Genomic DNA, 72,089 nt, shown 5'->3' with positions numbered 1-72,089 from the left:
GAAGTTACTGTGAAAAGCCCCTAGTTGCCACATTCCGGCACCTGTTCGGGGAGGCTGGTACCATGCTGCTGGCCTGCCTTGGTTTGCTTTAAAAGCCAGCAATTTAGCCCCATGCTAAACCAGCCCCAGCCCCAGTGGGAGTTGAGCATTCTTTTTCTTTATTCGTTCATGGGATGTGGGCGTCATTGGGCAGGTCAGCATTTATTGCCCATCTCTGAGGACATTTAAGAGTCAACCACATTGCTGATTATCGCATAATAATGATCTTTATTATTGTCACAAGTAGACTTACATTAACACTACACTGAAGTTACTGTGAAAACCCCCTAGATGCCACATTCCGGCGCCTGTTCGGGTACACTGAGGGAGATGTCAGAATGTCCAATTCATCTAACAAGCACGTCTTTCGGGACTTGTGGGACGAAACTGGAGCAGACCAGGTAAGGATGGCAGATTTCCATTCCCAAAGGACATTAGTGAGCCAGATGGGTTTTTAGTGGTCATCATTAGACTTTTAATTCCAGATTTTTACTGAATTCAGATTCCACCAACTGCCCTGGTGGCATTCGAACTCAGGCCCCCAAATCATTACCCTGGGTCTCTGGATTATTAGTCCAGTGACAATACCACTAGGCCAATGGTTTACACCAGTTCCTGGAGAATGAAGTGTTCACTTAAGTTTTTTAAACTGGGGGCCGTGACCCACTCGGCGGGTGTTGCGAGGGTCACGGAGGGCTTGGTTGCGGTGTTTGCGATTGCGGAAGAAGCACCCAACGGCCATGACCGGCTTTTAAACGCAACGATGTAGTCTTCTGGCCAGACGTGGTGGCAGAGAGCAGGTCACGCACCCGGCACGTACACTGACGTCACACGCCCTGTTTTCTGTGTTTTTGGCACAAAATCACGGACAACAGATTCCCCCATTTTCTAGCTGTGAGCAAACAAGGCAACAGGACTGTGAAGACAGGGCTGAAGATGGATAATTTTAAACACAAAAAACCCTGAAATCGGGAACAAAGCAGTATAAAGATGATTTCCGAGGGTAACTTTGTTAATTGTGCCAATGCAAATCAGGATGCAAAGTCATGTGTGTTATACACAGGGAAGCACTGGCAAATGAGATAATAAAATCCTCAAAATTTCAGAGGCATTTGAAGACAAGTTCGAGGACAAACTTCTTGATTTTTTTTCAAAGGATGCAGCAAGAATCATCAGCTGAAGTCCTTAGCAGAAATGTAACATTGAATGACAAAGTAAGTGAGATTTTGTGGACCGTTGTGCTCCCAACACCCACTACTGCCATTTTTATTGATAATGGCGGCCGCTGCCATTTTTTGAATAAGAAGGAAATGAGGCTGTGTGCAGTCTGAGTACAGTATGAAACTACAGAGAGTCGTAGTCCAGCCCAGTCCATCACGCAAACTGCCTCCCATCTATTGACTCTGTCCACACCTCCCGCTGCCTTGGGAAAGCGGGCAGCATAATCAAAGACCCCTCACACCCGAGTTATTCTCTCTTCCAACCTATTCCATTGTGCAGGAGATACAAAAGTCTGAGAATATGCACTAACAAATTCAAAAACAGCTTCTTCCCCGCTGTTACCAGACTCCCGAATGACTCTCTTATGGACTGAACTGATCTCTTCACACATCCTCTCTACTGAGCAGTACTACACTCCGTATGCTTCACCCACTGCCTGTGAATATGCATTTACATTGTGTATTTATGTATGTCTTATGTTTTTTTTGCATGTATGGAATTATCTGTATGGACTGTATGTAGAACAATACTTTTCACTGTACCTTGGTACATGTGACAATAAATGAAATCAAGCAATCAATCAAATCAATCAGACGGCCCTGCACGCGCCCAGCATGTACACAATGTCGAGTGCCCCGTATGTACGTGCTTTTGCCGCCAAATCATGGAGCAGAGCTTTTTCCATTCTCTAGCTGCTGCCAAGCAAGGGAAATGGACTGTGAAGCTGAATCATTTTCTTATAAGCAAGAGATGGCCAGAGACACAAATAGGCAGTGTACCTACTGGCCAGGATCTCAAAACTGAATATGCTGGAGAGAGCTGCTCAGGAAAGTTTAGGGCGGTGCTAGTGTTAGCTCTGTACAGAGCTCCCTTGCCTCTGCTTAACAGTCTGCAAAAAAGAAACTTAACTCAGGAACAAAGCAGTATAAAGATGATTTCTTGAGATACGGTTTTGCCAATTGTGCCAATGCAAATAAGGATGCAAAGCCCATGTATGTTATATGCAGGGAAGTACTGGCAAGAGAAAATTTACAGATTTAGAAAGAGAAGTGATAGCACATTAAAAACACACCAAATGCCCATGAGACTGTCAGCATTCTGGAGCAGCATCTCCCAGAAGTATCCAGTGCTGAGTAACACAAGCATTTTGTTACTATTGCCCTCCACAATGCCCTACATGTGAGAGGTTGAATTTTCCATTCTCACAAAGATGAAGACGGCACAAAGGAACTGGCTGAACCTGATATGCACCTGATATGCTCACTGTCCTCTCCTCCTGCAAGCCTGATAGGAGTGAGATCGTGAGGACCAAGCAGGCACTCCTTTCACAATAAAGGTAATGTGTCATGAAGGTCAGCCAGCATGAGTCCCAAAGGTTAGCTGGTTGGCAAAACTGGGTCCTGGGGACAAAAAAGGGTTGAAAAACACTGCCATAAAGTATGGATTTCCTATTAAGTTTTTAGGCAATATTACTTTTAGGTTGTTTATTAAGTAAAAGTTCCAAAATGTGAAATCTGGTCACTGGAAATGTTATAATCTTTCAACATTTATTGGTCTATCAGGGGATCAACACATTAAATAACTTGCCAATCATTGTTTACACTCTCTTAAACACAGCAGTGAACATGATGCAGTTTTTGGTTTAAGAGGCTATTTGTTCATGCAAATTAGTCAATTAGTGAACACAGAAAATGCAGAAATGGAAAGTGATAGGAAACTGCAGAAATGGAAAGTGGATTGTAATATGCAATGAATCACTTTCTACTCAAGGATGTAGTTATAATCAAATAACCTCAAAGTGGCAGCCATTTGATTGATTACAGTTCTGCTGCTACTAGCTGTTCAACTGCAGCTACCTGCTTTAATCCCATTTTCCTGCATTCTTTTCATGCTACCCATGTAAATATTTATTTCTTTTTAAATGTCATTGTTTCTGCTGAGTCATGGATAATCTAAGGAGAAAAGCAATCCCATATTTGGGGATTTCAAAGACAATAATTCTAACACTATTCTGTTCAGTTTACTCATTATGGGGTCAGTCTGCACCCTAAGGATTAGCGAATCCAGGGCGGCGATCTATGAGTACGGGGAAAAGGCAAGCAGAATGTTGGCGCACCAGCTCAGGAAAAGAGAGGCGGCCAGGGAGATAGGTAAAGTAAAGAATAGAGACGGTAATACTGACCTGGACCCAGAGGGGGTGAACGAGGTGTTGAAGGACTTTTATAGTAAATTATATGAGTCGGAACCCCCGGCTGGGGTGGAGGGGATAAGGCAATTTCTAGATCAGTTGAGGGTCCCCAGGGTGGAGGAGGACCTGGTGGAGGGGCTGGGAGCCCAATTGAGATTGAGAAAATAATCAAGGGGCTGGAGGGCATGCAGTCGGGCAAGGCCCCGGGGCCTGACGGCTACCCGGTGGAATTCTATAAGACGTTTTCAGAGATATTGAGCCCACTGCTGGTGAGGACATTTAACGAAGCAAGAGAGAAGGGAGTCCTCCTCCCAACAATGTCGCAGGCCTCGATTTCATTGATCTTGAAACGGGAGAAGGATGCGGAGCAATGCGGTTCATACAGGCCGATTTCGCTACTGAACGTGGATGCCAAACTGCTGGCTAAGATACTGGCCACAAGGATAGAGGACTGTGTCCCGGGGGTGATAGGGGAAGACCAGGTGGGATTTGTTACGGGCAGGCAACTCAAGGCCAATGTTCGAAGGCGTCTAAATGTTATTATGATGTCCTCAGAAGGAGAGGAGGCGGAGGTGGTGGTTGCGATGGATGCAGAGAAGGCTTTTGATTGGGTGGAGTGGAATTACCTGTGGGAGGCGCTGGGAAGGTTTGGGTTTGGTGAGGGCTTCATTGACTGGGTGCGGTTGCTCTATCAGGCACCAGTAGTGAGTGTGCATACGAACCGGCTGAGGTCGGGGTATTTGGAACTACACCGAGGGACGAGGCAAGGGTATGCCCTCTCGCCGTTACTGTTTGTTCTGGCCATAGAGCCATTGGCCATGGCGTTAAGAGCCTCTAGGAACTGGAAAGGGCTGGTTCGGGGGTGGAGGGTGGAGCACCGGGTCTCGCTCTACGCAGATGACCTGCTCTGTACCTTTCAGACCCGTTGGAGGGGATGGGGTAAGTAATGCGAATCATGGGGGAATTTGGCAATTTTTCGGGGTATAAATTGAACATGGGGAAAAGCGAGATGTTTGTGATCCATGCAAGAGGGCAGGAGAAGAGACTGGGAGAGCTGCCGCTTAGAATGGTAGGGAAGAGCTTTCGATATCTGGGAATCCAGGTGGCCCGGAAATGGGAGGTACTACACAAGTTAAACCTATCCCGATTGGTAGAACAAATGGAAGGGGACTTTAAGAGATGGAACATGCTCCCGCTATCACTGGCGGGGAGGGTACAGACAGTGAAAATGACGGTCCTCCCCAGATTTCTGTTTGTCTTTCAGTGCCTCCACATCTTCATCCCCAAGGCCTTTTTCAAGCAGGTGAATAAGATTATTTTGGGCTTTGTGTGGGCGAGTAAAATCCCGCGAGTGAAGAAAGTATTGCTGGAGCGCAGTCGGGGGGAGGGTGGGTTGGCGCTGCCGAACTTCTGCAATTACTACTGGGTGGCTAATATAGCCATGATCAGGAAGTGGGTAGTGGGGGAGAAGTTGGCATGGGAGTGGATGGAGGCAGTGTCATGTAAAGACACCAGTTTGGGAGCATTGGTAACGGCACCTCTGCCGTTCTCGCCGGCCCGATACTCCACAAGTCCGGTGGTAGTGCTGGCTCCGAGGATCTGGGGGCAGTGGAGGAAATATAAAGAGTGGAGGTAGCATCGATTTGGACCCCGATTTATAACAATCACAGGTTTGTACCGGGTAGGCTAGATGGGGGGTTCCAGAGTTGGCAGAGGGCAGGAATTAGAAAGATTGAGGATCTATTTATAGATGGGAGCTTTCCCAGCTTGAACGCTTTGGAGGATAAATTTAAATTGCCAGCAGGGAATGGCTTTAGGTATTTGCAGGTGCGCAACTTCCTGAGAAAACAGGTGCCGGCCTTTCCGCTGCTCCCGCCACAGAGGATACAGGATAGAGTAGTCTCCAGTACCTGGGTGGGAGAGGGAAGGTATCGGATATTTACCAGGAGCTTTCGGAGGCGGAGGAAACTCCGGTGGAGGAGCTTAAGGGCAAGAGGGAGGACGAGCTAGGAGGAGAGATAGAGGCGGGTCTATGGGCGGATGCCCAAAGCAGGGTTAATACCTCATCGTGCGCCAGGCTTAGCTTGATACAATTTAAGGTAGTCCACCGGGCACACATGGCAGCAGCTAGGATTAGCAGGTTTTTCGGGGTTGAGGATAGGTGTGCGAGGTGCGCGGGAAGCCCAGCAAATCATGTCCACATGTTTTGGGCATGCCCAAAGCTTAGAGGGCTTGGGCAGGGTTTTGCTAAGGCAATGTCCACGGTGTTAAAAACATGGGTGGTGCCGAGTCCGGAGGTAGCGATCTTTGAAGTGTCGGGAGTTCAGGGGGCAAAAGAGGCCGACGTCCTGGCCTTTGCCTCTCTGGTAGCCCGGAGATGGGTCTTATTAATGTGGAGGGACCCAAATCTCCCGAGTGTAGAGACCTGGGTTAGTGACATGGCTGGGTTTCTCAATCTTGAGAAAATAAAGTTTGCCTTAAGAGGGTCAATGTTAGGGTTCATCCGGAGGTGGCAGCCGTTCGTCGACTTCCTTGGGGAAAATTTAAAATGTCAGCAGATGCAGTATTCCAAGGGGGGGGGGGGGGGGGGGGGGGGGCGGCGGATTGTTGTATGGTTGAGGTGTGTGAAGATTGTGCTGGGGAGGAAATTTTTATTTTACCATGTTGATGTCATTGTTTTGTTACTGTGACAAAAATTTTCAAATACCTTAATAAAATATTTTTTTTTAGAAGGATTAGCGAATCCTAGTTAAGTTAGTTAAATCTGGGAAATTGTTCAACATTTTCTGTTGAAGCTCAATTCTTTCATCTAAAGTGTGGTAGATTATTTCTATTCCAAACAGGACCAGAGACCTCTGTACCAGAATGCATCAGATTTCATTACTTTAACAAGGGTTGCCTTCAGCACAGTGGTTTATTGTTGCTTCACGTGCTGTCCGAGGTTCAAATCCCGGCCTGGGTCACTGTCTGTGTGAAGTCTGCATGTTCTCCCCGTGTTTGCATGGGCTTCCTCCAGGTGCTCCGGTTTTCTCCCACAAATATCGAAAGATATGATATTAGGTCATTTGGATATTCTGAATTCTCCTTTCGTGTATCCGAACAGGCGCCGGAATGTGGTGACTAGGGGCTTTTCACAGTAACTTCATTTCAATGTAAGCCTACTTGTGACAATAAAGATTATTTAAAAAAAATATCAGCAATGCTGAACTTAGTGCTATGGGTCAAACAAGTTCCACATTTTGAAGTTATGCAACAATGGACACAATTGATATAGAATTTGAAACTTCGAACTTAATATCCGTTAAGTTGCCGGTTAAGCTATAATCAATATTTTTAAAAGGACTGGTTTCAGGGCAATTCATCAGAATGACTGTATGGAGATGATTGTGAAGTTCAAAGTGTGTAGGAAGAGTTTTTGGATTCTTCTTAAAACTGCCAAAAAAAAGCATGGTGATCCACACAAAAATCAAGGCCATTGACCAATTATTACAAATAAGTTGGCTTGACCATACGTGGTTAGTCATAGTGCTCGCTCTGCCTTTGAGCAAGAGGTCAGCGAGAGCGAGCCCTCCACCCCAGAAGCCATGGATGAACTTGTATCTGAGATCACCACTGCAGACGTCAGAGCAGCCTTCCACGGACACGGATGGGATACCCGGACGAGCACTCAGGTCTTGCGCGGATCAGCTGGCGGGGGTATTCGCAGACATCTTCAACCTCTCTTTACAACAATCTGAGGTCCCTATCTGCTTCAAGAAGACGACCATCATCCCTGTACCAAAAAAAAGTCAAGCAGCGTGCCTTAATGACTATCATCCAGTGGCTCTGACATCCATCATCATGAAGTGCTTTGAAAGGTTATTCATGGCACGAATCAACTCCAGCCTCCTGGATTGCCTTGATCCACTACAGTTCGCCTACCGCTGCAACAGGTCCACAGCAGACATCTCCATGGCCCTGCACTCTACCATGGAACACCTAGATAACAAGGACACCTATGTCAGACTCCTATTTATCGACTACAGCTCAGCCTTCAACACCATCATTCCTACAAAACTCACCTCCAAACTCCATGGCCTTGGCCTCGGCTCCTCCCTCTGTGATGATCCTGAACTTTCTAACCCACAGGCCACAATCAGTAAAGATAGGCAACAACACCTCCTCCACGATCATCCTCAACACCGGTGCCCCACAAGGCTGTGTCCTCAGCCCCCTACTATACTCCTTATACACCTATGACTGTATGGCCAAATTCCCCTCCAACTCGATTTTCAAATTTGCTGATGACACCACAGTAGTGGGTCAGATTTCAAACAATGACGAGACAGAGTACAGGAATGAGATAGAGAATCTGGTGAATTGGTGCAACGACAATAATCTCTCCCTCAATGTCAACAAAACGAAGGAGATTGTCATCGACTTCAGGAAGCTTAGTGGAGAACATGCCCCTGTCTACATCAATGGGAACAAAGTAGAGAGGGTCGAGAGTTTCAAGTTTTTAGGTGTACAGATCACCAGCAGCCTGTGCTGATCCCCCCATGCCGACACTATAGTTAAGGAAGCCCACCAACGACTACTTTCTCAGAAGACTAGGGAAATTTGGCATGTCAGCTACGACCCTCACCAACTTCTACAGTTGCACCATAGAAAGCATTCTTTCTGATTGCATCACAGCTTGGTATGGAGCCTGCTCTGCCCAAGACCGCAGGAAACTACAAAAGGTCGTGAATGTAGCCCAGTCCATCACGCAAACCAGCCTCCCATCCATTGACTCTGTCTATAATTCCCACTGCCTCAGCAAGGCAGCCAGCAGAATTAAGGACCCCACGCACCCCGGACATACTCTCTTCCACCTTCTTCCGTCAGGAAAAAGATACAAACGTTTGAGGTCACGTACCAACTGACTCAAGAACAGCTTCTTCCCTACTGCCATCAGACTTTCGAATGGACCTACCTCGTATTAAGTTGATCTTTTCTCTACACCTTGCTATAACTGTAACATTATATTCTGCAGTCCCTCCTTCCTTCCCTATGTACGGTATGCATTGTTTGTACAGCATGCAAGAAACAATACTTTTCACTGTATACTAATACATGTGACAATAATAAATCAAATCAAAGTGATAGTGCTCCCCACCCAAGCACTGTTGGCAATTTTGTAAATGTTGATATTTGAATAGTTGTTTAAACCATTTCAAAATTTAGGAAATGAAGGAATCCTTTGCAATAAAAATGGTATTGCAGTTAATATACTTGTTAACTAAGATCATAAGGGCTATGCGGAGCTAAGCCGCCCGATTCGGCAGCTCCCGCTATCACGGACTTTCGGGCTCATTGGAGGAGCCCCAACGGAATTTTTTTGAAGATAACCCGTGGGGAAGTGAAGAGAGAGGTCCCCCTCCAACTTTTATGGACCGGACCAGAAGTGCAACGGCCAAAAAAGCGGCATTGGAGCAGCAGGAGAAGCGAGGGAAAAAAATCACAATGGCGGCGGCCAGGGACAAAGCGGAGTGCGGGCCGGAGCTGCAGGAATTCATCAAGCGCTGCTTCGAGGGGCTGCGTAAGGAGATGCTGGCGCCTATGCTGGCGGTAATTGAAGGACTAGGGATAACCCAGAAGGCCGAGTTGAAGATTCAGGAGGTACAGAAAAGAGTCAGTGAGAATGAGGACGAGCTCTTGGGCCTGGCGGTGAGAGTGGAGCGGCACGAGGCGCTACACAAGAGGTGGGTGGGAAGACTCGAAGACCTGGAGAACAGGTCGAGGAGAAAGAATCTGCGGATCCTGGGTCTCCCAGAAGGAGTGGAGGGGGCCGATGCCGCGGCATACGCGGGCACGATGATTGGGGCGATGATGGGCGCGGAGGCCCCTTCGAGGTCGCTGGAGCTGGATGGGGCACATCCGGTACTGGTGAGGAAGCCCAAGGCAAATAAGCCGCCAAGGGCGATGGTGGTGATATTTCACCGGTTCACGGACAGAGAGAGGGTCCTGAAATGGGCCAAGAAGGACCGGAGCAGCAAGTGGGACAATGCAGAGATCCGAATATACCCGGACTGGAGCACGGAGGTTGCAAAGCGGAGAGCGGGTTTCAACCGGGCCAAAGCGGTGCTGCACCGGAAAGGAGTGAAATTTGGAATGCTGCAGCCAGCGCGATTGTGGGTCACATATAAGGACCAACACCATTACTTCGAAACGCCTGAAGAGGCGTGGACCTTCATACAAACCGAAAAGTTGGACTCTGAGGGTTTGTGAGGGTGGGGGGGATGTTTGAGGGTTGATGTGTGATGGTTGTCGTATATAGGGGGTCAATCACGCGCAGGAAATGTTACATGGGCTGGGGGAGAGAGACAAGGCCGCGACAGGAGCTGCGCCAGAGGGGGCGGGGCAGGCTTTGGAAAGCGCGGGGTTTTTCCCGCACGCGGGAAGAAAGGCGGGAAGGGGAATGAAGGAACGCATATTGATTGGGAGACTCCCACACGGGGAGGTCAAAGGGGCGGCGGGGGTAGCCGGGGTCAGCTGACTTACGGGAGTGATATGGGGGAGCAAAAAAGCTAGACAGGGGTCTAGCGGGGGGGAGGGGAGGGGGGGGGGGGGAAGGGTTGCTGCTGCACTGGCTGAAAGGGAATGGGACACAGAAGAGGTGGTTGGGATGGAGGTCCCCCGGCTGGGGAACTGGAGGGTGAGGGAGATGCGGACACGGGACGGGCCCAGAAAAGGAGAGCCCCTCCAATCCGGCTGATAACGTGGAACGTGAGGGGCCTGAACGGGCTGGTGAAGTGGGCTCGAGTGTTCGCGCACTTGAAGGGACTGAAGGCAGATGTGGCTATGCTCCAAGAGACACACCTGAAGGTGGCAGACCAGGTCAGGTTAAGAAGGGGATGTGTAGGACAGGTATTTCACTCGGGACTGGACGCGAAGAATAGAGGGGTGGCAATATTGGTGGGAAAGCAGGTGTCATTTGAGGCCAAGACTATCGTAGTGGATAATGGAGGGAGATATGTGATGGTGAGTGGTAGGTTGCAAGGGATGTGGGTGGTGTTGGTAAATGTATACGCCCCGAACTGGGATGATGCTGGATTCATGAAGCGCATGTTGGGGCGCATTCCGGACCTGGAGGTAGGAGGCCTGATAATGGGAGGGGACTTCAATACAGTGCTGGACCCAGCACTGGACCGCTCCAGATCAAGGACTGGAAAGAGGCCGGCGGCGGCCAAGGTGCTTAGGGGGTTTATGGATCAGATGGGGTGAGTGGACCCATGGAGGTTTGCAAGACCGCAGGCCAGGGAATTTTATTTCTTCTCCCACGTGCACAAAGCCTACTCCCGGATAGATTTTTTTGTTCTGGGCAGGGCGCTCATCCCGAGAGTGGAGGGGACGGAGTATTCGGCCATAGCCGTTTCGGACCACGCCCCGCATTGGGTGGAAATGGGGCTGGGAGAGGAGAGGGGCCAATGCCCGCTGTGGCGGCTGGATGTGGGACTGCTGGCAGATGAGGTGGTGTGTGGGAAGGTAAAGGGGTGTATCGAAAGGTACTTGGAGGCCAACGACAATGGGGAGGTGCGAGTGGGGGTGGCATGGGAGGTGTTGAAGGCGGTGATCAGGGGAGAGCTAATCTCCATCAGGGCTCATAGGGAGAAGACAGAGAGCATGGAAAGGAAGAGGTTAGTGGGGGAGATTTTGAGAGTGGACAGGAGATGCGCCGAGGCCCCGGAGGAAAGATTACTTGGGGAAAGACGATGGCTCCAGGCGGAGTTTGACCTGTTGACCACAGGGAAGGCGGAGGCACAGTGGAGGAAGGCGCAGGGGGCGACTTACGAGTATGGGGAAAAGGCTAGTCGGATGCTGGCACACCAGCTCCGTAAGAGGACGGCAGCGAGGGAAATAGGGGGAATCAAAGATGGAAGGGGAGCCACGGTTCGGAGTGCGACAAAAATAAACAAGGTATTCAAGGCCTTCTATGAAGAGCTGTACAGGTCCCAGCCCCCAGCGGGGGAAGAGGGGATGAGACGATTCCTAGACCAACTGAGATTCCCGAGGGTGGAGGAGCAAGAGGTGGCTGGTTTGGGGCACCAATTGGGTTGGAGGAGCTGAGCAAGGGTTTGGGGAGTATGCAGGCGGGGAAGGCCCGGGGTCGGACGGGTTCCCGGTGGAGTTCTACAGAAAGTACGTAGACCTGTTGGCCCCACTACTAGTGAGGACCTTTAATGAGGCAAGAGGGGAGGGGACCCTGCCCCCGACAATGTCGGAAGCAACAATTTATTTGATCCTAAAGCGGGACAAGGACCCACTGCAAAGTGGATCGTACAGGCCTATCTCGCTCCTCAATGTGGATGCTAAGATGTTGGCAAAAGTGCTGGCCACGAGGATTGAGGACTGTGTCCCGGGGGTGATCCATGAGGACCAGACGGGATTCGTAAAGGGCAGGCAATTAAACACTAATGTGCGGCGGCTCTTAAACGTGATAATGATGCCATCGGAGGAGGGAGAGGCGGAGATAGTGGCAGCTATTGACGCAGAAAAGGCCTTTGACCGAGTAGAGTGGGAGTACCTCTGGGAGGTGCTGCGTAGGTTTGGGTTCGGGGGAGGGTTTATCAGTTGGGTTAAGCTCCTTTACAGAGCCCCGGTGGCGAGTGTAGTGACGAACCGGCGGAGGTCGGAGTACTTTCGGCTGTACCGAGGAACGAGGCAGGGGTGCCCCCTGTTGTTTGCATTGGCGATCGAACCCTTGGCCGTCATTGAGGGAGTCTAATAAATGGAGGGGGGTGGTCGAGGTGGAGAAGAAGAGCATCGGGTGTCGCTATATGCGGATGACCTGTTGCTGTACGTGGCGGATCCAATGGAGGGGATGTGGAGGTCATGCAGACTCTAAGGGAGTTTGGGGAGTTTTCGGGCTATAAGCTCAATGTAGGGAAGAGTGAGCTCTTTGTATTACAGGCAGGAGACCAAGAAAGAGGGATAGGGGATCTACCGCTGAGGATCTGGGGCCAGTGGCAACGGCACAGGGGTGTAGTGGGAGCCTCGGTGTGGTCCCCGATCAGGGGTAACCACCGGTTTGTCCCGGGGAAGATGGACGGGAGGTTCCAGAGCTGGGATCGGGCGGGGATTAGAAGAATGGGGGACCTGTTCATTGACGGGACATTTAGAACATAGAACATAGAACATAGAACAATACAGCGCAGTACAGGCCCTTCGGCCCACGATGTTGCACCGAAACAAAAGCCATCTAACCTACACTATACCATTATCATCCATATGTTTATCCAATAAACTTTTAAATGCCCTCAATGTTGGCGAGTTCACTACTGTAGCAGGTAGGGCATTCCACGGCCTCACTACTCTTTGCATAAAGAACCTACCCCTGACCTCTGTCCTATATCTATTACCCCTCAGTTTAAGGCTATGTCCCCTCGTGCTAGCCATTTCCATCCACGGGAGAAGGCTCTCACTGTCCACCCTATCTATCCCTCTGATCATTTTGTATGCCTCTATTAAGTCTCCTCTTAACCTTCTTCTCTCTAACGAAAACAACCTCAAGTCCATCAGCCTTTCCTCATAAGATTTTCCCTCCATACCAGGCAACATCCTGGTAAATCTCCTCTGCACCCGTTCCAAAGCCTCCACGTCCTTCCTATAATGCGATGACCAGAACTGTACGCAATACTCCAAATGCGGCCGTACCAGAGTTTTGTACAGCTGCAACATGACCTCCTGACTCCGGAACTCAATCCCTCTACCAATAAAGGCCAACACCCCATAGGCCTTCTTCACCACCCTATCAACCTGGGTGGCAACTTTCAGGGATCTATGTACATGGACACCTAGATCCCTCTGCTCATCCACACTTTCAAGAAATTTTCCATTCGCCAAATATTCCACATTCCTGTTTTTCCTTCCAAAGTGAATCACCTCACACTTCTCTACATTAAACTCCATTTGCCACCTCTCAGCCCAGCACTGCAGCTTATCTATATCCCTCTGTAACCTGCTACTTCCTTCCACACTATCGACAACACCACCGACTTTAGTATCGTCTGCAAATTTACTCACCCACCCTTCTGCGCCTTCCTCTAGGTCATTGATAAAAATGACAAACAGCAACGGCCCCAGAACAGATCCTTGTGGTACTCCACTTGTGACAGAACTCCATTCTGAACATTTCCCATCAACCACCACCCTCTGTCTTCTTTCAGCTAGCCAATTTCTGATCCACATCTCTAAATCACCCTCAATCCCCAGCCTCCGTATTTTCTGCAATAGCCTATCGTGGGGAACCTTATCAAACGCTTTGCTGAAATCCATATACACCACATCAACTGCTCTACCCTCGTCTACCTGTTCAGTCACCTTCTCAAAGAACTCGATAAGGTTTGTGAGGCATGACCTACCCTTCACAAAGCCATGCTGACTATCCCTGATCATATTATTCCTATCTAGATGATTATAAATCTTGTCTCTTATAATCCCCTCCAAGACTTTACCCACTACAGACGTGAGGCTCACCGGTCTATAGTTGCCGGGGTTGTCTCTACTCCCCTTTTTGAACAAAGGGACCACATTTGCTATCCTCCAGTCCTCTGGCACTATTCCTGTATCCATTGATGACATAAAAATCAAAGCCAATGGTCCAGCAATCTCTTCCCTGGCCTCCCAGAGAATCCTAGGATAAATCCCATCAGGTCCCGGGGACTTATCTATTTTCAGCCTGTCCAGAATTGCCAACACCTCTTCCCTACGTACCTCAATGCCATCTAATCTATTTACCTGGAGCTCAGCATTCTCCTCCATAACATTATCTTTTTCCTGAGTGAATACTGACGAAAAATATTCATTTATTATCTCGCCTATCTCTTCAGACTGTACACACAACTTCCCATCCCTGTCCTTGACTGGTCCTACTCTGTCCCTAGTCATTCGCTTATTCCTGACATACCTATAGAAAGCTTTTGGGTTTTCCTTGATCCTTCCTGCCAAATACTTCTCATGTCCCCTCCTTGCTCGTCTTAGCTCTCTCTTTAGATCCTTCCTCGCTACCTTGTAACTATCCATCGCCCCAACTGAAACTTCACACCTCATCTTCACATAGGCCTCCTTCTTCCTCTTAACAAGAGATTCCACTTCTTTGGTAAACCACGGTTCCCTCGCTCTAAGCCTTCCTCCCTGCCTGACCGGTACGTACTTATCAAGAACACGCAGTAGCTGATCCTTGAACAAGCTCCACTTATCCAGTGTGCCCAACACTTGAAGTCTACTTCTCCAACCTATCCCCCCCAAGTCACGTCTAATGGCATCATAATTGCCCTTCCCCCAGCTATAACTCTTGCCCTGCGGTGTATACTTATCCCTTTCCATCCTTAACGTAAACGTCACCGAATTGTGGTCACTGTCCCCAAAGTGCTCACCTACCTCCAAATCCAACACCTGGCCTGGTTCATTACCCAAAACCAAATCCAATGTGGCCTCACCTCTTGTTGGCCTGTCAACAAACTGTGTCAGGAAACCCTCCTGCACACACTGTACAAAAAACGACCCATCTAATGTACTCGAACTATATCTTTTCCAGTCAATATTTGGAAAGTTAAAGTCTCCCATAATAACTACCCTATTACTTTCGCTCTTATCCAGGATCATCCTCGCCATCCTTTCCTCTACATCCCTCGAACTATTTGGAGGCCTATAGAAAACTCCCAACAGGGTGACCTCTCCTTTCCTGTTTCTAACCTCAGCCCATACTACCTCGGAAGATGAGTCCCCATCTAGCATCCTCTCCGCCACCGTAATACTGCTCTTGACTAGCAGCGCCACACCTCCCCCTCTTTTGCCTCCTTCTCTGAGCTTACTAAAACACCTAAACCCCGGAACCTGCAACATCCATTCCTGTCCCTGCTCTATCCATGTCTCCGAAATGGCCACAACATCGAAGTCCCAGGTACCAACCTATGCTGCCAGTTCCCCTACCTTATTTCGTATACTCCTGGCATTGAAGTAGACACACTTCAAACCACCTACCTGAACACTGGCCCCCTCCTGCGACGTCAAATCTGAGCTCCTGACCTCTATACTCTCATTCTCCCTTACCCTAAAACTACAATCCAGGTTCCCATGCCCCTGCTGCATTAGTTTAAACACCCCCAAAGAGCACTAACAAATCTCCCCCCCAGGATATTTGTGCCCCGCAGGTTCAGATGTAGACCATCCTGTCTGTAGAGGTCCCACCTTCCCCAGAAAGAGCCCCAGTTATCCAGAAATCTGAATCCCTCCCGTCTGCACCATCCCTGTAGCCACGTGTTTAATTGCTCTCTCTCCCTATTCCTCATCTCACTATCACGTGGCACGGGCAACAACCCAGAGATAACAACTCTGTTTGTTCTAGTTCTGAGCTTCCATCCTAGCTCCCTGAAAGCCTGCCTGACATCCTTATCCCCTTTCCTACCTATGTCGTTAGTGCCAATGTGGACCACGACTTGGGGCTGCTCCCCCTCCCCCTGAAGGACCCGGAAAACACGATCCGAGACATCACGTACCCTTGCACCTGGGAGGCAACATACCAAACGTGAGTCTCTCACGCTCCCACAAAATCTCCTATCTGTGCCCCTGACTATAGAGTCCCCAATTACTAATGCTCTGCTCCTCTCCCCCCTTCCCTTCTGAGCAACAGGGACAGACTCTGTGCCAGAGGTCCGTACCCCATGGCTTACCCCTGGTAAATCGTCCCCCCCACAAGTATCCAAAGCGGTATACTTGTTTCTCATGGGAACGACCGCAGGGGATCCCTGCACTGACTGTTTTTTCCCCGTCCCTCTTACAGTTACCCATCTATCTCCAATCTTTGGTGTAACTAATTCCCTGAAGCTGCTATCTATGACCCCCTCTGCCTCCCGAATGATCCGAAGTTCTTCCAACTCCAGCTCCAGTTCCCGAACTCGGTCTTGGAGGAGCTGGAAATGGCAGCACTTCCTGCAGGTAAAATCAGCAGGGACACTAACGGCATCCCTCACCTCAAACATCCTGCAGGAGGAACATTGCACTCCCTTCCCTGCCATTCCTCTAACTTTCTACCAAGATCTGGCTAACAACATTTGCGAGCCTAGGGGCACTGGAGGAGAAGTTTGAGTTACCCCCAGGAAATGCCTTTAGGTATATGCAGGTGAGGGCTTTTGTGAGGCGACAGGTCAGGGAATTCCAGTTGCTCCCGGCAGAAGAAATTCAAGACAGGGTGATCTCGGGTGTATGGGTCGGGGAGGGCAAGATGTCGGCAATACACCAGGAAATGAAAGAGGGGGAAGCGCTGGTAGAGGAGCTGAAGGGTAAATGGGCGGAGCTGGGGGAGATCGAGGAAGGTCTGTGGGCTGATGCCCTAGGTAGGGTTAATTCCTCCTCCTCATGTGCCAGGCTCAGCCTGATACAATTTAAGGTGGTTCACAGAGCTCACTTGACAGGGGCAAGGTTGAGCAGGTTCTTTGGGGTACAGGACAGATGTGGAAGGTGCTCAGGGAGCCCGGCGAACCATGTCCATATGTTTTGGTCAAGCCCGGCACTGGAGGGGTTCTGGAGAGGAGTGGCGGGAGCAATATCTCAGGTGGTGAAAGTCCAGGTCAAGCCAAGCTGGGGGCTAGCAATATTTCGAGTAGTGGACGAGCCGGGAGTGCAGGGGGCGAAAGAGGCCGGCATTCTGGCCTTTGCGTCCCTCGTAGCCCAGCGAAGGATCTTGCTAATGTGGAAGGAGGCGAAGCCCCCTAGCGTGGAGGCCTGAATAAACGACATGGCTGGGTTCATAAAGCTGGAGGATTAAGTTTGCCTTAAGAGGGTCTGCACAGGGGTTCTACAGGCGGTGGCAACCGTTCCTAGACTATCTCGCGGAGCATTAGAGGAAAGTCGGTCAGCAGCAGCAACCCGGGGGGGGGGGGGGGGGGGGGGGAATGGGGGAATGCTTGGGGGGATGGATGAGCAAGAGATAACATGAAGGGTGGGGGAAACTGGCACGTGCGGGAGAGAGCCAGTGTATAAAGCCATGTAAATATACCATTGTGCCATGTATATATCTTGCTCAGTGCGATTTCTTGTTGTTTTGTTACGGGGGGGTTATTGTTTGTGAGGGAGAAAAATTGTGTTGTTAAAAAACTTTTAAAAATATATATATATTTTTTTTAAAACTAAGATCATAAGAAAAAGATGGCCATTTAGCCCAGGCATTGTCAAACTCGGGGGCGCGACCTGCGGGAGTCGCGGAGCCATCAGTCATGGCGCTCCCGATCGCGCAAATCTGCGCGCAACAGCCGGCTGTGAATAACGCCAGCTGCAAGCGGCCTTCAAAATGGCCACGAACATGTTTATTTAAAAAAATGCGTCTGCACTGTGCATGCATGCCAGATCGGCGCGCATGCGCAAAACTATACACATGCATGCCGATGATCGGGCACGCATGCGCAGTGCGGCTGATTTTTTTTTTTTTATAAAGTCAGAGCTTTTTGTTTTACAACTTCGGGGGAGTTTTATTCATTATTTCATTCATTTAAATTTAAATTTTTTCATTTATTTTAGTCATTATATTTTTATTTCTTTTACAAGTTCAGGGGGGTTTTATTTGATAAAATTTTACAAGGAAAAAATGCAGAACTTTGGACAGATGGAGACTCCATACTTTCCGACACCGGAAGGCTTCACCTTCATCCAACAGGTTCCATTGGAGGAGCGTGTACGAGGGCCAAAGGGACCCAAAACCATTTCCTCCATTTTTGTCAGCAGCAAACAAGGTAAGAGAAAATGGTGGGTCACGAAGGTCGGCTGTTTGGTAAAAATGGGTCTCTGGAAAAAAAGTTTTTAAAACACTGATTTAGCCCATCAAGTCTACTCCGCCATTCAATAAGATCACAGATGATCAGATTGTGGCCTGTACTCCACATTCCTGCCTATGCCCCAGAACTCTGGACTCCCTTGTTAATCAAAAATCTGTCCAACTCCACCTTGAATATATTCAATGACCCAACCTCCACTGCTGTCAGGGAGAGTTCCAAAGGCTAATGATCTTCAGAAATTCCTCAACTCCCTTAAATAGGAGGTCTTATTTTGGAACCGAGCCAAGTTCTAGATTCTGCCAGGAGCGAAAACATTCTCACAGCATCTATCAAGCACCATCAGAATTTTATGTTTCAATAAGTTCACTTTGCATTCTTTGAAACTTCCAATGAGTTCAGTCCAAACAATTTCTCAAAGCAACACCTTCATCCTAGGAGTCGAGTGAACTTTCTTCCAGTGAACAGCTTCCAATGCAAGTATATCCTTAAACAGATATCAAAACTGTACACTGCACTCAGGTGTGGTCTCACCAATGAAGCTGGTTGTATGGTTGAACATTTGGCTGTAAGCCATTCAGTTCTTTCATCCAAATTGCTAGTACAAGTACAAGCTAGTCGTGGAGGGCTAGTACTGACGCCTGTGGCAATCCACATTTTAGTTTGCCTACCGGAAAATTACAATTATGCCAATTGTTTCATGTGTTGAAATTGGCCGGTACGATGTTGTGGGCATCACAGATCAGGGCAGGGATATAAATACCCAAGGATGTGTCCTATCGAAAGGACAGGCAGATGGGCAAAGGAGACAGGGTTGCATTGTTAGTAAGGAATGAAGTTAAATCGATAGCAAGCAGCGATATCGGATCAGAAGGCATAGAATCTCTGTGGGTAGACTTGAGGAATCGCAAAGGTAAAAAGACCCTGATGGGAGTTATGTACAGGCCCCCTACCAATAGTCGGATGTGGGGCAGAAACTAAAACAAGAGATAGAAAAGCCATGTAAAAAAGGCAATATTACAATAATCATATTCAGTATGCAGGTGGACTGGGAAAATCAGGTTAGTTGGATCCCAAGAAAAGGAATTTGTGGAATGTCTGAGATGGGTTTTTGGAGCAGCTTGTGACAAGAGCCTACTAGGGAACAGGCAATTCTGGATTTGGTAATGTGTAATGAGGCAGACTTGATGAGGGAACGTACGGTGAAAGAACCCTTAGGAAGCAGTGACCACAATATGATAAGAATTTACCCTGCAATTTGAGGGAGAAGCTGCAGTCAGATGTAACGGTATTACAATTAAATAAGGGTAACTACAAAGCCCCGAGGGAGGAGCTGGCCAGAGTGGATTGGAAAAGGAGCCTAGCAGGGAAGACAGTGGAACAGCAATGGCGGTTTTGGGGGGTTATTCAGGAGGCACAACAGAAATTCATCCCAAGGAGGAGGAAACATGCTAAGGGGAGGACAAGGCACCCATGGCTGACGAGGGAAGTCAAGGACAGCATAAAAGCAAAAGAAAAAGCATACAAAGTGGTGAGGATTAGTTGGAAACCAGAGGATTGGGAAGCCTTTAAAAGTGAGCAGAGGACAATTAAAAAAGCAATAAGGAGGGGGGGGGGGGGGGGGGGGGGGGAAGAGATGATGAAATATGAGTGTAAGCTAGCTAGTAATATAAAGATAAGAGAGGCAAAAATAGACATTGGACCACAGGAAAATGTGGCTGGAGAAGTAATAATAGGAAACAAAGAAATGTTACTTAACATCAGTTTTCACAGTGGAAGACACCTGTGGGATGCCAGAGCTCCAGGAGAATGAGGGGGCAGAGTGCAGTGACCATCACGAAGGAGAAGGTTCTGGGGAAACTGAAAGGTCTGCAGGTGGACTGGATGGACTACACCCCACGGTTCTAAAAGAGATAGCCGAGGAGATTGTGGAGGCATTGGTGGTGATCTTTCAGGAATTACTGTAGGCAGGAAGGATCCCAGCGGGCTGGAAAGTGGCTAATGTAACACCGTTTAACAAGGGAGGGAGGCGAGGCGGAAAATTATAGGCCGGTTAGCCTGACTTCAGTCATTCGTAAGATTTGAGAGTCAGTTATTTCTTTTCCTTTCAGTGATAGTTTTAAATTCCTCTTTCCCATTAATTCTCCAAGCTTACCCTTAAAATGGATCATGCACATGGTTGCTTCCCCTTTCCTTTTTATTCAATTACACGATGTGGGGCATCGTTGGCTAGCCCAGCATTTATTGCTCTTTAGAAGATGGCAGCGAGCTGCCTTCTCAAACTGCTGCAGTCTGTGGCGTAGGTATACACATTGCTGTTAGCGAAGAGGTTCCAGAATTTTGACCTAGTGACAGCGAATGAACTGCAATATATATTCTTAAATGAGGATGGTGAGTGACTGGAGAGGGGAAAATCCAGGTTTTGGTGTTCCCAATGTGTCTGCTGATCTTGTCCTATTAGATGGTAGCAGTCGCTGGTTTGGAAGGTGCTGACTGAAGGTGCCTTGGTGAGTTCCTGCATTGCATCTTATAGATGGTACACAATGCTGCTACTCCAGTTCAGTTTCTGGTCAATGACAACCCTTCGGATGTTTTATATATTTGTAAAAGTTTTTACATTTATCATTTGTTTTCTCTCAAATTCCAATTTCTTCCTCTTTTTTTGAAAAAAAGTCATCCTTTGCTGGTTTCTAAATTTTCCCAATCTTCTGGCCTACCAATCTTTACAACATTGTACATGTTTTTTCATTTAGATACCAGCCACAACTTCCTTAGCCACAGATGGTGAATCCTTCTTCAAAAGCTCTTCTTTCTCAATGGAATATATATTTTGATGAGTTATGAAATATCTGCTTAAATGTATCACTGCTTCTCTACCCATCATGCTTTCCTATTCCATTTTAGCAAACTGTCTTTGACACTAGTTTCAGAACCAAATTCCTCACCCTCAAACTGAATTTGAAATTCTGTATTGATCACTCTTACCCATCTGTATAAAATTACAGATGAACAGATTTTAATGTGGATACAGTTTTTATGTACAGAGGAAAAGCATGATTTGATATCTTTCTTATTTATTTTGAAAAGGCCAAATGCATCTTTCCATCACATCTCAAAACAGTATCATATACAATATATTTACAAGTCCTCAATTCAGGTTCGGCAATAGCAGATCCAAAGTAATACAATTTTTTAAAAAAAGTTCTAAATTACAAAACACACAAATCTGTTTTATGTGCTTGAGAATATACATTAGTGAAGATCTTGAATGACACTGAAGTATTTCCAGAATTGATGCAAAAGTAAAAAATTAAAACAATTTAAAAAACTTAAAGGCACTGTTGAACATTTTTGGACTTTTGTTGCATTCTGGTTTCAGTGCCTTTATGTTACAATCAGAACAAGTGTACAGTGGAGATACTAAGTGAAATACTGGTTAAAATGGAAATGTCTGGCACCAATTTCCGAGTTTCATTGGCCATTAATAATTCTGTTTGTAATACATGGTTTCTGTTTTAGGACAGATTTTGGAATGTGGTTCAAACAGTGGCACATAATCTGAAATAAAATACTGCATATTCAAACCTATTTGAATAAAAAACAGTATTATCTCAAGAATTCCAGAATGCAGCTGATGCCCCATCAGATGTTGACAGTGCCAGCAGTAGCTAATTTTACAACAAAAGCTAAATTTTACAACTAAAAAGGTACAACAGTTCTAGGCAATAACATTACCCTTAAACTTTAATGTTATTAACCCTTCGACTGGCTCGGTGCCTGTAATGCATTACAGTGCGGTAATCTGAGGATGCCATAAAGCATCTGTAATTATTACCCCTTCTGGTGTTTACTGTATGCAGCAAAAGCAGAGCTTCAGGGAAGAGACTGCCTCCACTAATAACACAAACAAAACTAGTCATGGTATAAACTTAATTATTTAGTCAGTTTCATATTCTTAAAATGTTCTGCCCCATTGGCATTCCAAGAACTTCAGAATAAGTTGTGTTTAAATACCTTTACTATAGAATGAACCAGTTAAAAGTACTTAATGTCAGCAAACAAATGTGAATAAAATCATTAGATGTACAGTAAGAATGAAAAATTAAAAGGAAGTTATGACTGATATTTGAATTTACAATCTGCATGTTTAATTATTCTGCATACTAAGCACAAGGGCTGATTCCAAAATCATGGTCCAATGTAAATATTGGCATACAGCAGAGAAAGGGCGAACCAATTTATCAGCAATAAAGTAGAGTAAACAGTAGCTTTAGAACATGTACACATGAATGATATAATGCATGACTAATTTCACTACAAGTGATTCGAAGATTCAAATAAAGGTATGACGGTCCTACTCAAAAATGGCATAGCATTTTATGATTTGCAGTATATTTTTGCAGACTAAAGTGTATGTATATGATGCATTTTTGGAACGGTTATTTGAAAACGTTTTATTCTGATGCTTTTCTCTCATAGTTTTCACAAGAGACATGCTCTAGATATATTTTGAACGTGGGTTGAATTTTCATATAGTCTGTAATTTCTCAACAATTATTTATCTGAGCAACAGCAGTGATAGCTCGAAATTAGATACATTTGTGAATCAGCTAATTAGAAACTAATCTGATAGCATAAAAATGGCCATTCTTTTAAAATTGCCCTGGATTGGGGACACAAGTGAAGAAACATGTTGAGCGAGTGTTTACATTGTGGCATTTTCTGAACAGCCGTTCCCATTTTAGAACCTGCCAATTAATTCCTAGCTGCCCCACTTAGTAGCTCATTTACAAAGAAGGCTCTCCTAACTCACCTGGTTGCTGGATCCATATTACTTCTTGCAGTATTTTCACGCCTATTTAAATTGTGTGGCAAAGACTCAATGCAGGTGGTCATATAGCAAGCAGTGATTGATAGTTAGAAATATCACCATTTTGTGAAAATGAGCCATTTAATAGCTCTCCAACAATGGCACTTTAAAATAATTAGGTACGGTTTAAAGTATTTTTAAAATGTATTTCTTGATAATCTCACTCAAAGCAAAATTGCTCAGTCAATGTTTCTAAATTGACTCAAGATACCTGATGATTTCGGAACACGATTAGCATTTGGCTTAAAATTGCTTCAGATAGCATTTACAGGAATATAATATCCAATTTCGAGAACCTAACAAGCAAAAGGGCCCCAGTTACACTATCAGCTTTTATATCCAAATCATTTTATGCATCATCTCTTCTAATTCCTGGTCTAGCTGGGGAAATCACATTTTGTTGTGCAATGCATGATGATAGGGGCACTACAGGAACATAGAGGAAGCTATTCCAAATCAGGGTTATGATTACAGTGCAGTGTCCATTCCAAAGGTCTCCTGGGATGCATAGACCATGTAGAGAAAACCATCTTCATCCTTCTCGCGTTCATAAACCTCAGATATGGGTGTAGAAACACTAACCATGCTGTGCCCATTCACCAACAGGAAAAACGCCTGATTTGAATTTAGCTGCAGACGCCTCCTACAAAGCACAAGCCAAAAAGATTTCAGAAATTAATTTATTCATTAGTAATTTCTCCTCCTTCAAACATATAATAATCTGATATTAGCACTTGCCCAACAGCAAAATTATCCTTTAACTAAATCTTATAAATGCCATGAGTCAGTCTGGATAATGAAGAGATTTCCTTACAGTAAATACCAAAAGTAACTTCAAATTCTAAAAGCAGACGGGAAGACAGTGTCTGGCATTGTACTAAACCATACAAGTCAGTTTTGTGGGAAGTTAGTGGATTTCATTAGTTTGGGCTGTTGTATGGACAATTGAAGCTAAGAACCTATTTGGTTACAATACCTTCTATGATAAATAACCCATTTAAATTCAACTCCAACAATGCTATTCGGGTGGCGGTCATGCAGCGAGAGGTCGCTTATTTGGCAGCTCCTGCTCGCGGTGGACTTTAGGGACATTTTTCCCCGACGTAGGGGGGATTTGGGTGGTAAAATTGGAGGTGGGTGAAGAAGAGAAGAATTCCCCACCAGTTTATGGAGTCGTGGGCCAGAAGTGGTCTGCAAAGAGATTGCTCGACAAAGGGAGTGCAGTCAGCGGCACAGGAAAGCAATGCGGAGGCTCAGGGACTGGGATTGCCGGCCCAGTGGTCAACGGAGCAGATGGTGAACTTCCTCCAGGAGAGCTTTGCCAAGCAAAGGCAAGAGTACCTGGACCCGATTAAGACGTGGATTGACTGGGTGGAGCAAAGATTGGAAGCCCAGGGACAGGCGATCAAGAAGGTGGAAGAGGCAATGGCTGAGTAAGAGGACCAGCTAACCATGATGGAGGCGGAGATGGGGCTGATGAGGGACCACCAGAAAAGGCTGCAAGAGAAGGTGGAGGATTTGGAGAACATGTTACGCAGACAGAACCTGAGGATCGTGGGTCTCCTGGACGGTATTGAGGGATCGGACGCAGGGGCATACGTGGTGCGCATGCTCGAGAAGCTGAAAAAATGAAATGAAAAGCGCTCGTCATAAGTAGGCTTCAAATGAAGTTACTGTGAAAAGCCCCTCGTCGCCACATTCCGGCGCCTGTTCGGGGAGGCTGGTACGGGAAGCTGATGGAGAAGGTGCACTTACTCAGCCCTTGGAGGTGGACAGGGCGCACAGGGCGCTTGCGAGGAAGCCGCGAATGAATGAGCCACCGAGGGCGATGGTGGTGCGATTGCCCCCAAACCAGGCTGATCACATGGAACATGAGAGGGTTGAATGGGCGGTCAAGAGGGCTCGTGTGTTCGCGCATCTGAAGAGGCTGAAAGCGGACGTGGCAATGTTACAAGAGACACACCTGAGGGTTGTGGATCAGACTAGGCTGAGGAAGGGTTGGGTAGGGCAGGTATTTCATTCGGGGCTAGATTCTAAAACTGGGGGGGATTGCGATTTTGATTAATAAGCGGGTTTCATTTGAGGTAGGGAGCATAGTGGCGGATTCGGGGGGGGGGGGGGGGGGGGGGGTAGGTATGTTACGGTATATGGGAAGTTGGAGGGGATGCCGGAGGTCTTAGTAAATATTTACCCACCAAACTGGGATGACGCGTAGTTTATGAGGCAGGGGTTGGGATAGATCCCGGACCTGGACTCACATAGATTGCATGGGAGTGGACTTTAATACAGTCACTGAACCAAGGTTAGATCACTCGAGTTCAAGGACAGGGAGGGTGCCAGCCGCGTCGAAGGAGCTAAAAAGGTTAATGGAGTAGATGGGGAGGGAGGTATTTTCTTCCAGACTCACAGAGTACTCCCAAATTGATTTTTGTGTTGCTGTGCGGACGGATGGGAGAGGCCATCCAGAATTATTTGGAGATAAATGATATGGGGGAAGTTTCGGCAGCAATGCTGCGGGAAGCGCTGAAATCGGTGGTTGGGGGGAGCTAATTTCGATACGGACTCGTAGGGAGAAAGTGGAACGGGCAGAGATGGATAGGTTGGTTAGGGAGATATTCCAGGTGGATAGAAGGTATTCTGAAGCCCCGGAGGCAGGGTTGTTGAAGGAGCGGTTATCTATAGGGAAGGCAGTGGGGCAGTTGAGGAAGGCGAGAGAGGCGATATAAAAGAGTATGGTGAGAAGGCCAGTAGGATGCTAACACACCAGCCAAGGAAAATGGAGGCGGCCAGGGACATAGGAAGAATGAAGGGCAGAGGAGGAAACATGGTACTGGACCCAGCGGGGTGAATGGGGTGTTTAAGGAGTTTTACAGTCGGTTGTATGAGACAGGTGGAGAGAATGAAGCAGTTCGTGGAAAGGTTGACGTTTCCGAAGGTCGAGGAAGGGTTGGTGGAGGGGCTGGGAGCCCCGATCAGGACTAAAGAAACACTAGAGGGATTGGAGGCCATGCAGTCGGGCAAGGCCCCGGGACTGGATGGCTACCCAGTGGAATTTTACAAGAGGTTTTCTGGGATGCTGGGCCCACTACTGGTGAGGGCATTTAATGAGGCAAGGGAGCGGGGTGTCCTTCCCCCAACAATCTCACAGGTCTCGATTTCATTGACCCTGAAGCGGGAGAAGGACCCAGAGCAATGTGGGTCATACAGACCAATCTCCCTGTTAAATGTTGATTGCCAAATTGCTGGCCAAAATCCTGACCTCAAGGATAGAGGACTGTGCTCGGAGGGTGATAGGGGAAGACCAGACAGGGTTTTGTTAAGGTAGGCAGTTAACAGCCAATGTTAGAAGGCTCCAGAATGTGATCGTGATGCCCTCCAAGGAGGGGGGGGGGGGGGGGCGGAGGTGGCGGTCGCTATGGACGCAGAAAAGGCCTTCGACCGGGTGGAATGGAATTATTTGTGGGAGGTCCTGAGACAGTTCGGGTTTGGGCAGGGCTTCAATGACTGGGTTCGGTTGCTGTACCAGGCACCGATGGAGAGTGCGGGACGAACAGGATGAGCTCGGACTATTTTATATTGCACTGGGGAACGAGGCAAGGATGTCCCCTCTCCCCACTGTTGTTTGCCTTGGCTATAGAGTCATTGGCAATAGCGCTGAGAACATCAAAGGACTGGAAGGAGCTAATCCGACAGGGGGTGGAACACGGTCTCACTATATGCAGACGACCTACTCCTATATATTTCCGACTCGTTAGGGAGAATGTGGAGATTATGCGGATATTGGGGGAATTTGGCTGGTTCTCGGGGTACAAATTGAATACGAGTAAAAGTGAGGTTTGTGTGATCCAAGCGAGGGGACAGGAGAGGAGGCTGGAGAAGGTGCCGTTTAAGGTGGTGGGAGGTAGTTTTCTTTACCTGGGTATTCGGGTAGCAAGGAGATAGGAGCAGCTACACAAATTAAATCTGGGCCGATTAGTGGAACAAATTAAGGAGGACTTCCGGAGGTGGGACATTGTCCCGTTGTCACTGGTGAGAAGGGTACAGACAGTAAAGATGACGGTTCTCCCAAGATTTGTGTTTGTTTTTCAGTAAGCCTATTTTTATTCCAAAGGCCATTTTTAAGCGGGTGAACAGGGTGATATCTGGGTTTGTATGGGCGGGTAAAACCCCGTGAGTAAAGAAAGTGTTGCTAGAGCGGAGCAGAGGGGAGGGATGGATGGCACTGCCGAACTTTAGGAACTACTACTGGGCGGCAAATATAGCCATGGTGGCTATATATTAGGAAGTGGGTAGTTGGGGAGGATTCGGTGTGGGGGCAAGTGGAGGCGACATCATGTAAGGGTACAAGTATGGGGGCATTGGTAACGGCACCTCTGCCGTTCTCACCGGCCCGGTACTCCACCAGCCCAGTGGTAGTGGCGGTCCTGAGAGTCTGGGGGCAATGGCGGAAGCATATGGGAGTAGAGGGAGCATCGTTGTGGGCTGCAATCTGTGGTAAACTCTGGCCTCTAATGTACTCTGGCTTCAAATGGCTCCATCATTGCCCAGAATGCAAGCTCTGGAACTCCCTCCCTAAATCCTTTTCTCCTCTTTGACAAAGCTGTTCTAATACCTGCTTGAGGTTCAAATTTTGTTTGATAATACTCTTGTGAAACGTTTTGCTACTTTAAAGGCGAACCAATGTGTTCATAAACAAGGTGGTTGTGTGGGCAAGCTGCAGGATGCTTACTATAGATATCTGATCAGCAGCTGCATTTAGCTCGGAAAATTTCAGTCAGACCTTTTCATATATTTGGGTCTTCCCAAGCCTGAACTGTTGCCAACTTGTGCCAGATTTCTCTGTAATTTTGATGTGCACCTATGTGAATATATGAAGCAAAAATATACTTTTGAGTCTTCAGTAACTTCTAGCATGACGATGGGTTGTTTCAGCACAAAGTTTGCTGATCAAAAACACTGATGAATCAATTTATTTTAGTTTTATTCAAATCCAATATTCTTTGGATCAATGTGATGGCTGACAGAAAAATATCAAGAATGTGCAATGCCCAAGGTGAGTGCCATTTTCAGTTACTCTGAAGAGCAAAAGCTTAATTACCTCCTTTTGTACTTTTATATTAAAATAATTCTATCACCCTTACAAGGAACTATGGAACAAAATTTTAGATTAAATCTTGGGGAGTATTTTAACAAAGTCCATGCAGCATAGCAGCTCACAGACCCAGGTAATGCGATTCCAAATGTCAGTTATGAAGAAGCGTTATCGCAACTTGGAAGCCATGAGCATGAGCTCAAATTAGCACGGTCCAAATCATCAAATTTTATTGATTAAAAATTGTCAGCATTGTACATAAAAATCACAGAACAGAATATTCCAACATCTTTGGTAGATTCAATTCATTTCTTAAATGCAAATTAAAACTAGAATTTTACCGTATGATTTTGATCAGCTCACTCATGTTTACATGGTCGGGGACAAGAAATTTGGTCTTGTCCAAAACAGGCAATTGTTTTTCTCCCTTGTACCTTTCAATTATGACCTGAAAAATGGAAAGCAAAGCATAAAACAGTTCATTAGTCGTCTGCCTGGGCTCAGTGGCAAGACTCTTGCCTCCAAGCTAGAATATCAAGAATGCAAGCCCCCCACTTTAGAGATTAAAAACAGAAATACTCAACAGGTTTGGCAGCACCTGGAGAGAGAAAGGGTTAATGCTTCAGGCCGATGACCTTTCATCCTGATAGATGTAATAGTGAAAGGGGAAGACTGGTTAATAAGAACACAAGGGAAGATCTGTAATAGGATGGAATGCAAGAAATATTAAATGACCAGTCATGGGCAGCTGCCATATGAAAGCAAAAAAATAGAAAAGTAAACCCAAAACAAACAAAGAAAATGGAAACAAAATGGGGGCAGACTGTGATAGAGAATTGCTGAACTTGGCAGGGAGAGGGGCTTGCATTAATGATATTTAAGATTGGAGGCAAGAGTATTACCACTGAACCCGGAAGGATGTACAGCGCCTCAAGCCTACCGTCAGGTCGAAGCACAAAATCTAGGTTAACACACTAACTTGGCAAAAAATGCAGCACCGGTCATACTTCCAGTCAGTGGATCAGACATGATGCCTAATCTGCCTTCTCAGAAGCATGTTACATGTTCCAGTGCACTATTCGAAGGAAAGGAGAGTTTTCCTGCCAAAAATTAATTTTGCAACCAAAACAATAAAAAACTACTGTGCAGTGTAACAAACAGGCGGCAAACAGCTGAGAGAAACTAGAGCAACATTGGTGACTAAAACTCATTAGAGGAAAGGTAGGGGTTTGAAATAAATTGTAGAGTCAAGAAACTGAGGGTTATATGAATAATCCTCAGGAATTGGGAAGTTTTACAGAGGAGTGTATGGCCTGGGAGTAGAGGGGTCACTGAGATGGCGACTTTGAAGGGGTGGCCATATAATACATTAACACTGCAATGAAGTTACTGTGAAAAGCGCCTAGTCGCCACATTCGGCGCCTGCTCTGGTATGAATATGGGTAGAAGACCTGAAATCAACAATTGGTCAGTGCTGAAGTTGAAGAATATGGGTAGGTGAAACTTGGGATGGAGTGCATCTAGATAGTGTGACGATTGGAGGATTTTAGGACTATTAGCTACTAAATATTGAGTTAAAAGCCTGGGGCTAGTGTGTTTGACTGCAGTTGTCATGCTTTCCAAAAAAAAGAGTATTCTGGTTGCAAGTCCTGTGTGTTTTTAAACAGCCAGATGATGAAACTGATGAAGAAATGTGCTCATCAGTCAGGGCTAATGCATGGTTGTTTGACTGGGCGGGGGGTGGGGGTCCTGTGTAGTTAATGTGCTTTTGCAGCCTGCAGAGATTAAGTGTTTTCCAGCTTGGGGAGATGTGTTTTCCAGCTGAGTGGAGTGCAGAAAGTCAGAGACACATTTGAAAGCGCTAGAGAGAGTTTGGAGAAGTCGAGAGAGAGAGAGGAGCAGAGTTCTGACCTGCCTGACTCAGTGTCCACAATTCTTTCCAAGTGGGATAGTTTTTTTAAAAAAAAAGTGTAATAATATTTAAAAACAGAGCAGTCTTGTCTGAAGTCAAGGAAGAGGCAGAAAAGCAGCTATTTGAAGACATTCAGCCAAAGTCTGAAGGGGGTTCCAACCAGAGCCAAATCTGTTATATAAAGCAAGTATTATTTTATGTCCTGCTAATTTTAAACTGGATTAAGAGTTGTAGATTTATTTTCTTGTTGTTTAATAGGAAATTGTACAGTTGGGTTAAGGGGTAAATGTTAGCTGTTCTTTTCAGGTGTGAACTTAAAAGTTTATATTGCATCCATAATGAAGTTTTGTTTTAGAAATACAAAAGCCCTATTTTTTCATACAATTACTCCTGGAGTGAAACAATTACTCCTGGAGTGAATCATTCTTTTTTTTTCAAATAATTAAATTTAAGAGTACCCAATTTTTTATTTTTCCAAGGGGCAATTTAGCATGGCCAATCCACCTAACCTGCACATCTTTGGGTTGTGGGGGTGAAACCCACGGAGACAAAGGGAGAATGTGCAAACTTCACACAGAGTGACCCGGGGCCGGGATCGAATCCGGGTCCTCAGCACCGTAGGCAGCAGTGATAACCACTGCGCCACCGTGCCACCCCAGGAGTGAATCATTCTTAAAATAAACTAAAATACTGGGGTTTCAGTCCAGTATCCTAACCACAGTTGGGGTTTGGTCTGGGATTGTAATAATAGCAAGGTGCACAATAAGACCTTGGAGGGCAAGGGCGTGACCACAGGTAAACGAAATGAAATCTAGTGAAGAGCATGGAGTGTGATCTGCTGGAAGAGTCTGAAAGGCTGTGCTTGATGGAGCGGGCAGGATGAGGAGCTTAGTAGATTGGTGTTCCTGCTCGCAAGGAATCAGATGAAGTATGGACAAGCCATACATGTAGCCAAGGGGGAATTCAAGCTTGTGGTGGCAGAACAAAACAACAGAGATGATTGGGGGACAAAGCATGTGATAGGTATTATCAGTTATACAATAAATTACAATTTGTCCTATGTTGGTGATTTGAAAAGTACAAGCTAGCACTAAAAAGGCTTGTTGACAATGCTCATATGGCTTTCAATGTATTAACAAGGTCGCCATGAATCCTATTTGAGTTAAGACAAAGGAAAAAGACAATGAAACCTGTAAATTAGGAACACCCAAGGGGTTTGCATCCTGTCCTTTATTTGCACACGACCATATTTTCAAAATTATTATATACACAGTAAACTGGATGAGCTAAATAGTTCAGGACTGGCTGTCCTGTCTTGCAGTGTTCCCCCCCCCCCCCTGCAATCCATCTCCAACCTCGCCTGTGATTGTGAAAACCCCTCCCACCATGCGCTGCAGCTGGAGGTCATTCTAAACATTACTAGATTTACCATATAAATGACAAGCACCCAAAGCAAAACTATAATATCTTTAACACAATGAAACCTGCCAAGGTGCTTTACAGACAGTAGCAGTATAAAAAAAGGTGTCACATATTAGGGCAAATATCCAAACGTTTGGTCAGAAGCAAGTTCTAAGTCAATTAAAGGAGACAAGCGACGTAGAGGGGTATTAAGAGATATTTCAGAGCTTAGGGCCTAGGCAATTGAAGGCATCACCACCAATAGCGCAGTAATTATGATTGGCAAGAATTAGAGGAGCACAAATATCTAAGGAGGGTTGAGGAGTTGGACGAGGTTACTGAGACAGGAAGTGGTAAACCCAAGGGATTGGAAAACAAGGATGAGAATTTTAAAATCGAGACACTGTTTGACTGGGAGACAATGTAGGTCAGCGAATTGCACGAGCTACAGATTATGACCTCAAGTTTACAAAGGTAGAATGAGGAAGACCAATATTGGAATACTCAAGTCTAGAGGTAAAGGATGAAGGTTTCTGCAGATGAGCCAAAATGGCATGAATAGGAGATCAAAGGCTCAACTCAGGATCAAATGTGACACCAAGGTGGGAACAAACTGAAATAATCTCAGTCTGTAGCCAAGGAGAGGGTTGGAGTCAGTGTCAAAGAATGGAGAATGGAGCAGGGATGGAAAACAATTGCTTCAGTCTCGTCAGTGTGCAAGCAAAAAACTAAGCATAGCTGAGAGTCTTGATTTGTGGTTTTGTGCCAGCAACAGTGGACCAGGCAAGAGCAGGTGGGGCCGGGGTGGCAGCAGGGACAAGCAAGCATTTTCTTCATTCCTTCTTTTCCCTTCTGCCAGCCCCCCTTCCCGATTCATGGCTTTCTCCACCTTACAGTAGGGTAATTGAGATCTCTTTACCCAGAATGCACACTGACAGAGAAACCCCTCTGTCCTTGTGGTATTGTCATGCAAGTTTTATTTTAATCCTGAAGATAAAGTGGCTACTCGGTCACTGAGCATGCTGGGCAAAGAACATACCTGCAGGTCCAGGTGTTTTTATTTATAAATTGACTTAATGCATTGTAGGTTGCTGACTGTTCGTATTTTGAGGGCGCAAGTTTAAATGTGCAGTTGTTGTCAATGATATTACAAGTTACACAGGACTGTTGGGACGTGTCCATGATCCATTTATGTATTCAGCACAACTCAGGTGGAGAAAGCCATTGGGGGGGGGGGGGGGGGGGGGGGGGATGTCAGAAGGGAAAAGAAGGAATGGAGAAAATGTCTTTGGTCAATTTGACCAAGCATGTTATACCACAAAGAGCAAATAAATGTGCTACATTAAACAAATGTTTAATTGCCATTTCCAGTACACTATTTTATAACAAAAGCCATCTTAGTTTCAAATTCCCCCAAGAATACTCACAGGGATTTTGTTGGGATGCTGCTCACGAATAATTTGTACATCTTCCACTCTCTGGTCTGTAAAGTAGCAGAATGATTATTTTAGAAAACCAAACTACAGAAACAGTGAACTAAGATTGTATTAATAAAGAAAGTCATGTTACGCTGATCCCCTGATGTTCTTTGGTTTAGAATTGCTTGGCGATCTACAAGAGACCCAAGCAACTCTCCTCTATTCATGTGGCCATGAATTACCAATCTTTTAGCAAACCTAGAGGTTCCAAAAAAAGTTACACTCCCTATAACATACAATAAACACAACAGCTAAAACAAGATCCTCAATACATGAAACAAATACCCCCATATTTAGACCTACCATAACAAATCAACCCCATTAGAGATTCCAATATATCCAAAAACAATCAAGAGCCATATAAAACGCAAGCCCCCAATTCACCTAAAGAGGCTCAAACACACAAGATACGTACAACAAGCAAGTCTCCCTCAGCATACACAAAGACCAGGTCCCCCAAATTGAACATGGACACGATGGACTGAATAGCCTCCTTCAGTGCTGCAAATCTATGTTCCTAAACCTCCATGCTCAAAACTTAAAAGTTCTAGCTCTTAGACCAGAAAAAGTCCAAATCAGGAAGCACCATTTCATTAATATTTTTGTTAATAAAGTCAAAATAACATTTTGAAAAGTACAAATGACACCCATTCACTTTCAAATAAACATCAAAAACACAGATCCGCAAATCAGTATTGAACACAGTGCCACATCAGAGTAAAACTTGGGCTTCGGATCTTCTCAATGTGAAAATAACAAAAAGCGATTATTCTGTGGCAAGTGACTCACCTTTTGACTTCACAAAGTCTCTCCACCACTTAACATGCCATGGCTTAGTTCACTATATTATTTAAATAATGTTATTTATCAGTTATTGTACTATTTTTATGTTGATTTGTAAAATGGAAAAATTGTGTTTGAAAACTTTAACAAAATATATATATTTTTTTAAAAACATGCCATGGCTTATCAGGAGCATGATGGAATGACTTGCGGTGACGGGGATGTGCTGAGTGGACGCACAAAAGTTGACTCTCCTCCTGGAAAATAGCACTTTTAACCCCAAATAGCCCACTAAACCCATAACCACCCCCCTTCCCCCACAACAAAATAAACATGCCAAGCAACAACAACCCGAGGAGCCAGAGACGGCAGATGAAGTAAAAACTTGGAAAGGTTGAGGCGATGGCAAACACACGGGGTGACGAGGTCGGTCATATCTGAACGGGATGGACCGCCAAAACATGCCGGGCTACCTACCGATGAACGAGTGGTGGGAATTCCCAACGCAGGAACTTAGCTCAAGGATGCCATCAAACTTGAAATAATGGCGATGGTGAAAGTGACAGTAGCAGAGGCGCTGGTCATCCTGCAAGCAGTGCTGGAAAAGATGGGAGCGACGTCTAGAGATGCAGGAGGCAATGATCAGAGAGCTGGAAAAGGCCACAACCGACCAGATCGCCTCAATGGAGACAGATGTGTTGCTCGGTTTATGAATATGGCGGTCAATATGGTCACCTTCCTTAATCCTAATTATGTTTGGTTTAGAGTCGCCAGGTATCTCCCAATACCGCCACAAGGTCCAAACCCGAATACTGATCAAAGAGCCAATACACCAGTTAGTTAGTTCAAAGTCAATACTATTTATTTACACACACAATAATATCTACATATGCACAAAGTACCACAAACTAAGCTATCTCTAATGCTAATGCCTATACTTAGCTTCGGGTGCCTCTCAGAGGAACAATGGCCGTTGTTCGGATCGGAGGTTGTTGGGTTCGAAGTGGTACAGGGGAACAGCCACGGTCATCCGTCTGGTAGCGAGCGTGGACCTTGGACTTACGTGCTTGTGGTGCAGCTGGTGGATTGGTCTCTCCGCTTTGAGAGTCAAATCCAAGAGCGATTCTCTCGTGGGGGTTCCTTCTTATACCCGGAGGGGCTTCGTGCACTTTTATGCGGGCCTTAAACTTGGCCCCAATTAATTGGCCACTTCTCGATCACTGGTATTGATCTTGACCAATAAAGGGGTGGGTGCCCTGATGGCTGGGCGTGTCTTTGGTGGCCATTGGCCTTGCTTTGTTTGGGCTTTCAGTTGGGGAACTGGCGCCGGGATGTCTGAAACGGTGTCGGTTACTTGAGTGTCTTTCCTTTGTTCCCAGAGATGGGCCATCAATATGTTAATTGACCTATAGTTTCAATGGGAGCTGTCTCTCCAATATGCATACAGGCTCTGTGCCGGCTTGTTTTCCTAACATTGTCCACAGTTCCCTACATTCTTTGCGAGCGTCTATTTTGTATTCTGGAAGTGGCCATCCCAGATGGCTACACTCCCTCCTTGTGATCCTCAACACGAAGCGTGAAGGATCGTATTACTGCATCTTCTTTGTTCTCCTCCTAAGTCGAGCACCCATAAGGACAGGCTCTATGCTACTCTGTCCTATGAATTGGAACTTTTATCTAAATTACTTTATGTACGCATATCATTATAAAATTCAACGGGGCGCTACGACATTCATGCATTACAAAATAAAAACACGGGCACCTCTAAGTATCCTTATCTAAGCTATCCTTAATCAATGAAAAGCATGTACAACATTTTAAACTGTACAGTAGCAACAACACACGTTTCTGTGGCTTGGCAGTCAAGCAGAGTTTTACATTTTTATTAGAGCAAATAAATAAACAAAAAACGGTTGATGCACTTTAATTCACCTAAAGAGAGGGGAGTTTGTGGAAGTCGGAAAATAGAGGATCTGAATGTGTATACCGGAGTGCGGGAGGCTTTCCTCCGCCATTTCCGAAGTCTTGGTGTCTGAACGACACTGCAGAGTATTGCAATTACTAATAGTGCTTCTACAACATAGGACAGGGAATACCAAGTAATGAACTTGTCACACCAGGTTGGTGTATCGGTTGCTATCTTTGGGTACAGTGTATGGCAGGGATGGGAAACATTTACGGCCTGTGTGGTAGGGGTCAGGGGGATCGCGACCACACGCAACTGTAGGGATCCCGCGAAGATCCAAATGTAGACCATGTTTGCCTTCATGGTCTTTTCTTTTTTCCGTAATCTTCCTGAGGCTTCTGTGGTTCTGGATTTCTGTGGACACAATACCTGTTATTATCTCATTTAAGATACCGTATGTCTGTCTGTCTGTCCTTTTATTACCAATTACCCATTATAATTGGTCACCATCTGTGACTCCCTCCTTTTTTTAAACCAAATATTTGGGACCAGACATCCAAGAAGAAAATACTGACAGTGCGAGCAGTCTCGTAGCCTGTGTGGGCGATGCGGTGAATGTACTATCCCAGTGTTTGAGGATGTAAATAGCATATGGAAAGCAACCCAAGAGTCGCCTTAAAACAAACACAAGAGTTTTGAACTAAAAGTTCCAAATGGGGCGAGTATGGGCCACGGCGGGCAAGAATGGGTGGAATCCCCGGGTAGGACGGTGACCAGTGCCTTGTGCACTACCCGAGCATAGCTAACCAGACGGGGGTCCTCAGGCAGGGCGGGGACCAGTGCCGTTACTCCACTGCCTGAGCGACCAGACAAGAACGGTAAGAATTTGTGATCGTCGTGCTTTTTCGGCTACCTTCAAATCAGAAGAATAGTTATGATCGGTTGTCTGCCAAACTAGTTCCTTTAACTGCCAGTGGGCATTAAAAGAGTGGTGGCGTGGGGCCATGAAAACTTTAAGTGGATCAACAACATTCACAGTAACAAACATTTAACGTAACACAAACATTACAAAACTCATTGCTCTATAGCAAACAGAGTCGCAAAGGGGTTTGTTTGGTGGGAGTCAGACATTAAGTCATCATCTTCTCCCGGTTGCCATACTCGTGACTGGAGTAGCTGTGCCAAAGCTGCTTGGGGCAAATTGGGGTCCATCTCATCATTCCGGATGAGTCTGAACGAATTATCTCTGTGCCAGTGTTTCGTGTCGAGGTTGGGGCTGCTAGGGGGCAATCCATAATAGTCGGGCGGTGGGTCTGGATCAGGGGCTTTAATGTACTTGATCTCAAAGGGGTCGCTGGAATCGTATTCGGAGTCGCTGGGAGTGGGGCCTGGTGCAGAGGTGTAATCATGGCGTGGTGTGCTGGGGCTGTCGCTATCGCTGCTGGTTGGAGGAAGGGAGAGGAGGAGTCGGCCTCTGGGGGTGGAGTCAAAGTAGTGTCTGAGGATGGGCTGGACAGGTTGGGGGAGGGTAGGAATAGGTCGTTCGTGGGCGGGGCGTGTTCATCTGCTCCTGCAAGCGAGATGTGGTGTGAATGATTGTTCTGCGAGCCATAAGCCTTAAGCTGGTTTATGTGGAACCACGCAGACTTGCCATTAGGATAGGTGATTTTGTATACAGAAGGGCTGACTTCATCCGAGATGGAGTACGGTCCTGCAAATTTGGGACCAGACATCCAAGAAGAAAATACTGACAGTGCGAGCAATCTTGTAGCCTGTGTGGACGATGCGGTGAATGTACCATCCCAGGGATAGCATGACTTGCTGCCCTACTACAAATTCTGTGGTGTGTACGGTCTCATCAAAGCAAACTTTGCTTTGCTTCTGGAGTGTCCCAAGTCTAACAGCTGCTGCAAGCTGGGCTGCTTTTACATTCTCTAAAATCCGCTGAACTGCTTTCTCATGGCTGAGGGTGGTGATTGTGGGGCTGGCCAAATCAAGTCCTAACAAACATTCTGTCTCTTTCATGGGTCATCTGGTCATGAGGGTGTGGGGGGTGTATCCTGTCGAAGTGGATACCGTGTTTCTTATGAACATCAGTGCAAAGGGGAGAACTGTGCCCCAGGTGCTATTGTGTAGTTGCACTATTTTTCTGAGGGTTGCTTTTAAAGTCCTATTCATTCTTTCTACTATGCCGCTTGACTGGGGGTGGTCTGCAAGGTGGAATTTTTGTTTGATTCTGAAAATTGTAAGGACGTTTTTCATCACTCGTCCTGTACAATGGGAGCCTTGGTCGGACTCGCTGCTGCGTGGAAGTCCCTAGCTTGTAAAGATGTGCTGAGTGAGGATCTTGGCTGTCGCTTTAGCAGTGTTCATTCTGGATGGAAAAGCTTCCACCCATTTTGTGAAGGTGTCGATGACCACCAACACATACTTGAAACCATTCCTGCAGGGGGGGTAGGGGTCCTATATAATCAATTTGCAAGTTCGTCCAGAGGCCATTAACGGGGCGGGTGTGGCTAAGCTTATCTTTCCTTCCGTATCTGTCCGGATTGTTTTGGGCACAGATTAAACAGTTCTCAATGTAGTGCGTTACATTTGCGTTTAAATTGGGCCACCAGCAGAGAGGTCGGAGGTGGGCTAGGGTAGCTTCTATGCCTTGATGTCCATGGTTGTCATGGAATTGGCAAATAATCGGATTCCTGTCCTGGCTGGGGACTACATAAATTTCTTCTTTTAAAATCACACCGACATGTGTTGTCAACGCAGTCGTGTATTTATCATAGGAGGCTGGGAAGTCGCTTTTTAAAACTTCCCTGAGCTTCTCATCTTTTTGGGCCTGTGCTAAATCCTAAATGTTGGTCTGCGAGACCTGAACCGCGCATACAGAGGCGCTCTCGGGGTGGGGGCTTCTAATGTGATCGTGTCTGGAACCTGCCTTTGCTAGGGCGTCTGCCTTAACGTTACCGGGGGGGGACCTGCCTTTGCTAGGGCGTGGCTGGGGTCGGGACCGAGTCGGGGTGCTGTACAATATACATGCTACGGCTGCTAGTTCTGCTGCCCGTGAGCCTAAATGTCCTGGCAATTTTAACGATATTTCTTCTAGCGCGCGTCCTCTACACAAATACCACAACCGGTAATCCTTTTTCCGTTTAAAATTGTGGAGGAGACATCCACATAAATCCTAAGGGGTGCGCCTATGTCTGTGGGCTGGGGTGTCGTTCCTGGTTTAGGGGGAGCTGACTTTGGAACAAAGGGGCCTCTGTTGTGTTTTGTGGTTATTATTTTACAATCATGTGGGGTGCCTGCATAGTGTAAATTATCGGCGAGGAAAGTGTGGGTTTTTGTCCTCGTCACTGTAATGTCCCGTCCCTGTAAGAGGAGGGTCCATCGGGCTGCGTGAATTTGGCTGACTGTGCCGTCCTTAAATCTACCATCAAGTGGACCTCCGAGTGCAGCTATGCTGAGCTAACTCGCACGTTCGGCAGCTCCCGGCAGAAACTGACTTTTGGGCTCTTTTGAGGGGCCCCAACGGCAATTGTTCAACGGTTCCCAGTGTGGGAAGGTGACAGTGCGGCTCCCCCGGCACTGTATGGATTGTACCAGGAGTGGAGCAGTCAAAAAAGTGATTTTAGTGCAGCGAATAGTGTGAGGGAGGAGAAGCAAGATGGCGGCGGGTGGAAACCAAGCAGCGTGGGCGCTATGGTCGCAGGAGCACCTCAAATGCTGCTTTGCGGAGCTGAAGGCAGAACTGCTAGAGCCGATGAAGGCATCGATCGACAAGCTGGTGGAGATCCAGAAGGCCTAAGGGGCGGCGATCCGGGAGGTGCGGCAAAAAGCCTCGGAGAACGAGGATGAGATCTTGGGCCTGGCGGTGAAGGTGGAGGCGCACGAGGCGCTGCACAAGTGGCAAGAAAAGTTTGAAGACGTGGAGAATCGGTCGAGGAGGAAGAATCTCCGGATTCTGGGTCTCCCAGAGTGGAGGGGTCTGATGCCGGGCGTATGTGGTCACGATGCTCGACACGCTGATGGGTGCGGGAGCTTTCCCGAGGTGCCTGGAACTGGAAGGGGCTCATCGAGTCCTGGCGAGGAGACCCAAGGCCAACGAGCCGCGAAGGGCGGTAATGGTGCGGTTCCTCCGCTTTGTGGACAGGGAGTATGTCCGGAGATGGGCCAAAAAAGAACGGAGCAGCAGGTGGGAGAATACAGAGATCCAAATATACCAGGACTGGAGCACGGAGGTGACCAAGAAGAGGGCCGGCTTCAACCGGGCTAAGGCGGTTCTACATCGGAAGGGGGTGAAGTTCGGGGTGCTGCAGCCAGCGTGATTGTGGGTTACATTTCAGGATCGGCACCACTACTTTGAGACACCAGAGGAGGCGTGGACCTTTATCCAAACTGAAAAGTTGGACTCGAACTGAGGGTTTGATGGGACAGGGTGCCTATGGGGGTTAGTGTGTTTTGGGGGATGCTCTGTTCTGTTTTCTTTGGTGTTGGGTGGGGTTGGGCGAAATGGTTCGATGTGGGGGCTGTGTGATGTGGGCGTCGGTGTTGGAAGGACAGGGCCCTGCGGGGGGGGGGGGGGGGGGTCGGAGGCCCAGCGATGGGCAGTTGAGACAAGGCCACAAAAAGGGTTCTGCACCACAGGGGGCGGGGCCGGCTTGGATGGAAAGCGCGGGCTTTTTCCCGCGCTGGGGAAGGAAGGGGTCGGGGAAGGGCGGTGCTGGAGAGGAGCACACGCTGATTGCCAGGGGCAGGTGGAGGGATTCTCACACGGGGGAGGGGGTCGATGGAGTGGTGGGAGAGTGCGGGGTCAGCAGGAGTCAGTTGACTTACGGGAGTGCCATGGGGGGAGCAAAACGGCTAGAAGAGGATCTAGCTTTTTGGGGTCGGTGGGGGGGAGAAGAACTGGAGCTAGGAGAGAGAGTCGGGGCAGGGTCCGCCGCCTGAGGGAATGGAGGGTGCGGGAGGCGCGAGCACGTGGCTGGCCTAAAAAGGGAGATGGCTGGTCGGCGGCGGGGGGTCAAGAAGCCCCTTGACACTTCCGGGTGCGGCGATGACAGCTGAGTCGCACGTTTCGGCAGCTCCGGTGAAACGGACTTTTGGGCTCTTGATAGGAGCCCAACGGCAATTTTGACGGCTAAAAACACTGTGCGGTAAACCAGAAGGGAATCCCCCTGGATACGGATGAAAAAAGGAGAAAGTGGCCGGATTTGCAGTGGATCTTTAGAAACAGCGGCAAGGAAGGCAAGCAAAAACCAAGATGGCGTCGAAGGTGGCAGTTTAACATGGGCCCTGAACAACAAGAGTTCTTGAAATGCTGTGTGGAAGAGCTCAAAAGGAAATGAAGAAAGAGCTGTTGGCCCGATACTACAGGTGATCGAAGGGCTAAAGGAGGAACAAAAGACCCAGGAGCGGGAGCTTCGGGTCGTGAAGGCAAAGGCAGCCGAGAATGAGGACAACATACAGGGCCTGGGTGGTGAAGACGGAGACGCATGAGGCACATCAGAAACGATGTGTGGAAAGGTGGAGGCACTGGAGAACAACGCAAGGAGGAACAACCTGAGGGATTCTTGGTCTTCCTGAAGGTGCGGAGGGAGCGGACGTCGGGGCATGTGAGCACGATGCTGCACTCGTTAATGGGAGCGAGGCCCGGCGAGTCCGTTGGAGTGGAGGGAACAACCGAGTGATGGCGCGAGGACCGAGAGCAGGAGAAATTCCAGAGCCATAGTGGTGAGATTCCTCCGTTTTAAGGATAGAGAAATGGTCCTTAGGTGGGCAAAGAAAACTCGGAGCAGTAAATGGGAGAACGCAGTGATCCGCGTTTATCAAGACTGGAGTGCGGAGGTGCGAGAAGGAGGGCGAGCTTTAATCGGGCCAAGCCGGTGCTTCATAAAAAGAAGATAAAATTTGGAATGCTGCAACCGGCAAGACTGTGGGTCACATATCGAGGGAGGCACCACTACTTTGAGACGGCGGATGAAGCGTGGACTTTTATTGTGGAAGAAAAACTGGAATGAGCGGGTTATTAAAATGAACGTTCGAACAAAGTGGTGGGGCGAATGTGGGGGGCGAATGTGGGGGGGCGAAGAGGGGGGTTAAAAAGGGGGGGAAAGAGGAGTTTTATGTACTAATCCTGCGATGTGGTAACCTGCGATGTGGTAACTTTTCTCTCTTCCACAGGTGGTGATGGGGGGAGGTGGAGGAGATGGGGCGTTGGCCATTGGGGGCGGGGCAAGGGAGAAGCGCGGGCTTGGTTCCTGCGCTATGATAATCACGGCAGAATAGAGAAGCAGGAAGGAGGAGGTTGCACGGTGCGAGCCGAGGTCACGGGGGGGGGGGGGGGGGGGGGGAGCCGAGGTCGGCCAGAGTTTGCTGACTTCTGGAGCAACATGGGGGGAGTAATTACGCTAGCGGGGGATCTAGCGGGGGGAGTGGGAGGGGGGAATTACTGGGTTGCTGCTGCTGGGGAGAGGGGGGAGCTGGTATGGGAGGGGATGGGCGGGGGGGGGCACCGCCTGGGGAGATACAGCTGCGTGGGAACCGGGTGAGGTGCTGGAAAAAGGGGATGGCTAATCGACAAGGGGGGGGGGGGGTAGGAAGCCCCCCAACCCGGCTGGTCACGTGGAAAGTGAGGGGGGCTGAACGGGCCGATAAAGAGGGCACGGGTACTCGCACACCTTAAGAAACTTAAGGCAGATGTGATTATGTTACAGGAAACGCACCTGAAACTGATAGACCAGGTTAGGCTACGCAAAGGATGGGTGGGGCAGGTGTTCCATTCGGGGCTAGATGCGAAAAACGGGGGTGGCTATATTAGTGGGGAAGCAGGTAATGTTCGAGGCAAAGACTATAGTGGCGGATAACGGGGGCAGATACGTGATGGTGAGTGGCAAACTACAGGGGGAGACGGTGGTTTTGGTAAACGTATATGCCCCGAACTGGGATGATGCCAATTTATGAGGCGGATGCTAGGACGCATTCCGGACCTAGAGATGGGAAAGCTGATAATGGGGGGAGATTTTAATACGGTGTTGGAACCAGGGCTGGATAGGTCGAAGTCCAGGACTGGAAGGAGGCCGCAGCAGCCAAGGTACTTAAAGATTTTATGGAGCAGATGGGAGGTGTAGACCCGTGGAGATTTAGCAGACCTAGGAGTAAGGAGTTCTCGTTTTTCTCCTATGTCATAAAGTCTACTCGCGAATAGACTTTTTTGTGCTGGGAAGGGCATTGACCCGAAGGTGAGGGGAACGGAGTATACGGCTATAGCCATTTCGGATCACGCTCCACACTGGGTAGACTTGGAGATAGTGGAGGAAACAGGAGGGCGCCCACCCTGGAGAATGGACATGGGGACTAATGGCAGATGAGGGTGTGTGTCTAAGGGTGAGGGGGTGCATTGAAAAGTACTTGGAACTCAATGATAATGGGGAGTCCAGGTGGGAGTGGTCTGGAAGGCGTTGAAGGCGGTGGTTAGAGGGGAGCTGATATCAATAAGGGCACATAAAGGGAAGCAGGAGAATAAGGAACGGAGCAGCTGCTGCAAGAACTTTTGAGGGTGGACAGACAATATGCGGAAGCACCGGAGGAGGGACTGTACAGGGAAAGGCAAAGGCTACATGTAGAATTTGACTTGCTGACTACGGGCACTGCAGAGGCACAATGGAGGAAGGCACAGGGTGTACAGTACGAATATGGGGAGAAGGCGAGCAGGTTGCTGGCACACCAATTGAGGAAAAGGGGGAGCAGCGAGGGAAATAGGGGGAGTGAGGGATGAGGAAGGAGGAGATGGAGCAGGGAGCGGAGAGAGTGAATGGAGCGTTCAAGACATTTTATAAAAAATTATATGAAGCTCAACCCCCGGATGGGAGGGAGAGAATGATGGGCTTCTTGGATCGGCTGGAATTTCCCAAGGTGGAAGAGCAGGAAAGGGTGGGACTGGGAGCACAGATCGAGGTAGAAGAAGTGGTGAAAGGAATTAGGAGCATGCAGGCGGGAAAGGCCCCGGGACCGGATGGATTCCCAGTCGAATTCTATAGAAAATATGTGGACCTGCTCGCCCCGGTATTGACGAGGACCTTTAATGAGGCAAAGGAAAGGGGACAACTGCCCCCGACTATGTCTGAAGCAACGATATCGCTTCTCTTAAAGAAGGAAAAGGACCCGCTACAATGCGGGTCCTATAGACCAATTTCCCTCCTAAATGTAGATGCCAAGATCCTGGCCAAGGTAATGGCAATGAGAATAGAGGAATGTGTCCCGGGGGTGGTCCACGAGGACCAAACTGGGTTTGTGAAGGGGAGACAGCTGAACACGAATATACGGAGGCTGTTAGGGGTAATGATGATGGCACCACCAGAGGGGGAAACGGAGATAGTAGTGGCGATGGATGCCGAGAAAGCATTTGATAGAGTGGAGTGGGATTATTTGTGGGAGGTGTTGAGGAGATTTGGTTTTGGAGAGGGGTATGTTAGATGGGTGCAGCTGTTGTATAGGGCCCCGATGACGAGCGTGGTCACGAATGGACGGGGATCTGCATATTTTCGGCTCCATAGAGGGACAAGGCAGGGATGCCCTCTGTCCCCATTATTGTTTGCACTGGCGATTGAGCCCCTGGCGATAGCGTTGAGGGGTTCCAAGAAGTGGAGGGGAGTACTTAGAGGAGGAGAAGAACACCGGGTATCTTTGTATGCGGACGATTTGCTACTATACGTGGCAGACCCGGCGGAGGGGATGCCAGAAATAATGCGGATACTTGGGGAGTTTGGGGATTTTTCAGGGTATAAATTGAACATGGGGAAAAGTGAGTTGTTTGTGGTGCATCCAGGGGAGCAGAGTAGAGAAATAGAGGACCTACCGTTGAGGAAGGTAACAAGGGACTTTCGTTACCTGGGGATCCAGATAGCCAAGAATTGGGGCGCATTGCATAGGTTAAATTTAACGCGGTTGGTGGAACAAATGGAGGAAGATTTCAAGAGATGGGATATGGTATCCCCGTCACTGGCAGGGAGGGTGCAGGCGATTAAGATGGTGGTCCTCCCGAGATTCCTCTTTGTGTTTCAGTGCCTCCCGGTGGTGATCACGAAGGCTTTTTTTTAAAAAAGGATTGAAAAGAGCATCATGGGTTTTGTGTGGGCCGGGAAGACCCCGAGAGTGAGGAAGGGATTCTTACAGCGTAGCAGGGATAGGGGGGGGGCTGGCACTACCGAGCCTAAGTGAGTATTATTGGGCCGCTAATATTTCAATGGTGAGTAAGTGGATGGGAGAGGAGGAGGGAGCGGCGTGGAAGAGATTAGAGAGGGCGTCCTGGAGGGGGACTAGCCTACAGGCTATGGTGACAGCCCCATTGCCGTTCTCACCGAGGAACTACACCACAAGCCCGGTGGTGGTGGCTACACTGAAGACTTGGGGACAGTGGAGACGGCATAGGGGAAAGACTGGAGCCTTGGGGGGGGGGTCCCCGATAAGAAACAACCATAGGTTTGCCCCGGGGGGAATGGATGGGGGATATGGAATGTGGCAAAGAGCAGGAATAACGCAACTGAAAGATCGGTTTGTGGATGGGAAGTTCGCGAGTCTGGGAGCGCTGACCGAGAAATATGGGTTTCCCCAAGGGAATGCATTCAGGTATATGCAACTGAGGGCTTTTGCGAGGCAACAGGTGAGGGAATTCCCGCAGCTCCCGACACAAGAGGTGCAGGACAGAGTGATCTCAAAGACATGGGTGGGGGATGGTAAGGTGTCAGATATATATAGGGAAATGAGGGACGAAGGGGAGACTATGGTAGATGAACTAAAAGGGAAATGGGAAGAAGAGCTGGGGGAGGAGATTGAGGGGGGGCTGTGGGCAGATGCCCTAAGCAGGGTAAACCCGTCGTCCTCGTGTGCCAGGCTAAGCCTGATTCAGTTTAAGGTATTACACAGGGCACATATGACTGGAGCACGGCTCAGTAAATTTTTGGGGGTGGAGGATAGGTGTGCGAGGTGCTCGAGAAGCCCAGCGAATCATACCCATATGTTTTGGTCATGCCCGGCACTGCAGGGGTTTTGGATGGGGGTGACAAATGTGCTTTCAAAAGTAGTGGGGGTCCGGGTCGAACCAAGCTGGGGGTTGGCTATATTTGGGGTTGCACAAGAGCCGGGAGTGCAGGAGGCGAGAGAGGCCGATGTTTTGGCCTTTGCGTCCCTAGCAGCCCGGCGCAGGATATTGTTAATGTGGAAAGAAGCCAAGCCCCCGGGGGTGGAGACCTGGATAAATGACATGGCAGGGTTTATAAAGCTAGAGCGGATTAAGTACGTTCTAAGGGGGTCGGCTCAAGGGTTCACCAGGCGGTGGCAACCGTTCGTCGAATACCTCGCAGAAAGATAGATGGAATGGAAAAAAGGCAGCAGCAGCAGCCCAGGATCGGGGGGGGGGGGGGGAGGAGGAACCAGAAGGACTCTCAGGGTTGTTAATATATACTGTATAATATGTATAGGTCGTTGCGACAGATAATTATATCTTGGACTGTTAAATTATATTTTTGGAGAGTGTTACTTGTGATAAGGCAGTTGCCAATTAGGGTTAGTTTTCATTTTTGTTATTTATTATTTATTCATTTTTTGTTTATAAAATAGGTCATTTGTTATTTGTGTTGTTATAATATTGTGTAAAGGATGCACAATGTACTGTGTTGGTTGACCAAAAATTTTCAATAAAATATTTATTAAAAAAAAGAAGCCCCTTGACCCGGCTGATAACTTGGAATGGAATGTGAGGGGCCAGAACTGGCCAGTCAAGAGGGCCTCGGTATTCGCGCATCTAAAGGGGCTGAAGGCAGATGTGGTTATGCTCCAGGAGACGCATTTGAAGGTGGCAGATCAGGTTAGGCTGAGAAAGGGGTGGGTAGGGCAGGTCTTCCAGTCGGGGTTGGATGTGAAGAATAGAGGGGGTGGCGAATCTGGTGGGGAAGCGGGTGTTGTTTGAGGCGCTGAACATTGTGGCAGATAATGGAGGCCAGTACGTGATGGTGAGTGGTAGGTTGCAGGGGGTGCAATTGGGAGGATGCCGGATTTATGAAGCACATGTTGGGTTGGATTCTGGATTTGGAGGCGGGGGGGGGGGGGGGGGGGGGGTGGATCCATGGGGGTTTGCCAGGCCGCTGGCCAGGACATTTTCCTTCCCCCCCCCCCCCCCCCCCCCCCCCCCCCCCCCCCCACCTCCATAAAGCCTATCCCGGATAGATTTTTTAATCGTGAGTAGGGCGCTAATCCCAAGAGTGGAGGGCATGGAATATTCGGCCATAGCCATTTCAGATCATGCCCCGCATTGGGTGGAGCTGGAGGAGGAGGGACCAGCGCCCGTTGTGGCACCTCAATGTGGAACTGTTGGCAGACGAGGTGGTGTGCAGGCAGATTCGGGTGTGCATCGAAAGATACTTAGAGGCCAATGACAATGGGGAGGTGCAGGTGGGGGTAGTCCTGGAGGCGTTGGTCAGGGGAGAGCTAATCTCCATTAGGGCCCATAGGGAGGAGAGAGAGAGAGAGAGAGAGAGAGAGACTTGTGGGGGATATATTAAAGGTGTACAAGAGCTATGCAGAGGCCCCCCAAGGAGGGACTACTTAGGTAGCGACGGAACCTCCAGACGGAATTCGACTTGCTGACTACTGGGAAAGCAGAGGCGCAGTGGAGGAAAGCGCAGGGGGCGGCGTACGTGTATGGAGAGCGGGCGAGTCGGATGCTGGCACATCAGCTTCGGAAGAGGGAGGCAGCGAGGGAGATTGGTGGAGTTAGGGATAAAAGGGGGGAAACTCTGTGCGGAGTGCAGTGGGAATAAACAAGACATTCAGGGGCTTCTGAGGAGCTGTGCAGGTCGGAGCCCCCGACGGGGAGGGGGGTTGCGCCAATTTCTAGATCAGCTGAGGTTCCCGAGAGTGGAGGAAGAGCAGGTGTTGGGCTAGGGGCACCAATTGGGCTGAACGAGCTGGCTAAGGGGCTAGGGAGCATGCAGGCAGGGAAGGCCTCAGGGCCGGATGGGTTCCCGGTAGGATTTTATAGGAAGTACGTGGACCTGCTGGGCCCGCTGCTATTGAGGACTTTCAATGAGGCGAGGGAGGGGGGGGAATCTTGCCCCCGACAATGTCCAGGGCGCTGATCTCTTTGATCTTGAAGCGGGACAAGGACTCGATTTAATGCATCCACGGCATCAGTGTGCTGTGGAAGCCACCCCCAAGGTGCTTGCTTCTTGAGAAGGTCGGACAGGGGAGGGGCTGCCTTTGTGGCAAAACCCTATTCCTACAGTAGCCAACCAGTCCTAGAAATGACCGGAGAGCTGTGACATTATGGGGCAGGGGTAATTTGACGATCGAGTCGATTTGTTTCTGCACAATCTCGCATTTGCCACGTGTGATCACTGTGCCTAAGTAAATCACTTGTTCCTGTAAAATCTGGGCCTTTTTGGGGTTCACTTTACAGCCAATTTGTTGAAGGAGTCCTAATAGTTCTGCGAGAAGCGAAACGTGCTCGCCCTTTGTGTCAGTCTGTAAAAGCAGATCATCTACATATTGGACCAGATAATCGGGTCGGGAAAATTTTGCTAAACCATCTGCCAGCTGTCGGTGGAAAATGGAGGGGGAGTTGTGGAAGCCTTGTGGAAGGCACGTCCACGTATATTGCTGTCCCTGGAAGGTGAATGCGAATTTATATTGGCACGCTTTATCCAATGGAATGGACCAAAAGCCGTTGCTAATGTCCGAAACCAAAAAGAATTTTGACTGTAGTCCCTGTTTGAGCATTGTCTCGGGACTCGTGACTACGGTGGGGGCTGCTACTGGGGTTACTTTGTTTAGTTCCCGATAATCGATGGCCAGTCGCCATGATCCATCGGGTTTCCTGACGGGCCAAATTGGTGCATTATTCGTGGAGGCTACTGATCGAAGTACGCCTTGGTCACGCAAACTCTGAATAACTTTTGAGATTTCTCCCTCTGCTTCTTGGGGAAAACTGTACTGCTTTTGGGGTCGGGACCTGTATACGTTCACCAAGCCAGCGATCTTGCCACAGTCATGATTGTGCTGTGCAAATTCTGTGTCGCTGCAGGACTTCCCTAACTTCTTTATTCTGACTAATGGCTCGGGGGATCATAAGTCTCCTACTGCACTAATTCTATTTTCACAGTCTCCAACTGCGAGCGTGGCGGGGGCTCGTGCTGCCTTTGCCATTCTCCACACACATTTGTTTACTGGGTCGAATGATAGATTGTGGGAGCTCATAAAGTCAACACCTAAAATGTGTTTGGCTGTCTGGGGTAGGTAGACTAGAACTACGGGGTGTTTAGTCTTAATGTTCCCTATCTGAATCGCTACAGGGGCTGAAATGTGTCCTTGCTGTAAGTGCCCTGTAAAACCGCTGAGTAATGGTGTCTGTGGTGGGCCATGTGTCTCTCTGAAACATCGTGGAGGAATTAAGCGGGACCCTCCTGTATCCCAGAGAAATTCTACGGGGTGTCCCCGGATTGTGCCTGCCACTACCGGCCTTCCGGATTTGTCCCAAAGGGTGTCGCAGACCCAAGTTGGGGAGTCCGAACACAGTCAGTCGGTGCCGTTCATATCTGCGTTATCGGAATGGGTGCTAACACTTTGAATTGGCTTGGCCCTATTCTTATTCAGGGTGCCTGTCTGCTGGTTGCGCTGCTGCTTCTGGGCGCATTGCACTCTCATGCGTAGTGTCCTAAACACTCCTGGGATTTAGTTTGCCGTGGGCTTTCTTCCCTTGTTCATCCATGCGGGGTTCTGGTGTGTCCTAACTGGATGCATGTTCGCATCTTCCTGCTCTTCCTCTGCTCTATCATAAGCTGATTTACCTTGAACGGACTGTTCCCAAGCGCGGGACAATCTTTTTAAAACCAATTTCTCGTTGTGGGCCTCATCCTGAGGTCGTAATTTGCGCAAGCTCTCTGTCCTGCTTCTGTTGCATGAGAAACTAGGTTGCGGGTCCATTTGGCCATATTGTCTGGGGTCAAATGGGCGCAGGCTAACTCTCCAAACACCGCTGTATAATGAACCCACAAGCTTCCAGCAAGTGCTGTGGGGTGCTCGGTCTTTTTCTGCCTACATTTGTTTTGGCCTTTTACGGGGTCTCCTTTGTTGCAGCCGATCGCATCTAGGATCGCTGCATGCATTTCTTGGAGGGTGCCTCCTCCTACATTCCGTGGGTCGGGAAGGGCTGCCGCGACTGAGGAGTCGAGGCTCAGAACGGTGAGCTTCACTTGCTCTTTTTCATCCAGGCCGTACATGGTCGCCTGTTATTTTAATCTCGCAAAGTAATGGTGAGGGTCCGATGTGGGTAGGAACGGTGTAATCTTGTCGCACGCGTCCCTTAATTGAGTGACAGTTAATGGGGTGGTCTATAGAAAATCTGGGTCTCCTTCCACTGTGGCCCTGCGCTGTGTGGTGACAGGGTTCATAGGATTGTGTTCTGCCTGTGCAGTCGGGGGTTGGGGTGCTTTTCGTTTTTGTGGTTTGTCCTATGTACATGTTCCAAGTATATATCTATGGGCAGTCTCATTTAACTCCTGCCAATCAGGGCCATTTTCTTGGTCTAATTGGGATCCAAACGTGTCCTGGAACCCATTTTGGACAGAAACCAGCAATTGCAGTTCTGCAATTTGCTTCCGGCATTTTGCGTGATCTACCGAGCTCTGCCTGTGTACCATCATGGAAGTGTGGAGTGCTCGTAGGGCTGCTTTTAAATAGTTACATTGCTTCTGTAACTGCTCAACTTGGTGTTCCGTTTCCTCTCTTACCAACACAGCACGTTGCGCGTCTTGGTCAGCCTCATCATATTGCGACTGAAGGCTGCTTAAATGGGCGAGACAGGATTGGTGTGCCCATTTGACATCAACCATCTCCTTGTCCTTCGCCGCTATCTGCTCTCTCAGTTCCCCGTTTTCTTTCTCATACTCATTCACGTCTCCTTCACTATTCTTGTCTCTCTCTTCAATCTCTGTGCCTCGCAATTGTGCCAAGCAGGACACTATTGCCATCGGCTTGCGAGCTTTCCCTAAGCTCTTCCTATGGATCGGTCAGGTTCTCCCACCTATACTTCCGGGACCTGTTTCATCATTCACACAAAATTCACTCCAAAGGGGCCATCCTTTCCCTTTGAGATATTTTCTGATCTCCTCTTCCCATACAGGACACTGTCCTACTCTACTGGTCGCTGCGACCTAGAATTCTTGGGGGTTCATAAGACGTTCCATTGCCTTCATTGACATTTCTATCACTATCTCTGGGGTCTCTACCGAATTTGGAACAGGGGGCGATAAAGTGGTGATGTAAACACTGGTACGGCTTACGCTAATTTCCGGCCTACAAAACTCCCGACTGTTTTACACAACCAAATTCTCTCCGGTTTACCTTGCATCCCTGTTAGTACGCATGCAAATAACACACTCCGGCATCTTGGAGGTTTGATCAGTATTGGTCTTATGCTTGTGGTTTTCCTTTTTTCCCCCCAATTGGATTCTAATTCAAATTTGGGTTCTCTCTGAGTGACTAGGCCACTTCTAGGTCGAGTCCTGTCGGATGTCGCCAGTAATGTTGCTCTGTTTCTCTGGTTATGAATATGCCGGTCAATATGGTCGCCTTCCTTAATCCTAATTATGTTTGCTTTAGAGTTGCCAGGTATCTCTCGATACCGCCACAAGGTTCAAACCCGAATACTGATCAAAGAGTCAATACACCAATTAGTTAGTTCAAAATCAATACTATTTATTTACACACAGTAATATCTACTCATGCACAAAGTACTACAAACTAAACTCTCTCTAATGCTATCGCCTCTACTTAGCTTCGGGTGCCCACTCAGTCAAAGGAACAATGGCCGTTGTTCGGATCGGAGGTTGTTGGGTTCGTAGTGATACAGGAGAACAGCTAAGGTAGTCTGTCTGGTAGCGTGCGTTGACCTTGGACTTGCGTGCTTGTGGTGCAGCTGGTGGATGGGTCTCTCCGCTTTGAGAGCCAAATCCAAGAGAGCAATTCTCTCGTGGGTGTTCCTTTTTATACCCGGAGGGGCTTCGCCCGCTTTTAGGCGGGCCTTGAACTTGGCCCCAATTAATTGGGCTGCTTCTCAATCACTGGTATTGATCTTGACCAATAAAGGGGTGGGTGCCGATGGCTGGGCGTGTCTTTGGTGGCCGTTGGCCTTGCTTTGTTTGTGCTTTCGATTGGGAAACTGGCGCCGGGATGTCGGAAATAGTATCGGCTGCTTGAGTGTCTTTCCATTGTTCCCGGAGATGGCTGTCAAAATGTTAATTGACCTATAGTTTCAATTCCACCTGGGAGCTGTCTCTCCAATATGCATACAGGCTGTGTGCCTGCTTGTTTTCCTACCATTGTCCACAGTTCCCTACATTCTTTGCAAGCATCCATTTTGTATTCTGGAAGTGGCCATCCCAGATGGCAAGGTTGATGGCGACATTCCCGGTGGACACCGGTGTCAGGAACCCTACGGATTATGTGGCCACGATGCTTGGCAAACTGGTTGGATGCTGCCAGTTTTTCCAGCACTTACTGTTTAAATGACACAGCTTGCATGTTCCCCTCCAAACCACACCATCTTGACTTGGAACTGTTTTGTCAATGGATCAAGAACCTGGGATTCCTCCTGGTGTATCCACACCACACAAACTGCAGCAGTTCAAGAAGGCAGCTCAACATCACACCAAGGACAATTAGGGATAGGCAACAAATGTTGGCCTTGCCAGCAGCTTACATTCCATTAGATATAGAAAATAAATCTATGAAAGGACCAAAGGCAGCCAGCCATTTGGCCAGTGTCCGAGACGGTTTGTTTCTGGAGCAACCCAAAATTTATCTACTGTACAGCATTTTTGCTACAGTACTATATCATCTGCTTTACTCAATAACTCTTAAAATGGAATTGGTCTCAGTTCCTGTTGCACAGCATTGCATGCTCCACCAAAAACTTATGAGAAGAATTTTGTAACTTCTTTTTTACAACTTAAATTGGCTTTCCACAGTAACTTCATACTTGTGACAATAAAAGGTTATTATTAATCGTTCCTAATTCACTAAGAAAAAAAAAGTTTATAGACTATAAACCTAATTTTCTTCCTAACTACAGGATCTGACATCCAGGGGCTGGTTTAGCTCACTGGGCAGACCAAGGCAGGCCAGCAGCACGGTTCAATTCCCGTACCAGCCTCCCCGAACAGGCGCCGGAATGTGGTGACTCGGGGCTTTTCACAGTAACTTAATTGAAGCCCACTCGTGACAATAAGCGATTTATTTTCATTCATGTAAATAAATGGTGTGCATTTTGACTTTAACACCTTTTATTATGAAGTCCCAAGATGACAGATATTATTCTAGTTCAAATATAAGAACGAGGATCATGTGTAGGCAATTCAGTTCGAGCCTGCTCCGCCATTCAATATGATCATGGCTGGTCTCCTCTCGGCCTCAACTCTACGTTCCTGCTGGTTCTCAATAACCCTTTAACCCATTACTAATTAAAATCGGTCTACCCCCTCGTTAGATTTACTCAATGTCCCGGCATACACCACACTTTGAGGTATTCTACAAGACCCTTTGAGAATAATTTCTTCTCATTTCTGTTTTAAAACCGCTACTACCCCTTATCCTAAAACTATGACCTTCTCCACAAGAGAAAGCATCCACTAGACATCAACTTTGTCAATAGCTTTTATCATCTTATATACATCAATTCCTAGTTGTGGTCTAAGTAATGTTTTGGGTAAGTTTTTTTATTTTTTTCCTTTTGTACACATTTTTAAAAAAATGCTATCAGGGCGGCACGATCAAACAGTGGTTAGCACTGCTGCTCACAGCACCGGGCTGGTTCAATTCCGGCCTTGGGTGACTGTGTGGAGTTTGCACTTTCTCCCATGTCTCGTGGGTTTCCTCTGGGTGCTCCAGTTTCATCCCACAGTCCAAAGATGTGTAGATTAGCTGGATTGGCCATGCTAAATTGCCCCTTGTCCAAAGGTTAGGTGGGGTTACTGGGATAGGGTGGAAGCGTGGGCTTAAGTAGGGTGACCCTTCAGTGGGTCAGTGTAGACTCGATGGGGCGAGTATCCTCTTTCTTCACTTTAATTATATGATTCTACGGCTTTATCTAATTGAGCTCAGTTATAGAAAAGTATTATTTGCATCCACAGGTGTCTACAGATCTTTCCATTTTTTTCACTGCATATACTCCCATTCTCTTTAGGCAGCAGGGTAACACAGTGGTTAACATTGTTTCTTCACAGCCCCATGCCCAATTCGCGCTTAGGTCACCGTCTGTATTGAGTCTGCACGCTCTCCCAGTGTCTGCGTGGGTTTCCTCCGGGTGCTCCAGTTTCCTCCCACAAGTCCCGAAAGACACGCTTGTTAGGTGAATTGGACATTCTAAATTCTCCCTCCATGTACCGAACAGGCACCAAGGGGATTTTCACAGTAACTTCATTGCAGTGTTAATGTAAGCCTACTTGTGACAATAAAGATTATTATTCTCCTTAAATACATTATCTGACACTTGTATCCACACTAAATTGCATCTGCATGGGCCGAATTTCGAGACAGTCTTCCGCTGTGTCGAAACCAAATTATTTGTATATTCATTTAAGAAAAAAGTGGGACCCGGAACTGCCCACGGGGAACATTATTTAAAACAATTCTGCACAGCCTTTATCTACCTAGTTATTCTCTTTAAACTTAGTTTTGGCAGTGAATAGTGGAAGGTTAATTAACCATGAGCCCATAATTGTGCTCCAACTTGATTGCACCGGACGTTTAAAAGACAACCCAACAGTAGTGAGCTTTAAACAAACTGGCCCTTAACCAGGTAGTGATGTAAAATAATATATGGGTGTGCTGGGAGAACTGACAATAAATAGATGTAGTGTTAGCTTAGGTGGAGTCTATTGCATCTTCTATCAGGCGGAGATGTTTTCCAAGATAGCTGTAGATATTACATAAAATGAAACATAACTGATTGATGCAATCCTGTTTGCCAAAATATATAGAATTGCTAAAACCCCAATTACCCCTTCAAATAATGTAGAAAAATGGTCAAAAAGTCAAACTTTCCTACCCACAGTATAAAATGGGTTATTTAGCATAATGTTTTCTTTAAATATAAGCTTTACAAATCTGACCAAATATAACATCCAAGTGACAAATGACTCATCCAAAACTACTTATAATCTACCTATAATCTTTAAACTTCAGAAGCAATGAACCCCCCAAAACCCTTTCCAAGAAATACACCTCGCCATTAGCCCTGTACATTACCATTGAAAGATAGTGTTCATCTTTCAATATATAGAATGTTTCTCGGCACAAAAGAAAACTTATCCAATCCTTCCTGCATCAGTTTCCAGAGACAAGCAACTTCAGATTGCAAGACTCAAGCTACTTTGTTCTTAGTCGCTGCAATCCAGTAGCCACTTATTAATTCCTGCTCAGACGTATCAAGTGATTTTACAGTTGGTTACAAACATACGAATTAAGCGCGGGTGGCCATTCAAGCCTGCTCCACCATTCAATACAATAGCTGATTATAACCTCCGCATTCTCATCTACCCAGATAACTTTGTACCCCCTTATTTATCAAGAACCTATCTAGCTCTGCCTGAAAAGTATTCAAACACTCTGCTTCCACGACATTATACACTTTGAGATAAAAACACAATGGATCAAAATGGCAGACCTATGACTTCAGAAAAAATAATCCTAACTTCTGTCTTAAAGAGATGTGGTCTCAGCAATACCCTGTATTACTGAAGCATAACCTCTATTTTTGTAATTCATTTCCCACACCATAACATTCTATTAGTTTTCCTTCGTACTTACTGTACTGGCATACTAAACTTCAGTGATTTCTGCACTAGGACACTCCAATTCCTCTGTATTCTCTAACCATTTAAACAATGTGTTTCTTTTTACTCTTCCTGCCAAAATTGACAATTGTACATTTTCCCACATTATATTCCATTTGTCAGATCTTTGCTCATACTTTAGCTATATCCCTTTGTAGCCTCCATATGTCCTCGTCACGACTTACTTTCCCTTATAGGATCAGCAAATTTAATAATAGCAAGCCAATATTTCCTGGAAATTGCTTTAAAATTCAATCTGGCTCAGATCAATAAACTTGACAAGGACTCTTGACGAACGGTTCCCCGATCCCATCTAATTTATAGACACTAAATGGTCACATCAGTTTGAAGATTAATGCCACAAGAGTAGTTAACTTTAAAAGAACAAAAAGAGAATAAATTAGATTGTGGGTGGTGGGGGCAGGCCAAAGTAACAATGGCCATTTCAGTCGTCTATACATCACTACTCAAACTCTCCTACAATTTTCGTTCATTACAAAATTATAAATAAACAAAACAGTGCTACGATAACTGGAGTTATACACTTTTGAGATAAAACACAATGTATTGAAATGGCAACGACAATGCATGCAGAAAGCGGAGCTGTAATTTATCTTCCCCATTGGGCCTTTTCAATAAAATGAAGAATATGGGTGCAGTATGCATCAACAATACTCGACGCAAGAAGATCACAGCATAGACCTCCACAAAAGGAAGGCATTTGCACATTCAGGAAAATTCTAAATAAAGTATGCCCCAAAGATGATTGGAAAAATGACAAATCAGTCTAATCATCATGGAGCAACGAGGACAAGCTATAATTTTGTCTAACATCAACATATCCTTGCTGCTCGCTAACTGGAGTGGTGCCAATTCATCATTAACTCAGGTCTTATTTTTTTCCATAACATTGTTGGGGAATCTCTTTCAGTTTCCTTATGTACCCAGCCATTTCTGTCCATTCTTCATCTTCAGGCCTTGGTGGGCTCATATGTGGCATTAGTTTGATACAACAATGCGATCTCAGCAGCATATTTACGTCATTTTATTACTCAACTGCAATGAATAAAGAGGAAATGTTTACTTCAAATACAGCCTGTACAGATGTAAATGATAGAGGTACAGCCACGGCAGAGATGAATTTGACAAGCTTTTTCTCCGATGGAATTACTCGTTTCATTCTTTTAACAAAAATGAAGGAATCAAGTATTTCAGTTGCAAAGTTAAGAATAAAACACTCATGAGAACATCAAAGCAAAATGTAAGAAATCACCAAAACGAATCAGAGACACAGGGTTACATCCTTGACCTACTTCTTCCCAATGACGGATGATATGCTCACAAGTAAACACTCTGGCTCCCCACCCCCACTGGTTCCACTAACTACCCCTCACTTTGACCTCCTCCATTTGCCCCCCATTCTGCCCTGCTCCATTCGCCACCCCACTCTGCCCTCCTCCACCCAGTTTAAACTAGTGGCTCCACGTGCTGCTGTTGCTTATAAACACCCCCCACTCTCCCCTCATCCCTCCCAATCTGCCGTCATCCATCTCCCCCCCCCTCCACTGTGCCCTCACCCACCACCCACACTCTGCCCTCGCCCACCTCCCCCCACCCAACCCCAGTTTAAATTAATACTCTCCCCTCCCACTCTGCCCTCACCCACCCCAGTTTAAACTAATTCTCTGCACCCACCACTCTTCCCTCACCCCCACATTTAACTCCAACGCCGGCATCTCCACATCATGCCCACATTTAAACTAACGGCTGCGCGTGCTTCTGTTGCTTATAAACCGCCCCGCCGGCGGTTTCAGGGACAATGGCCGCAACCATCCCACAGCTTCGTCTTTCCTTGGATCCAAGGCGCCGTGGGGGAGGGGGGAGGGCCTTCGTTTCAGCTTCGCAACACTCACCCTAACCCAACAGCGGCCACAGGAAACGGCGGGCCGCTTCCCCCAGCACTTACCGAAAGTCCTCCGCTGTTTGAAGGATTTCTCTGACGGCATTCTGAACTGTGGCTGCCCTGAGGCCGGGCTGGGTTCCTAGCACAGGCCCAGTTTCCGTAATGCTCCGCTCTCCTCCTCCGCCAGCCCAGCCGCTCCGTCCTCTGACTGTCAACTGTTTGCGCGCGCACCCCAACTTAACTCCGCCGTCGCAGCTGCCATTCGCCCAGCCTGGGATTGACGTTCCAATCAGCCAATCAGCCGGCAGACTCATGTCCTGCCCCGCCGGCCTGACTGACAGGCGGTTCCGGTCTCTGATTGGCTAAGGCCGCCGGGATTTAATATTATGCAGATAATTCTGCCCGGTAACTTCTCCCATTGCTCAGAACGGCACAAGAGGCGGGACGCAAGCAGCCCAGCGGCTGCTCTGATTGGCCACATAGCGCTTTGACATCAAATTAGGTTGAATAGATTGTTGGAATCGAGAAGTAAACAAGTCGAAGAGCGCAAGCGCGGCTGAACCTGGTAACCAACTCAGCCCTGGCCACTGGGTGGGCCTGCTCAGGCCTTCTGCACAGCACTGGATCCCGGGGCTGTTTAGCACAGGGGTAAATCGCTGGCTTTGAAAGCAGAACAAGGCAGGCCAGCAGCACGGTTCAATTCCCGTAACAACCTCCCGGAACAGGCGCCGGAATGTGGCGACTTTTCACAGTAACTTCATTTGAAGCCTACTTGTGAAAAGCGATTTTCATTTCATTTCACTAGCTGCAGGCTCATCCCTCTGCACTGCATTGGATGTTAGTCATAAGCTGCAGGCTCAGCCCACTGTACAGAACTGTGTCCCAGTCACAAGCTGCAGACTCAGCCTACTGTGTAGCACTGGATCCCAGTCATTAGCTGCAGGCTCAGCCCACTGTACAGCACTGGGTCCCGGTCACTAGCTACAGGCTCAGATCACTGTTCAGCACTGGCTGCATGGTCAACCTGCTCCATAAAACCGGAACCCAGCCACTAAGCTGCAGGGTCAAACCCCTTCACGGCACTGGAACCTGTCTTCAAGGTCAACCCACTCCATGATACAGGGGTACATTCTGCAGGTCAACCTGCTCCACAATACAGTGACCCAATGTGCTGGGTCAGCCTGCTCCACAACATGGGAATCTGGTCAAATAAGTTGCAGTTATTGGTTTTTATCTATGAGAATCTGGTCACTGGCTGCAGGGTCAGTTGGTTCCACAGCACTGTGACTCTGCCATCGCTCTACAGAGGCACTTCTGCCTCTGGGCAGCATGGTAGCACAAGTGTCTAGCAGGGCGGCTTCACCGCGCCAGGGTCCGAGGTTCTATTGCCTGCTGGGTCACTGTCTGTGCGGAGTCTGCACGTTCTCCCAGTGTCTGCACGAGTTTCCTCCGGGTGCTCCGGTTCCCTCTCAGTCCAAAGACGTGCAGGTTAGGTGAATTGGCCATGTTAAATTGCCCTGAGCGTCCAAAAAGGTTAGGAGGGGTTATTGCGTTATGGGAATAGGGTGGAAGTGAGGGCTTAAGTGGGTCGTGGAAACTCGATGGGCCGAATGGCCTCCTTCTGCACTGTATGTTCTAGGTTTTACGTTCACAGAGCGCCCAATGGTCAAACTCTTTCCCAGATTCTTGTGAAGAATCATTAAATTCAGTCAATGGTACAATAATCAGTTTCCAGTCACTGGAAAGTTGTAATCTCTCACATGCAACATTAACTTTCACTGCTTTTAGTTCAGCCCTTTCTGGACACCCAACATCTCATGTGCTTCATTATATTAATGTGTTTTCATATATATTTAATAATGCAGATGTTAAACTTCAATGCTACTATTTAGCTTTATCCATAACTTGGCCCCTAAACATCCTTACTTTAATTCCACTTTTAAAAGGTTTACAGCTTCCTGCAACTCATGGCCTTGTTATTATCAGGATGAATGAACGATATGTACCATATACAAGTTCAGAACATAAATGGAAATTTGGAAAGTAAAGAAAGGACATGAAAAAACATTGGCAAGTGAAATCAAGGAAAATTCAAAGATGTTTTATAAACACACGGAGCGAAAGGATAAGAGTAAGGCCAATTAGAGACCAAAAAGCTAACTGTGAAGGCATGGGCCTAATGTTGGTGGTGGGCAAGTTATTGGAAAAAAAATACAGGACCTGTATTTTTTTTAGAAAATATTTTATTGAAGCATTTGTAATTTTCACAATTTAACATACTGACAATTCTAAAACAACCGTGCGGGTCGATGCACAAAATACCCCCTAAAATAACAACATACAATGGACCACGTATCCCACTTCTCCCGCCCTATCCCCAATTACCCATATACTAAATTCCCTGTCTTTATTTAACATTACCATGCCTCCTATTTCCCCCCCCCCCTCCCCCACTTTTTCCCTTTCCCCCCTTACTGCTGACGTTCAGTTTTTGTTAAAGAAATCGATGAACGGCTGCCAACTCCGGGCGAATCCCTGTATTGATCCTCTTAGAGCGAACTTGATTTTCTCCAGACTGACAAACTCTACCATATCACTGACCCACACTCCTGATTTTGGGGGCTCCGGGGTCTCTCTATCTCAGCAAGATCCGTCTCCGGACCACCAGGGAGGAGAAGGCCAGACTAATGGCCTCCCTCCCCCCCTTTGCCTCCGGATCTTCCAACACCCCAAATATTGCTAATTCTGGACTCGGAGTTACCCTACCTTCCAGGACTCCCGACATAACATCTGCAAATCCCTGCCAGAATTCCCTCAGTTTCAGACATGCCTAAAACATATGAACATGGTTGGCTGGGCTACCCCCACACCACCCACATCTGTCCTCCATCTCCTCGAAGAACCTACTCATCCGAGCCACCGCCATGTGGGCCCTGTGGACTACCTTGAACTGAATCAAGCTAAATCTAGCACAGGACGAGGATGCATTTACCCTTTTCAAGGCTTTTTCCCCACAGTGCAGTTTCCAGCTCCACTCCTAGCTCCTCTTCACACTTCCTCTTCATCTCTCTGATAGGGGCCCCTTCCCACTCTAACAATTCCCTGTATATGTCCGAAACCTTCCCACCTCCAACCCCTGTTTTTGACAGCACTTTATCCTGTAGTCCCCTCAGGAGGAGGCGAGGAAAGCTTGGGACCTGTCTCCATACAAAGTCCCGCACTTGAAGGTACCGAAACCCGTTCCCACCCGGCAAATCAAACTCCTCCTCTAATGTGTCCAAGGTCGGAAAGCCCCCTTGGATGAATAGATCCCCAAACCTCCCAATCCCTGCCCACTGCCATACCTTAAAGCCCCCATCCAGCACCCCCCCCCCCCCCACCCCCACCACACAGGAAAACCAGTGATTGTCACAGATCAGTGACCACACTGACACCCCTCCAGTCTCATATGCTGCCTCCATTGCCCCCACACCCTCAGGGCTGCCACCACCACAGGACTTGTGCAGTACCGAGCCAGCAAGAATGGCAGGGGCGCCATTAGTAAAGCCTCCAGACTTGTACCTTTGCAGAATGCTGCCTCCATCTGCTCCCAGACCAACCCCCCCAAACCCCCCACCCCCCCCGCATCGATATGTTGGCAGCCCAGTAATAGTTAATAAAGCTCGGGAGAGCCAATCCCCCTTCCTCACGGGCCCGTTCCAGGAGAGTCCTCTTTACTCTCGGGGTTTTACCCGCCCATATAAATCTCGATATCGCCACATTCATACTTCTGAAAAAAGCCTTTGGGACAAAAATCGGGAGACACTGAGAAAGGAAAGGCAGTCTCGGAAGGACAGTCATCTTCACCATCTGAACCCTCCCCGCCAGCGTCAGTGGGAACATGTCCCATCTACAAAAATCCCGTCTCATTTGATCCACTGCTTTGCCCAAATTTAACTTGGGAAGCTGCCCCCAATCCTTGGCCACTTGAATCCCCTGATACCTTAAACTCCTCCCAACCACTTTAAAAGGTAGCTCCTTCAGTCTCCTTTCCTGCCCCCGTGCCTGAATCACGAACATCTCGCTTTTTTCCATATTTTACTTATAGCCTGAAAATCGCCCAAATTCTCCTAATACCTCCATGATTTTGGTCATCCCCCCCACCGGGTCCGTGATATAAAGCAGCAAATCGTCCGCATAGAGAGAGACCCTGTGCTCCACCCCCTCTCTCACTATTCTCCTCCAGGTATTCGCTGCTCTCAGAGCCATTGCTAAGGGTTCTATGGCCATGGCAAACAGCAATGGGGAGAGCGGGCATCCCTGCCCTGTCCCCTGAACTCTTAGTTCTTACATTTGCCTGGTACAGTAGCCGGACCCACTCCACAAATCCCTGCCCAAACCCAAACCTGCCTAAAATATCCCAGATACTTCCACTCCACTCGATCAAAAGCCTTCTCCGCGTCCATGGCAACAACCACCTCAGCCTTGCGCCCCTCTGCTGGCATCATAATTACATTAAGAAGCCGTCTAATGTTGGATGTCAGGTGCCTGCCCTTTACAAATCCCGTCTGATCCTCCCCAATTATCTCCAGGACACAATCCTCTATTTGAGTGGCCAGGATCCATGCCAATAATTTGGCATCTACATTCAAGAGGGAGATTGGCCTGTACGATCCACAGCTCTCCAGATCCTTGACACACTTCAGGATGAGAGAAATTGATGCCTGTGATAATGTTGGGGGGAGTACTCCCAGCTACTTGGACTCATTGAAATCCTTAACCAGGAGTGGCCCCAGTAACCCAGAGAACATCTTATAAAATTCCACTGGGAACCCATCAGGTCCTGGGGTTTTACCCGATTGCATCGCCCCCAGTCCCTCTATCACCTCCCCCAAGCCCAATGGGGCCCCCCAGGGCCTCCACCAGCTCCTCATTTACCTTCAGGAACTCTAGCCTCCCCAGGAATTGATTCATGCCCTCCTCTCCAACCGGGGGTTCCGACTCATATAGCTGACTATAAAATTCCCAGAACACTTCATTCACCGCCCCCGGGTCTTCCTCCTCAAATCCTTTATTTTCCCTATTTCTCTCACTGCCTCCTGTTTCCTCAGCTGATGTGCCAGCATCCTGCTAGCTTTCTCCCCATGTTCATATATTGCCCCTTGTACCCTACTCAGCTGACCCTCCGCCTTTCCTGTGGAAAGGAGCCCAAACTCCATTTGAAGTCTCTGACGCTCATTCAGGAGCTCCTCATTTGGAGACTCCAAATATCTCCTGTCCACCTGTTAAGATTTCTCCAACCTGTCCAGCTTCGACCACTCAGTTTTATCCCTGTGGGCTCGAATCGAAATACATTCCCCTCTAATTACCGCTTTCAGTGCCTCCCAGACCACCCCAGCTGCAGTCTCTCCCGTGTCATTGATCTTTATGTACCCCCGAATGGCCTCTCCCACTCGCTCACAGATCTCCTCATCCGCTAACAGCCCTGTATCTAGTCTCCACTGTGGGCGCTGGGACATTCCCGTGTCTGCCCGTAGGTCTATCCAGTGTGGTGCATGATCTGAGACCACAATTGCTGAGTACTGTGTCCTCAACCCATGCTAACATTGTTTTATCTAGCACGAAGAAATCTATCCTGGAGTACGCCTTATGTACATGGGAGTAGAATGAATATTCCCTGCTCCTTGGTCTCTCAAATCTCCACGGATCCACCCCTCCCATGCGCTCCATGAACCCCCGCTGTTCCTTTGCCATTGCTGATAGCTTCCCCGACTTGGCACTCGACCGGTCCAACCTCGGGTCCAGGACCGTATTAAAGTCACCCCCCCATGATCAGCCAGTGCGAGTCAAGGTCTGGGATCATCCCCAGCACCTTCCTGATAAACGCAACATCATCCCAGTTTAGGGCATATATATTCACCAGCACCACTGCCATTCCCTCTAGCTTCCCGCTAACCATATCTGCCTCCTGGGTCTACCTCTATCCTCCCCACCTCGAATGTCACCCTTTTATTACTCAGGATAGCCACCCCCCTCGTTTTAAAGTCCAGTCCTGAATGAAACACTTGCCCAACCCATCCCTTCTTTAATCTAATTTGGTCTCCCATCTTCAAGTGTGTCTCCTGTAACATAGCCATGTCCGCTATTAACCGTCTCAGGTGTGCGAACACACGAGCTCTCTTAACTGGCCCGTTCAATCCACGAACATTCCATGTAACCAGTCTGGTCGGGGCGGGGGGGGGGGGGGGGGGGGGGGGCTTTTGCCCCCCCTCCACTGTCGGTCAACCATGATCTTTCCTAGGCCAGCTCCTAGCCCGTGTTCCGCACCTCACTTGATCCATCCCTCGGCGGCGACTGCCTTCTGATCTCCATCTCCAGTCTCCTTACTGTCCCTTACTCGTCAGCAGTACCCCCCCCTCCCGCCGCCCCCCCCCCTTCATCTTTCATCAGCTCTCCCCCACTTTGCTCCCGTGAACCAGCTATCCAGCTAGCTCAACATCTCCCACCCTCTGGCGCCTCACACTTAGCAATAACACAAGCACTCAACACAGTAACAACAATCCAAAAAAGCAAACATACCATCCCCCAACGCGCAGGCAACGAGGCAAACCCCTCCCCCTTTAATCGGTTTTTATCAGTCCTATCACCTTCAAACAGAATCCAACACAAAAGAAGCTTCAAGCAGCTTAAGCAAAATTATGCATGCAAGAATCAACCATCCTTCTTGCAGAAACTAAAACACCCCATCGTATCTTAAAAGTTCTTCCCTCTGTGATCCAGTACATAAAGCAATAAATCGAAATCAAATTACACAAGGAGAGGAAAGAAAAAAAAAAACCATCAAAACCCTTTTCTTCCCGAACATCGCAACTTAACTCACAGAATTAAAAGACCAACATTTTAAACGCGATATAGCAAAACACAGAACCATTTTACTCACCTCCCCGCCATCCTGTCCCTTCCCCCAAACTCAGACCCCCACAGTCTGAGTTTAAAAGTCGTTACACCAGATTGCCAGGTTCTACCCCTCCCCCTTTGACCGATTCTCATCAGTCACATCACCTTCAAAGAGAATCAAACACAATAGAAGAAGCTTCAAGCAGCTTAATCAAAATTATGCATGCAAGAATCAACCATCTTTATTACAGAGAATAAATCAAAATCAAATTACATAAGACGAGAGAAAAGAAGAGAGAAAAACAGTTTAAAAAAAAACACCCATCCCTTTTCTTCCCGAACATCGCACCTTAACTCACAGAATTAAAAGACTGAATGTTTAAACAAGGCAAAGCAGAACACAGAACCATTTTTCTCTCTTTCCCGCCACTCCATCCCTTCCCTCAAACTCAGTTCATCACAGTTAGAATTTAAGAGTCCTTAAACCAGATTATTGTCTTTCATGAAAGTAACCACCTCCTCCGGAGAATTAAAGTACAGCTCCCGGTTCTCGTAGGTCACCCAAAGACACGCCGGGTATAACAGTCCAAATTTAATGTCTTTCTCAAACAGAGCCGCCTTAACTTTGTTGAAACTTGCTCTCCTCTTTGCGAGTTCTGGTCCCCAGTCTTGGTGCACCCGGATCTCTGATTCGTCCCACATATACTGCTTCGTCTGCCTGGCCCACTTCATGATACGCTCCTTGTCGAGGAATCGATGTAGCCTCACCACCATGGCCCTCGGGGGCTCACAACCCTGGGGCTTACGTATGAGCACCCTGTGTGCCCAGTCCACCTCCAGCTGCTTGTCAAACACATCGGCCCCGACCATCTCCTGCAACATCTTCCCCACATATGCTCCCGCATTTGATCCCTCCTTCCAGTCTGGCAGCCCGACGATTCAGATATTTTGCCTGCGAGACCGGTTCTCCAAGTCTTCCACTTTATCTAGCAGTCGTTTCTGGCAGTCCTGTAGTATGCTAATTTCCAACGCCATTGCAGTGGACTCCTCCTCTCGTTCAGTCGCCAGCTCCTGCAACTTTAGAATCTCCTGTCCCTGGGTCGTCATTTTCTCCTCCACCCGGTCAACCACCTCCTTAATCGAGGCTATCATCTGGGTTACATCTTCTGTACCACTCCTTACGGTGCCGGGTGAACTTCTCATCCAGGTACTCGACCCATTGCTCCAGCGACCAGTGAGCTGGTGTGGACACACTTTGTCTCTTCACCACTGAGCACGATGACCGCTGATTCTTGCTTTCACTCATCTTTTGGTTTCTCCTTTTTCGACTCTTATTTGGACACGATTCCATAAATTGAGGGTCACCTCCTTTTCCTCTCCCTTCGATCAACTTATGTTGAGAAATTTTCTGAAAAATCTGGCTTAAACACCATTAAAAAAAAAACACTCGGGGCGAGAGCTGCAGAATGTGCGACCATTTACTCCATGGCCGCCACCGGAAGTCTGACAGTACCAGTATAAAACATCTCTTAGAGAAGAACAGATTAATCAAGAACAGTCAATACGAATTTAATGGGCGAAAGTCACGTCTGACTAACTTGAGTGAGCTTTGAGATAAAGAGGGTGAATGAGGGCTGTGTTTGATTTAGTCTACTGTAGACCACAGCATTTAAGCTGGTGTAGAAGACAACTTAATCTTTCTGTCCCAAAAATCATGCTTTTGCAAATGCACAGTATGTAAGTTGACCACTTCTCACCCATGATGTGCTATACTCGTATTACATAGACAATAGGGGGCCATTTGGCCCTTCTAGCCTGTTCCGCCAGTCATTATGATCATTTAACTGAATAGCCTGTTCCCACCTTTCCCCATATCCCTTGATTTCTATAACTCCTTCTTCAAAACAATGTTTTGGCCTCAACTGCTTTCTGTGGTAGTGAATTCATCAGGCTTATCACTCCTCATCTCGGTCCTAAATCATCAAGCCTGCATCCTCAGAATCTTGGCTCTGGACTCCCCCACCATCAGGAACATCCTTCCTGCATCTACCCTGTCTATACCTGTTAGAATTTGAGGTTTCTATACGATCCCCCTCATTCCTCTGAACTCCAGTGAATTTAATCCTAACTGACTCAATTTCTCCTCATATGTCAGTCACGCCATCCCATTAATCAGTCTGGTAACCCTTTCTACACGCCTTCTACAGCAAGAACATCCTTCCTCAGATAAGGTGACCAAAACTGTACACAATAATCCAGGTGAGGCCTCACCAATGCCCTGTATAACTGCAGCAAGACATCCCTGCTCCTGTACTTGAATCCTCTCGCTATGAAGGCCTACATACCATTTGTCTTATTACCACCTGCCGCACCTGCATGCTCAGCCTCAGTGACTGGTGTTCCAAGACACCCAAGTCCCGTTGCACATTCCCCTCTCTCAATTTATAGCCATTCAGATAATAATCTGCCTTCCTCGCTTTGTACCAAAGTGGATAACCTCACATGTATCAATATTATGCTGCATCTGCCATTAATTTGCCCACTCAGCTTGTCCAAATCATTCTAAAGCATCTCTGCATCCTCCTCACAGCTCACCCTTTCACCCAGTTTTGTGTAATCTGCAAATTTGGAGGTATTACATTTAGTTCCCTCATCTAAATCATTATATATTGTGAATTGACGGAATCCCAGCACCAACCCTGCAGTACCCCACTAGTCACTGCCTGTCACTTGTAAGAATACCCGTTTATTCATGTTCCCTGTCTGCCAACCTGTTTTCTATCCATCTCAATACACTACATCCAATCCCATGTGCTTTAATTTTACACACTATTCTCGTATGTGGGACCTTGTTGAAAGCCTTCTGATGGTGCAAATAAACTACATGCAAGGGCTCCCCCTCATTAACTCGACTAGTTACTTCTTTGAAGAATTCCAGTAGATTTGCCAAGCATGATTTCCCTTTCGTAAATCCATGCTGACTCTGTCCGATCCTGCCACTGCATTCCAACTATTCCTGCTATTGAACCTTTTCTAATGGACTCTGGTATTTCCCCCCATGATCGACGTCAGGCTGACTGGTCTGGAATTTAGTTTTTTCTCTACCTCCCTTTTTAAATTGTGGGGTTACATTAGCTACCCTCCAATGTGGAGGAATTTTTTCAGAGTCTATAGAATCTTGGAAGCTGACCACCAATGCATCCACTATTTTTTAAATCTATTTTCTTCCAATCATATTCAAAAATACAAAAACACATAGTCAACACCGCCACATTTCAGTTTGTGCAATTTTCCCCCCTTTTCATCCCCCTGCAACAAATAATTCCTCAAACATTGTCATGAACCGTCTCCACCGTGTCTCAAAGCCGTCCACTGATCCCCCCAACTCGAACGTAATCTTTTCCCGACGAAGGAAGTCATACAGGTCTCCCAGCTAGGCCGCCGCCCCCAGCGGCGTTGTCGACCACCAATCCAACAATAAATTTTGCAGGGCAATTAGAGAAGCGAAGGCCATGACATCGGCCCTCCTCCCCTCCATCAGCTGCGGCATTTCAGATACCCCAAAGATCACCACCATTGGAGATTCCTTCCTCAGCGTCAGGGCGAATAGGGTACTGAGAAATGGAGGGCAGGGGCACACCGGACTTAACCTTAATGAGAACTGGAGGCACATTAGTAAGACCAACTTCGTGTTTGGATGCAGCCCATAAGTCTGCAGGAATCTCTGGGGATGGGGAACGGTTGGTCCGATGGTGGTTCAATGTACCATCAACACAAAAGGGCTGTGAAAAATACTGTAACGTGCCTTCAGGGAAGGTCTGTCGTCCAGTATAAAAAGGATCAAATTTTCCTTGGAGGGTAGCAACCAGAAAGCCCAGTGACCTGGCACTGTAGCCTGCATTGACAGTGAGGGTAACGTGAGGTGCCACTAGTCCAGACTGTTTCCAGAATACGAGGGGCACTTCAACAAGAAATGCAGAGCCCTCTTTTCCCTCAGCATGAGTGATGAAAGTAACTGCCACCGTGGACCCGAGGGAGTCCTGGTAGATGGTCTCCAAATCGGGCGAGCACCCCGTGTGGTCATAGCAAAGGGTCACGTGTGGATGAGGAACATGCAAGGGAGGTGAAAAATTGGAGGGATCAAAATCAACGGACCACCATTGGGGAGTGAAAAAAAGGGGTAAATTTCAAGGCTGGACTTGTGGAGCCGTGGAGATCGTGACGCCGTCGTCAAGGCAAACAATCTCAACTTGTAAGGGACATAACAGATCACGGCCAGCAAGATTAACACCGAGGGTACGCGTGACAGTGAAGGGAATACAACATTGACGGTCATTAAATTGAACCAGAAGGGGTTTCGTGAGTTGGTATGTAGCCCTCTCACCCATAAAACCAGAAAGTTCCACATATTCGTCTTTGAGAGAGGAAAGCAATACTGTTTAACTAACGTCAAATTCAACGTGGAAGCAGTTGCCCCTGTATCAATGAGGAAGGGGACGGGAATACCCTCAATGTGAATTGTAGCTGTGGGTTCCTCAGAGTGGTCGCCAGAGAGAACCGGGAAATTGGAGCGGGCCAGTCAATAGGGGTGGGAGTCAGTGAAGGGAGCATACCGCCGTGGAGGGGGTGCCCTGTCTCTGCGTGATGCAAGGCAATCCCTAGCGTAGTGACCCATCCGTCTGCAATTAAAGCAAGTGACACTGTCTCGGGTTGGAGGACAAGGCCGGGGAGGGCCTTGGTGACGTTCATAAGGTGGGGGGTTCCTGCGAGGGGGTCGCTGGACAAACTCCGACTTTATTTTGGGTGTAGGAGGGTCCCTTCCGAAAGCTTCTCTGTCACGGCCATTGCTCCAGTAATAAGAGATAGCACGTCGCATGTGGGATTTGGAGCTATCAGACCAATCCATATTATTAGTTTTAATACTGGTTGCTATGCGGTCAGGCACGACCTGCATAAGCAGCGCATTGTACTGGGGAGATTTCAAGCCCGCATTAAAAGTCTCATCACCGGAATAAAGAGTGTAAATTCCACAAAAGCGGTCAAAAAATTCAGGACCCTCCTCCTTAGGAGTGGGTGTACAATCAAGAATTTTGGAGATATCTACAGGTTTACGGAGAGCACGCTTAAGTGCTGGGAACATTAAAGCGAGTTGAGCCTCATCTGATGGATTGTTGGTTTTAAATGCATCCCATATGGTTCCATGATCCCCTAATTCTCGTTTCCATTTCTCACCTAAATCTGGGGGAAGGGATGAAAAAATAAGGGAATACTGATCCCTAGGGGTAGCACCATACACAGTCGCAGTTCTCCTCAGATATTCAGTAAAGCCCTCTGGGTACGTTTTATGTGACGGACCATGATGATGAGCCATGATCAAACAGAGCTCCTGAGGTTTAAAAGCCTGCCATGTCTCAATAAATTGTCGTCGTCATCAGTCGCTCGAGGGTTAACGAGACGTCGGATTGGAAAATTTGCAGGGGGAGGCGGTGGTGGAAAAGGCTCCTCTACCGGTGCTGTACCGATAGTTAATTCTTGGAAAGCCTGATTAACAGAGGTAACAGGCTGATCGAGGAAGGTGGTTGGTGCTTTTGAGCGAGTGCGTGTCGCAACGGGAGTAATAGGAGCAGGGAGATTATCGGCAGCAAGATTGTTACAAGGGGGAGGGTGAGAACGGGGCTGCCGCACCGTGGAGCTGGGAAGAGGTGGCCATGGGGGCATCGTGGGATTTAATTCCTCCTCCTCCACCTCTGTATCAATCAAATGGGGAAACAACGGCATGCCAGAGGTAGTGGGAGGATCCTCCTGATTTTTAATCTGATGGGATATTCCGACCTGCTTACCGCCCAATGCAGTATTATCCCCCCCTTGATTCTTAGGATCTTTCCTGTCCCGCAGTTCGCATTCGAATTTCAACGTTTCCCAGTCTTTGGTTTCTCCGTCTTTATCATCAGCAATCCCTCTCCTACGTGCATTGTCCCTCCAACTCATTAACAAGGACAGTTTGTGTCGTCTGTCTGATTCTTTTTGCCATTTGGTAATTAATTTCTTCCATTTGGCTCCGGCATTCAGAGACCAAATGGCTGTCTCTGCCGCGGTGCAGTTTTCTAAATTCCAGGTACCACCTAGTGGCCAAATTTCAGATCTGAATTTCTTTTTTAAATCTGAAGACAAGAGGCGTAAATTGCGTTCCTTATCAGGGAACATGGTGCACATAAAAAGCAAGGGAGAATTGTCCTCCGTTTTGTCCAGGCTCTGGCCCATGACTTTTAAGGAGTGGAAAAAAAATTAAAAGAGAGAGAGAGAAGAGAAAAAAAATGGGGAAAAACTGCCTTGTAAATTTAAAAGTCAAAAATCCAAATCTGGTCCCTGACCTAGCCAAGCCTGTGTATCCCTGTCCTGGGGAAACAAAACAAGAGCAGGTGGTCCCTGACCTTAGGCTTTGAACGACAACCGGGTCCCAGACCCTAAGAACATTACTCACAGTCAAATTTAGATTCGAACACCGTCACCTGTCAGCGTTATCCGTCAGGGACGAGGGGTCACAGCACCGATCCGAGAGAGAAAGAGAGACCAAGGTTAAAGCTTATCTTGTTGCGCCGTCCGTCTCCACTCTCCGGGTTCGTGCTCGATCACTTGTTCGGTCCCCCACGGAAGCCACTCAGGGTATTGGTGAGGGCTCGCAGCGCCACTGTCGTCTTTTAAAATCTTTCCTACTTCAAGACTGTGAAGAAAACAAATTTACAACTCTGTTTCGAAATAAATAACTTTGTCTTTATTGACCAAAGTCTGCATGCAGATGGCTACAGGTTAGAGAGAGAGAGAGCTGTTAAGGTAAACCTGCTCATTCTTTCTCAAGCTCGCAAAGACATGGAGAAAACGTTCAATATTTATACACAAGCTGTATCATTTTACAAAAACAGACCTTGTTCAAAAATGTCAATACAATCATAACTTCTGATCAAACATGTTGTCATGGAAAGACCCTGACTCGGCTTATTTGCAGTAGTTTGTCTTTAGAGGATTTAAGACGTGATCCTATTTTGTTTTTACCTCTGCCCTCATGATGCCTTGACGCAGATGGACCTAGGTCATGAGGAAGTTGTGTTATTAGGACATTCCTAGATCGTGGCTTTGTTATCAGGTTTTAATAAGGTCAGGCACTATCTTCCCTCTTCTGGCCTTGTATGATACAATTATGTGGATTCTTAGTTTTGTCTAGTTTGTCAGGGTCTGATCTTGGCCCTTAGCTGACACAGCTGTCTCACACTTGGTTACATAAGTTGGCTATTTTTCCCATCATGCTATTGCTGAGTTTGTACACTTTCACATAACTGACCCACTGCCTTTCCCGTTGTCAGCCTGTCAAACTGCTCCTATAACCTTTTTCTCTCCGCCATCCCCTCATTGGTGGGAGCTCTTGAATATTTCCTTTCCACCTTGACTATCTCATCCAACAACTGTTCACTCTCCTCCCTCCTCCTCCTGTCCCTGTGCGCCTTGAACGAGATAACCCCCCCCCCCACCCCCGAACCACCAGCTTCACCGCTTCGCAAAACATGGCCACTATACCTCTCCATTCTGATACAACTCCAAATTGTCTTTGATGACCGACCGCACCTTGTCACAGAACCCCTTGTCTACCAAAAGCCCCGAATCCAGCTTCCATCCCGGCCTCTGCTCCCGCCTTGAACTAAATCTAACCTCCAGCCAGTGCGGCGCATGATCCAAAATCATGATTCCCGTGTACTCCG

At 47.6% G+C, this 72,089-nt stretch overlaps 1 protein-coding gene across 1 annotated transcript; it reads right to left on the bottom strand.

The window, feature by feature from the left end:
* Positions 1–21,291: 21,291 nt before the first annotated feature.
* On the bottom strand, positions 21,292–57,693 carry map1lc3b (microtubule-associated protein 1 light chain 3 beta). The gene is made up of 4 exons (XM_072518065.1): positions 57,526–57,693; positions 32,937–32,992; positions 28,538–28,644; positions 21,292–23,747 (listed from the first exon to the last, which is right to left on the bottom strand). The coding sequence occupies exons 1-4, from the start codon at positions 57,563–57,565 to the stop codon at positions 23,573–23,575; spliced, it is 378 nt and encodes a 125-aa protein (XP_072374166.1). The 5' UTR covers positions 57,566–57,693; the 3' UTR covers positions 21,292–23,572.
* Between the last annotated feature and the right edge of the window lie 14,396 nt (positions 57,694–72,089).

The sequence above is a fragment of the Scyliorhinus torazame genome, chromosome 10 (assembly GCF_047496885.1).
Source record: "Scyliorhinus torazame isolate Kashiwa2021f chromosome 10, sScyTor2.1, whole genome shotgun sequence".
Taxonomy (NCBI): domain Eukaryota; kingdom Metazoa; phylum Chordata; class Chondrichthyes; order Carcharhiniformes; family Scyliorhinidae; genus Scyliorhinus; species Scyliorhinus torazame.
The sequence above is the reverse complement of the archived record's forward strand: the minus strand, read 5'-3'. Positions and strand labels throughout refer to the sequence as shown.

Coding starts and splice junctions, on each gene's coding strand:
- map1lc3b (XM_072518065.1), bottom strand. CDS start 57,565: ATGCCGTCAGAGAAATCCTTCAAACAGCGGAGGACTTTCG. Junction 28,645..32,936: donor AGCATCCCAACAAAATCCCT/GTGAGTATTCTT, acceptor TCCATTTTTCAG/GTCATAATTGAAAGGTACAA. Junction 23,748..28,537: donor GAGCTGATCAAAATCATACG/GTAAAATTCTAG, acceptor TGTGCTTTGTAG/GAGGCGTCTGCAGCTAAATT.